Source organism: Leptinotarsa decemlineata, unplaced genomic scaffold (genome assembly GCF_025532065.1).
Source record: "Leptinotarsa decemlineata unplaced genomic scaffold, Ldec_3_MD MMD2_tig00026361_RagTag_RagTag, whole genome shotgun sequence".
Classification (NCBI taxonomy): Eukaryota; Metazoa; Arthropoda; class Insecta; order Coleoptera; family Chrysomelidae; genus Leptinotarsa; species Leptinotarsa decemlineata.
Window position 1 is genome coordinate 6,894,598 of NW_027412704.1, and position 72,089 is coordinate 6,966,686.

The window sequence follows — 72,089 nt, forward strand, 5'->3', positions numbered from 1 at the left end:
GAATCAGCTGTAAACAACTACTTCTCTTTCTGGAGACCTTTTGAAACAAATGATAACATTACGTGTGAGGAATCTGTGTCAATCGACAGTGATCCGGAATTTGAAAATAAAGACTTACATGTTCAAGTTCAGTGAGTAATTTTAAATATTCATGAATCTGTTTTCTGTTTCTGTTTTTCCGTCAACCAGCTGTCGCACCCCTACGAACGACAACCCTCAGAAGTCGAAACTTGTGCGAGCTAAGTATTAACGAGGTCTTACCTTTTAACGTGTGATTCCTAACACGGAAGAAGGAAAACTGTCACACTTCAAAGAATATTATCGTGAATAGAATATGCGAGTTAACGAAACTATCTCGTTACTAAAATAGGGGATGTCATTGACCATGTAATGAAACGAAAACAAAGGAATAAATAATTCGCAAACGTTGATGGTGCTACAAAAGATGTGATTCGGCGAACAATTTATGATATATACCAAAAAGTAGACGTAGCAACCTTGCAAATGATTTGGTATAAATTACTCGATTATCATGATTACAATTACAAATCTTCAGAAACTCTACGAGGTGTCTTATTGTCTTTTGGTTTCAAATATAAAAAAATGAACAATTGGATGGTCCTAATGGAATCGACACGCATTGTTTAACTCCGACAAGAATATTTGAGGCGAATGAAAAGCTACCGAGAATCCAGCAGACATATAATCTACCTCGACGAAACTTGGTTTGAGACCCATAATGTTGTCAAATATGGCTGGGTAGACGAAACCAAGTATTGTGCTTGGAACACACCTTCTTCAAGGGGAAAAGTTCTTATAATTTTGCATGCCAGGAATGAAAGTGGTTTCGTACCTAACGCTTTGCTTCTGTCGGCCAAAAATATAAAAGATTCGTCTGCTGATTACCACGAAGATATGACTGCGGCTTTATTCGAAGCCTGGTTCAGTGAGCAGCTTCTCCCAAATATTCCTCCAAACTCGGTTATTGTTATGGATAACGCTTCGTATCATTCTTGGTTATTGACTACAATACCAAACAATAACACAAAAAAGCAGATATTATTGATTTCATGCGAAATCATGACATGGAAATACCCGAAAAGATTCCAACGAAAAAGGTATTACTGGCGACTATAAAACAACGTTATTTCAAAAAAAGAGTATATTATTGAATCGATGTGTGAAACACGTGGTCATATTCTCTTATGTTGCCTCCATACTATTGTGTGTTCAATCAATTGTAATGGTTTGGGCCACAATGAAAGAAAGCTTGCGGAAATGTAATCAGTCACCGACTTTGAATGCTGTAGTGATTGACAATATAAGACGAGTGGTGACTAAAGTAAGTAATAGTGATGTGTGGAAGAACTGTGTGGCCCACTTTATAAAAGAAGAGAACAAATATTATGTGCAAAGTTCCATAAATCCGATCGTTATTCAACCCGATGATGATTCCACCTCATCCGAATATAGCGAAGAAGAATTTTGATTTTTCTAGCAATTTTATTGGCCTCTATAATTTTTTAAATATATGTTTGACGGGAATTCGGTGTGATTATTTTTGTTTTCATTGTACTTTAGAGTTTTCGACTCGGAAACCAACTACCTTAAATTTCGAAGTTTTTCATAATTACCCATGGTGGAAAAATTCAGTTGATATAATTTTTTCATGGGGTGATCAATTGCTATGATTGTAAGAATAAGTAACTGAAAAACTACCACTGGCGGGAGGCGGGAATTCCTTCTCTGTACTGTTCCAATTGGTATTGGAAATACTATACCATTTTTTATAAAAATAAAGTGATCTAAAAGGCTCCCTATGGTCCAGAATTCGTATCGCGTTTATCGGAGGATCGAGCGAAGAGTGTTTAATTCGGGAAGTGCAATCCGCCGGCGAAGTTGGATGCATCCGAAAACGAGAGCAGTCTTCCAATATAAACCCAGTAGGCCGGTGGGTGACGGCGTGTCGGGCTGTGCGACAGCTGTGCGCCGCGCGATTGTCTCGGGATGATTGATGATCTAGGACGGCTGCGAGCCCGGCCACCCTTGACTCTTTGCCGGCTCGGGGTTCCACTTCGGTTCACTATGCTTACTATATCTAGGATGCTTTGTACAGCCAGAGACGGACTGGGAGGCGAAGGAAACGGACACTGGAGACATTCATTGAGGGGAAGTTTAAAACTATGGCCAAGAAAACACGGTAATGAATAAACAGAGGGAGGAGTATTCTCAAATACACACATTTCGAAATTTGAATATGTTCAATAGAAAAGGTGATATGGTTTTTCACTTTCTATAAAAAATTAAGGAAGTTAGCTTGAAGAAAAGGAAAAATTAAATATTTGGCGGATGTTCTAGGTTTAAGGCGACTGCTAAAGCAAAGTGATCGATCTGCAAAAAAATTCAATAGATTCAGTGGGACCCTAACTTCAATTTGGCAATAAAATGAAAGGAATGATGAAAAAAAATTGCGAGTGAAAGAAAAACAACTTTGAAAGAAAGTGAATCACACCCGTCAATGTACGTACTCGTACCCGTAGATATCCGCACTGGTTCACATTAACTATTATAAAAAATATTCGAAAGAAAGAGCGGGCCTACAAAAACTTAAAAAAGTATAATACATCTTTTTATCGAGAACAATTTATTTCGCTAAGAGCTGAAGTCAAGCTACACATTAATGAAGCTTATTAAAACTTCATTGTTGAGAGTGAAAACAATATACACGGAAATCCAAGTACTTTTTGGAATTTTATTAAGAGTAAGGAATGCAATTCTAGAATTCCCGGCATTATGAAGGATGACAATAACTCTTATTCCAAACCTCAGGAAATCGTCGACGCTTTCACGAATTATTTTCAAACATACATATACATCTTTACGGATATCTCCCTGTGTGGTATGCTAGAGAACTTTCCAAACAATTTTCCGGGTTTAAATATCGAACAAATTAATGAGATAGATATTATTAAGGCCACTAAGAAATTGAAAAACAAACTAGTTGTTGGACCGGACCACATAACGAGTTTTCTAGTAAAAGATTGTATCCACCCTTTATTAAGCCCTTTGCTTCACATCTTCAACCTTTCACTGAAAACGTCTACGTTTCCGGAGATTTGGAAAACAGCACGAGTATGTCCTATCTTGAAGAAAGGGGACACAACTGTTATAAAAAATTACAGGTCTACTTCTACATCAAGCAATTTTTAGAAACTTTTTGAAATAATTCTATACGGTGTTATCTGTAACTCGATCAGAAATATAATATCCGACGATCAACATAGGTTCGTGGAACAAAAGTCATGTGTGACCAATCTTGCATGCCTTTCACAACATGTTTCAGATGCTTTAGACCAAAAGCAACAAGTTGACGTAGTTTATACGGATATGCAAAAGGCGTTTCACCAAATTGATTTTTACATCCTCATTCAGCAACTATCATCGTTTGGCTTTTCTGGAAGTTTAATTGATTTTTTTACAAGCTATCTCTTTGACAGAAAGCATTACGTAGAACATGAAGGTTTTCAGTCCTCTTTGTTCAAACCTAGCTCAGGGGTACCACAAGGCCACTTGGAGCCTCTTTTATTTCTGCTTTTCATTGATGACCTGGCGAAAATAATGAACTGCCATTACGCTGATCTAAAGCTATACAATGTTATTGACAATTATGAAGACTGCTTAATTTTACAAAATTGAATCGATTTAGTATTCGACTGGTGTTCCAAGAACCATTTACCTTTGAACATATCGAAATGTTACATTTTATCATTTTCTAAAAAAAGAATATAATAGAATTTTCCTATGTTATTGACAGCATTCCAGTTAGTCGAGTAAATGAGATGAGAGATCTTGGAATCACTTTTGATTATAAATTCACTTTCACTTTCCACATAGACCAGGCTATTTCATCAGCGAATCGAATGTTGGGCTTTATTATAAGGAGTACCAGAGAATTCAAGAATATTAATACGATTATAACACTGTTTAATGCCTATGTGAGGTCTAAACTAGAATACGGCGTGATAATATGGTATCCAATTTACAATTGCCACATATCTACATCATATTGATGCTGTTCAAAAAAAAGTTTTAAAATATCTGTCTTTCAAGGTCACAGGAATATATCCTCAGAGGGGAACCGACTATTTTATTCTTCTGAATCAATTTAATGTAATATCTCTGAATACACGACGACTTTTTGTCACAATCTCCTTTCTTCACAAACTGCTAAACAATAAGATCTCGTGTGCCCCTCTTTTACAAATGATCAACTTCCGCACCCCACGCCTTAATTCCAGATATCAAACGACATGTTATTTTAATCTTGTCAGAACAAATAACAGTTTGAAAGCACCATTGTCAATACTTTGTAACAACTATAATTCAATATGTGATATGTGTGATATTTATCACAGTTCTCAATTTTTTTTTAATGTATTCTCACTAGAACCTATTAATTGTGATCCCTTTTTCTTTTCGCTTCTTGTGATATATTTCTATTTCTACTTATTTTTCTTTTAGTTTCAACAATCTTTTTTTTTTATTTTAACTAATTATACTGTTTTGCATATATTTTCATCAACACCTTTGTACATTTCCTGTAATCGGGTGAATGCCTGTTGGATATAAAGTGATATTGATCAATCAATCAATCAATGACGCTATAGGTGCAATTTATACGATGTCGCACTTTTTTGGTCCTTTCCGAAATATAAATAAGAATACTTGTCATATCATATAAACTAATGTGGTCATTTTCAGGACAGAATTTTAACTTTTTCATACACAGAAACAATTCTTAGTCTGTTTGTTATTCCTTTCTGTTTCTGCTTCAGATAAGGTGATGCCATATTGCTGCGTTAAACATGCATATGATGAAATGAAATTCAATCAGTAGCTTCAATATTACAGTGCAAAGTGATTATAGAATATAATGATACTATGTTTGCACAGGAACTGCGTGAAAAGTTGAATAATTAAAAGTAGCCAGTTCAAGAAGGGTTTATATTTTGCTCAGGAAATGATTAGTTCTAATTCAAATTCTGAGGAAAATGTCTTTCACAATTAATATTTTCAACACTCTTCCTATCATCAAAGAGGTTACCATTTTGAGGGGATAGTGCAAATTAATCCACTAATCACCCTGGATGCGTCAAAAAGAATTCATATTAAAAATAATAATAAATAAACTGCCAAACAATTCTGATATTCACAACCATAACACAAGGCATTAAAACGACTTGTTGCAAAAAAAATCGAACCACACTTTCCAAAAAAATCACCTCTGATGACTGGAGCGTCTTACTTCAATAGCTTTCCTGATAGTATACAAAATAGTAATACGTACGGAAATTTCAAAAGAAGGTTGAAGGAAATTTTAATGAATCATTGTTTTTATAGCTTAGGGGATTTGATGACTTTCTCTCTTGCAGTGTTAACTGAGTTCATAGAATCTATTGTGCTTTATGATTTTTTATATTTATATCAAGATGTCTTACCTATATCGGTACTTGTTTTTATGTGTCATTGAGTCATATTAGCGTTCCATTATTATCAATGTAGTATGTCCATGTATGCATGTATATATAATATACTCTTCTTTCACACGCTTCATATTGCTTAATCTATTCGCGGGCAGATGGCGCTCTAAGTAACCTCCTTGATATTTCTTGATCTATTCGCGGGTAGATGGCGCTGTAAGTAACTGATAGTTTGTTCAAAAGAAAATCGAAATAAAAAATGAATTTTAAGAAGAAGTGTTAGCGGAATTTTGTACTACAGATGTACTACAGCTGTACTACAGATTCAATTATTTGAAAGCAAACCAGAATATGGTTATCGTAAATGGTACACCTGACAAATTCAGTTATTTGAATATTTCAAAAAATCGAAAAATTAGAATTAAGGTGCTTGATATACATATCAAATCAAAAGATTGTTTTGAAAAATAAAATTATTCACTGACAAAATATCCATTAATATTTTGAATGAAACTTCAAATCGAAACATCAAGACTAAATTGTTTTTTGAAATTATTACTGAAAATTTTCTCTTTATTTCGAAACAAATTTTACAACTGTTCACCCTCTGTTGTACTGTACTGTACTATCTGCATCTCAGCATTACTATAGAATTTAAGACCTCAAACTTTATTATGTGGTTTGAGAGGAATTTCACATTCGTGCGTCGTCTGTTAAAGATTTATAATACTAGTGACTAAAACTTAAAAAAAAATATTTTTGACAATAAATCGGACTGAAAAGTGGAAAATAAATATAGTTTAAAAAAACCAAAAAACACGCTTTTATAGCATATGAAACTAAAACGTGAAAAATAAATATAATAGCATATGAAACTAAAACGTGAAAAATAAATATATTTTAAAAAACTAAAAAACACGTTTTTATGGCTTTGTGCCATATTTTTTGTATATGTATATTGTAAAAAGTGACGGGCGCTTGCCCGTCGCTTTTTTCACAATAATAGTAGTATTTTTCGTTCGTTATTGTTTTGAGCTTATTTAAAAAAGAAAACTTTTAGTTCGATGTTTATTAGAAACGTGTGTTTCAGTTTTTCAAAACTATATTTATTGTCAATGTAAATGATATTTTAACCTGTAAACTAGTACTTTTGGGGTATTTTTTTTATAGTAAGTATATGAGTTTTACACCAGACACGTCCAATCCATTGTGTATAATAGCAGAATGGATTTAATAAATTTCAGTTGATTTGATTTTGATTTAGTTCAAACAAAATTGCATCAATAGGTCTTTCAAACGAATGAAAAATTTCAATGATATGTCCCACACCATTTGTTTCATTTGAATTTAAAGATAGAAATCCCTAATGTAAGACCCAAAATATGCTCTACTTAAATCCTTGAAACATTTTCTCTCTTTCTTTCTTCGTTGGTTGATGATGTCGAAGTAGAAAGTCAAAACGTTTTTTTCCTGAAAAAAAACTAATCTCTCCTAAAAAATATGTCCTTTTCAATTTCAAATAATCGAGTCGTTAAATATCCACTTCTTCAACTGAAAAACATTTTCCTAGCACTTTCCAAAAATCTCCGAACGATTCATCCGCAATCGCAATTTCTCCGCGTTTGAAGGTGCCATGCCTCCTCGCTATTAGTCGCAAGAAGGAATGAATTGATTTGAGTGATGGCCGCTGCGCGATCTCCTAACCGACGCCATCTATCATTCTCCACGCAGGGGTGAGTGACGTCACCATATCGCTGCTCGCTTGTCACCGGGTCGTTGACTATACACTTCATTGTTTCATTACATGTTTATTATTTGTAATGAACATTTTATGGTGTGTCGGAATTCGGGGATATTGTTATCATTTCATTCGTGGTTACTGTCGTGAACGACGATATCTTGGTTATAAATATAAAAAGCGGGTGTTTTTTGTTTCATTGTATTAGGTAGCAGTGTTTTGTTAATAAAGCCTGCTTCACAAGTTGTCCATCCGATCAAGAAGTCGACAAAGTACTGAAAACCAAACAATCTAACCTTTCGAAAAAGAGCTACTTATTGACTTAAGACCATGTGACAGTAACTCCTGATGTACCTACTGCGCCAAGGTAGTCGAAGAAAACAGTGAGGAAATATTGGTCTTGGCTCTTCTGGGCTATTCCATTGGGGAGATTGGACTTCGGTATCGATGCCATAACCAAATAACCATTATTCGTTACCAGTTATGACCCTTCCAAGCAAATATGGATAGATGTTGACGTCATTCAATAATTCCTGAGCGATGCTGATGCAACAGCGATTTTGGAACGTACTTCACTGTCACACGCTTCATAACTGTAGGTCTGGCACGCTTCAACTTATTTACCTAGCGTTCTATGGCGTTTCTATGATAAAAGAGAAGGTCGAATCAAGAGGCATAAATTTTGCGGCTTGATAATGGACCCGTTTATTAGATTTGATATGCATTTCAAGGACCTGCTGGATTCACAGGAACTGCTCTAGCAATTAAAATAGGTATTATTGACCTTTCATGTTATAACCCCAAAAAATTCAAAATAATAAGACTTGGTTCAAATGTATTCTAAAAAATACAGGAAGATAATGAACCAACTCTGAGTGTGGTTAATACACTTCATTTTTACATCTGCATTAAGATCAAATTAGAAATATCAGAGTTGAAAAGAAAAGTTAATTGACATAAGAAAACTCTTCCTCGGTGTTATTTCCTTCAGTTGCTTCGTTGTCCTAATTTGTTTGACGAGTTATCTGATTCCCAGGAAGTTTTCTAAAGTATCCATAATGAATAGTGGGTACGTAGGGGAGTAGGAACGACATGTTCTCCTTTTATTGAAAGTCATATGTCTTCTGGTTTTATTTGGAAGGGTGCTCCTTTTCCAAACCTCAACCACCGTATTCTAAGCCAATTGATTTTCCTACCTACAGTATCCTTTTTCCTATTTGTGATTGAATCTCCAAGAAGTTTTGTGCTCAAAAACCCTTCTCGTATTTTTTCAACTTTGAACTGGGGCTTTTTCACTTTTTCAGTTTTAATGATGTACCAGCCACCAGGCATATTAATGGTCCCATGTCTCTTACTTGCTCTCTCTACTATATCGAATTCAGTATCGTTGGGAAGAAATGAGTGGCCTGATGGTGTCATAAATTCCGTATCAATTGTTTCCACATCCCATAGGGGTTCATGAACAATTTTCAGCAGAGTAAGGCTAGTTTTTATATCCCTGTTCTGATTTGTGCATGAGTCAGATAACAGAACAACGAGTTTGAATGTCCTGTCATGTTCATAAAAATTATTTCTAAGGCAAGAAACTAGATCTTCAGAACACTTTCCATTAGTAGTCTCTTCCTAGACGTGCATATAGGCGGTGTTATTGAAACAATAAATACCAAAGTTGTAGACAAGTGTCTTTTGGAGGAGGAAAGTGCAAGTTGAATTTTTGACTGCAGACTTGGTATTAAAATTTTTCTTTCACATAATTTTGTTATCACTTTCAAATTTCCATTCGTATAAATCATACATGTTTGCTATATTCAAATCTGGACTCAAGTATCTTTTGTTATCATTGTCCTTTCTTGTGTTGTGGCTTTGGTAGCAGGAAAATAATTGTATGCGCTCCACAACATTTGAGTCGTCAATTTCACGCGACGGTGTTTCAAACATCTGTATTATCTTGCCCAACTTATTTGTAATAATTGAATAGAATTGGCCGATACTTGATGAAAATCCATAACTAAACAGTATTAATTAGTTTTTTTCATTTGTAATATGTGATAAACTCCCAAAAGCTTTAAATAAAAAGTTGAAAGCACGTCAATAATAATAATAATAGTAATTTTTTATACAGAACTGTAAACAGTAAACAGAAATTATCTGGACTTGGTTCAGTAGTATGCTGCTGTCTAGCGGATATTATCAGAACTAGCACTCGGTTCATAATTACACAGACATTTTACATAATTGATGCATGTTGCATGTTATAAACATTGCTAACTCAAAAGTGACAAAAAGTGGACTTGGTCTACTGGTATTCTGAGCATTCTATTTGTCAATCCAGGTATTGGAATTATTTTTTGAAAGTTTTTAATTCTAAAATAGCATTGATACTGATTCAAATCAATTTTAATTCGAGTAATCAAATTTAACATCTAGTTATGAAGAAATAAACCTTATTATTTGAAGCGGAAGTACCAACTTATCGATTTCAAAATGAATATTTGTTGACCTTGACAAAATATCAGTCAAAATGTTCTATTCAATTATTTTGATTTATTTGATGAGGGAGTCACATATTTATCTAAATTTGATATTATACTAAATATGCGGAATCTGTCACAATTTTTTCATTCTAGCATATATTATGATGCTTCATTTATAGTGATTGAATTGAATGAATGTATGTTTGAACTGAAGGTATATAAGAATTGTGTGAAAATGCTATCCATTCGAATAAAAAAAATATGATCTGAAATTATTATTTTCGCTTCAGGAACACAATTTTGCGAATTCATGTGAATGATTAGTTAGTTTCAGATTATATTACTCCAAAATCAGATACATAACTTTTTTTATAAGATACATGCCTGAATTCAGTGTAACATAATCTGAAATCAACTATAATTATTGATCAGAATTCGAAAAAGTGTATTCTTGAATCGAATATAATATATTATCAGTTAACTCGTTTACTGATCCAAAAATTTTTCTAAAGAAAGTATCAACTTTTTCCGTTTTTTTATATTCAGCTTCTTTGAGTCTCTCAGATGTTCTGAAACTCGTGTTTTTATATACCTTCCGGTCTGACCAACATGTAAACATCGTTTCAAATGGAAGGATATTCCAAAGATACATTTATTTCATCTTATATGTTTAGAGTATGTTGAATAGATAATAAAACTGAAATAACTCCCAAACAAGCACTTTTCCCAATCACCAGAAATGCAATACTCTTCTCGACTCGCGTTTCACCAATCAAGTGAACTTTTGCGGTTCTAACTTCTGATCAATACGTTACAAATGATATATTTATTTGAAAGATGAGAATCCTGTGAAGAAGGTTCAGGTTTGCCAATGATATGATGGAATATAAATAATTATTTTTTACACCATTGCAATCAAATATTCGACATTCATTAGTCAAATCGTTTGCCACCTTTCTAGTGCAATAGTAATCTAATGACTCCTAGTGATATTCCTAGATGGCACCACGAAAGAAATTGAGAATACTGTAAAGGAGTCCTGTTTTATCGATTTACTCGTGAAGCATATTTCAAAACCTGAAATTCTCATGGAGTTTAGTTCGAAAATACAACGGTAGATGTAGAGACTACCTTCATTTTGTGAATTTCTTATACGATAAAATATAGATGCCAATGAAATGAAATCTCTAAGGTAATAAATATATGATGATCATACTTTGAAGATACAGAATTTAGATGTAACCAACATAACGGCCAAATTATGAATTGAATTATGACTTTGCAGAATTAGGAATTACTGCCCGGGAAGATGCACGCTATCGTTAGAGCTAGGAGAGGAAACACTAAGTACTGAACTGTTATAATGTTGCCTCAAAGAACTTTCATTTTGTAATCATTGTTGCTTGTTCTGATTAAATATTATTTCCAAAATTAGTCTGTCCATTAGTAAAGCGACTCAATAATATTTTCGTTCAATAAACAATATTTACAGAAATTTATAACACGATTGTAACCCTCCTTGTCTCCTTTCTTTAAAGTTACTTACCGGATCGGTCCAAAAATGTGGTGGATATGCTTTGAAGAAGTTTTTGCTATTTGGAATCAAAATCATAATAATGATAATAATGTTTATTGGTAAACTCAAAATACAAAATAAAATGGACATTACACTGAACAATAAACGGGGGCAGGATGAATTCCACTAAAACCGATTTGGTTGTGCATGGTTTCCTTTTCTTGTATACTTAACAGGTGTGTTATTAGCATGGGTATGACTATCAAAAACTAATTTTTAATCATCATGAATTACTAAGTAAAAGCTTCTAGCTGAAATAAAATATTATGGCTACGTCAAATAAAAACTAAAACATTATAACAAATTCTAGATTTGCTGTGTGTTGTTTGCACATGTTCATTTTCTTCAAGCCTAGTTCCATATTTATTATTTATTTTTTAATATAGATTTGTTTTTGTATATACAGTGTCACACATAAAGTCCGCATCAAATGGGATTTTTTTGTTCATCTCTTCAAGCAACTTTTGATATCTCCATTAGGTTGTGCTTTGAAAATGATGCCAAATGACATGCATATGACCGATCAAGTGATTTTTCTTCCCTGTCCAATTTGACATTTTTCCCAAAAAATGTTCAGAAAAGCAGTTATTGCTCGAAATTTCAAAAATCGGTAAGGAGAAAAGATGATTGTTTTTTCATTTTTCACCCATATACCAATTTTTAGCTCTCTAGTACAAATTTAGTTTTTTTACAGTTTTTCGAAAATTTGACATTTGCCGATTTCTCAAATTTAGCCAAACCTTAACAAAGATAGTGCTTTATGCCTATCTTATCTTTCCAACGCATTTTTATTACCAATTGCAATTCTAAATACAACTTATTTAGCAAAAATTTTAAACACCAGAAAAAATTATGCCAAAAATGATGCAAAGTTGATACAGTTTTTAAAAACAGATGAATATTTCACTTTATTTCTACTTTTTGCGAAATAGCTTGATACATAAGCATAATTAAAAAACAATATCAATGAAAAGTCAATAATTTATTCTTTACTGCACTTTTCACAGTTAAACTTTGATTTACTAATTACGAAAAATTACAACGAAATTAAACTAAGGGTACTGTGGAAACAATTGAACTGAACTGAATAAGCAAAATATTTTATTGTCATATGACATTTGTTGAATAAATTAAAATAGTGTTTATCAGTTTTAGATTCAAAATAGTTTAATCGTTGTATAGTGTGTTGTTAAAAATGCTGAATCTTCAAGAGAAAATTGAAATCGTTTTAATATGCGGCGAGAATACCGGTCACCGACAAGTAGCTGATATTTTCAATGCCAGACATCCTGCAAGAAATATTCATCAGTCAACAGTTAGTAGGATAATAGCTAAGTTTAAATCTACTGGCTCGGTTGAGAGTAATTTTAGAAAAGCACATCAGCCTTCTAGACATACTGAAGAAGTGGAATTTGAAATATGTTTGGATGTCGTAGAACATAAAAAAACGAGTATTCAAGATATTGCAGATAGAACAGATGTTAACCGAGAGAGTGTACGACGTATTTTACACAAAAATAAATTTACGCCTTATAAACCGGAATTTATCAATACATTAAAAGAAAGGGACTTCGATATGCGCTTGTATTTTTTTTTGGTTTCAAGGGGAAAAAGAAGAAAATTATCATTTTCCTTATCAAATTTTATGGACAGATGAAGCGACCTTCTCTTCAAATGGCGTTGTGAGCTCGCAAAACTGCAGGTGGTGGGCAAAAGAAAACCCACATTTCGTAATCGAATGTCGAGATCAATATTCGTTTAAGACGAATGTATGGTGTGGCATATTAAACGATCAAATTATAGGACCATACTTTTTTAGACATAATTTGAATTCTGCGGACTACCTACACTTTGTGAATACCGAACTATCTGAAGTTTTGGATAATATGCCCCTTCAAGTAACAAATGTTGTGTGGTATCAGTGTGATGGTGCACCTATTCATACTACAAGGGTGGTTAAAGAGCGTCTTTTGGAAATATTTAGGGGCAAAGTAATCAGTCGCAATATGGAACACTTAAAACAAAAGGTGTATAAGCAAAGACGTTTTCGAGATATAAACCATTTAGAGGCAGTTATTCGAGAATGTGTTGTAAGCACGAAACCCCGTAGTATAAAGAATGCAGTTAAAGATGTTTTAAACAGGACAATTGATTGCATTGAACGTGGTGGAAGGCACACCGAAATGTGACTTTTTATTTTGTATTTCTATTGGTATTTACATGGATTAGGCATATGTTTCGATTTGATTTAGTGTTCTTAATTTAAATTATAACTTTATTTTAACAGATGTTTGTTAGAATTTTTTACGGTTTAGTTTTCTAGGCAACAAAATCTAAATTGATTTCTGAAGTAATTTTGTTCATTCATGCCTCATAAAAGATATTTAGTAAATGTGAAATTACTTTCGTATAATTCTTTCCCTTAGTTTAATTGCGTTGTAATTTTTCGTAATTAGTAAATCAAAGTTTAACTGTTTGAAAAGTGCAGTAAAGAATAAATTATTGACTTTTCATTGATATTGTTTTTCAATTATGCTTATGTATCAAGCTATTTCGCAAAAAGTAGAAATAAAGTGAAATATTTATCTGTTTTTGAAAACTGTATCAACTTTGCATCATTTTTGGCATAATTTTTTTTGGTGTTTTAAATTTTTGCGAAATAAGTTGTATTTAGAATTGCAATTGGTAATAAAAATGCGTTGGAAAGATAAGTTAGGCATAAAGCACTAACTTTGTTGAAGTTTGGCTAAATTTGAGAAATCGGCAAATGTCAAATTTTCGAAAAACTATAAAAAAACTAAATTTATACTAGAGACCTGAAAATTGGTATCTGGGTATAAAATGAAAAAACAATCATCTTTCCTCTTTACCGATTTTCGAAATTTCGAGCAATAACTGCTTTTCTGAACATTTTTTGGAAAAAATGTCAAATTTGACAGGGAAGAAAAATCATTTGATCGGTCATATGCATGTCATTTGGAGATATCAAAAGTTACTTGAAGAGATGAACAAAAAAAATCCCATTTGATGCGGACTTTATGTGTGACACTGTATGTAAGTGTATATGATTATTTGTTGCATAAATAGCTGTGCCTGGAACTTTTGGTGCAGTAATGGATATTACTGAAATTTTATCCCGATACCAAATCGTTATTTTAACATCTTGACACGTGTTCTGATCTTCCTTTCGAAGATGGTCACTAGTTGATAGAAACACATGTCGAGGTGTTGAAATAACGATTTGCTTTAATACAATGCATCTCTTTAATGTCCCCCACCTTTAATTTTTTAAACGGGTCAAAAAATTGATATTTGTGATAATGATATTACTTTATTGTAATGTAATGTAATGAATACTTTATTTGGAATTTATGTGGAATTTATAGATGAAATTTTCAAGATGGCGATTGGGCGTCAACTGGGTAAAAAATTTAATAGAAAGTTGAGTCTTGTGACACATCATTTTGAAGCTCCTAACACATACTTTACAACCCTAGAATATGAATTCATTTTCTTCACCTACCACAAAATGGCGGAACATTTATTAATTTCCTGAAGACAAACACATTAATATTGATATTTCTGGAAATATTCCTTTTAATTTGCCATATGGCACTTCCAACAACCCGATAAGGTTTGTTAAGTTATTTTTTGTTTATAAAAAATTGGAGTGACAGCAACTCTCACGTTTTCCGGCAAACACATACCCAATATCCAGAAAAAATTAACGTTTGGGCAGGAATATTGAAAAACCATATTGTAGTACCTCTATTTATTGATCAAAATTCAACAGGGGAACTGTATTTGAATGTGCTGGAAGCTACTGTTGACCCTCTTATCACTGAAATCGTCGAAGCAAATCCTAATGAATTCGATATCGATATTGTATTTCAGCAAGATGGAGCACCACCACATTACTCCAGACAAGTAAGACATTTTTTTTCCCGGGCGCTGGATTGGCCGTCGAGGTCCAACAGAATGGCCAGCCCGCTCGCCAGGCTTGACACCTTTGGACTTTTTTATGGGGATACTTGAAACAAAAAGTTGTACGAAACCGAACCTGCTTCAATATTGGATATACGGTAGAGAACAATAAATATTTGTAGAGATATTGACGTTACTGTGTTCGAAGATATTCGGCGGGAAATATCGGATAGGCTGTTCATATGTCAAGAAGTTCAAGGCTACTATAGTGAGCATCTTCTGAACTGACCTCAAGCTTATTACCTCATATTATGTAGTTAAATGTCAATGTATTCAGACAATCATTAAAAGTTTCGTCATTTTGTAGTAGTTGAAGATATTGACAATATATTCTAGGGTTGTTAATTTTCATATGAACATTAGATTACACGAAAGATTAATTGAAAAGGGATATATTGACAGTGCCAAAGATACATTTGACTAATCTTCATTAATTGTGAACTTCGTAACTCCACAAAAAATTACAGAATGAAATAATTTGAAAGGTCACACAGAAACTCGTTGTATTCAAACACTTTCGGACCAACGATCTGCAACATGACAATTTTTGTATTTTAATTGAAAATATTTTATGTCTACCTGGTACAAATGCTCCATTAAAGAGATTATTTTCTTCAATAAATAAATTATGGACGTCTGAAAAAAATCACTTGCAGGTTTCAGTTCTGAAGGCGATGTTGATAACGAAGATCAATGTAAACAAAACGTGCCAAGAATTTCACTCTTATTTAAAATCATCACCATCTTTATTGAAGCAAATTTGTTCCTTCAAAAAATATAAATTCGAATAAGAATATAATATGTTGCATATAGTTTAATAATTACTGTCACATTAACCACTGTCGAAGTTAAGTGAAAGAACAGAGTATTTTTATCGCTCTCAGATGAAAATGAACTGAACAACACCTTTCAGTTTCCTGTAATAAAAATTTTTGTATTAAACTGTTAATTACCTAATATTGGAAATAATAAAGACGAATTATCATTATTATTATTGAAAGATGCTTTTTTTTGTTTGAAGGTGATTGACAATGTTTCATGATGAATTTCACTACTTCGGACTTCCATTGTCTACTATATAAAATGATTTGAAATCCCTGAAACAACTAAAAAAGAAGAATTGAAAATAATTAGCTGAAAGTAACAATTATATTAATCAAAATAAACACATCAACAGCGTGAGACCTTTCATCAATTTCACAATGGAGAAGGAAATCCACAACGAATTGCCATTCTTAGACGTTTTGGTGAAGAGGACCGACATGGTGAAGAGGAAACATTTGTATACCGAAAACCCACTCATACGAGATAGTATCTGAACCACGAATCCAACCACCATCAATCGACTAAAAGAGGAATCATCAAGACTCTATTAAACCGTGCTTTTGGGCTCTGTAATACGAAGGAAGGTCTCGAGAAGGAACTAGACATTATCAAAAATGATCTTCAACGGAATGGCTACTCCAAAGGGATGGTAGAAAAGACTTTGGCTAGAAGACAGCAGGAGCCTCGCAAGGAAGAGAAGCAGTCACAACCAGTGCTTGCACTTCCCTACATCAGAGGATTATCGGAGAGGATAAGAAGAATTGGTTCCAAGTACAACATTAGAACTTGCTTCAGATCCGGTAACACTATCCGTAGCAGCCTCACGAAAACCAGGCCACCAAACGCGGACTGCGATTCCAAGAATTGCATTTACCGGATACCCTGTGAGTGCGGAAAATCCTATATTGGTGAAACTAAGAGGCCATTGAATGTTCGCATTGCCGAGCACAAGAAACACACACAGCGAAGGGAAACCAGCAAATCAGGAATAGCAGACCATGTATGGACCCATCAACACAACATCGAGTGGTCCCAAGCTGAGATATTGCACAGAGAGGCACATTGATTTAGGAGAAAATTCAAGGAAGCCGCATACATGTTGTCCAACAACGTATTCAGCCAAGCCAGCGTAGAAATACGCAACATATGGAAACCCATCATCAAGCGAAAAATGGCCAACTCCCGCCAAACGGTCATCTCCTACGGAACCAGTGAAGCGGAAAATGGAAAGCGGGGGTGAAAGTACTCGAACGACCTGTAAATAGTCATCTCTCGGAGGAATCAGTCCAGTCATCACCCGAAGACAATTGTAGATACTAACAATCGAAACGTCGTGAACTAACGTGACTTGGAACCTCTCCACTTTTTATTTTTATTTTCTTTTTTCATTTCTTAATTTTTATTTATTCAATTGTTCTATTTTTACTTGTATTTTATTTCACTACTGTTTCATTTCAGGTTTATTTTGGTTAATATATTTGTTATTTTCAGCTAATCATTTTCAATTCTTCTTTTTTAGTTGTTTCAGGGATTTCAAATCATTTTATATAGTAGACAATGGAAGTCCGAACTAGTGAAAAAGATGCTTTAATGAATCGATACAGTATGGAGTATGATTCATACTGCACGGAGTATACATACATAGTTATGTTATATATGGACGTCCCGTTTTGAGTTGAAAAAAAATGGTCAGTTTAGGTATACAGCATACGAATCGCATGCAAGCATTTTGTATACGTTGTAACTTCTGATTGCTATATTGTGGCATAAAATTGTAATACACCGAACAACAATACTCGATATATGGGTACATAAGAGTTTTAACTAACCTGAGTTTCATTTTTTCTGATAACTGATACTTGAATTTGTATAGCGATTTGAGTTTGAAGAATGATACTTTGAAAATGTTCGTCACATGTTCATGGAAAGACAAAGAGCTATCTATGGTTACGCCAAGATTTGACCTGATTAAAACAATTTCGTCGTTTCAGTCGAGTTTTATTAATTTTTGTGCTATGACATATAAGTTGGTAATAACATAAAATCATTAAGTAACCATATATACTTACAAATATGGATTTTCATTGATACATTTACATTTTTGAACAGATATTTCATTTTTATTTGATATTTTCAATATTTCCATTAAGGGATGCATCAGTAATTACTGTTGTTGATTGTAAGACCGAGACAAAGGCTCATAGTGAGAGAAATAAGGTACATATGTATCCGAATGGAAATTAGAAAAAATATTGAATGAAGTTGCGGAGAAATTATATCGAAGCATTTCACTTAAGTGTTGAATATTACTGGAGGTTTTTCCCAAAACCAAACTGTTATTTTAACACCTCAACACGAGTTTCGATTACCAAGCGATCATCTTCAAGAGAAAGAGCAAACTCTTGGTGATCGAAAAACGGGTCGAGGTGGTAAAATAACGGTTTGGTGTTGAAAAAAAACTGTAGTTTGGAATTGAAGGTTCCAAACAGTGCATCACAAGTGTTAAGTGTTATCAATATGTATTTCACTTGAGTGTTTAAAATCAGTTTTCTGTTCATACAAAGGTCTGATTATGATATGAATGTTATATCGAGATGGAAAATATTTGGCAGCAATGTGTTCTTTAGTTAATAGTGTACTATTATTCGAATCTTGAAAAAGGTACAGAGGATAGTACTGTTTAGTTTCACAATATTCTTTTGGATGACAAATATTTCTTATTAAATGAATCTGACTAATAAAAAATTCGATAAAACAATGATAACTACAGCAGACTGGTCCAGCCAACACGTGTTTTTGCTATACAGTTGCTTTCTTAATTCTTTCATACACGTGTTGCGATTTTTTTAAACTGTCCAGTGGAAATTACATGTACAATAAAGTGTAACTTGAATACCTTGATAAGTACGTTATTTTTTACCATTTTTTTTTGTTGATCTACTGTAGCATTGTTGTATTATTGTTAAAAAAACAGGCTGAATGTGATTCAATACAGTTTTTTGTAGAAATGATGAAAATTTGATTCGTAAAATACGTTGTATTTGTAGTAGAAGTGATGATGTTGATACTTTAAGACCATTGAAAGTTAGTGATAATGAATAAAAAGAAGAATAATCACTAAAGAACCACATGCTGTGAGAAAAGAAAAGAATAGTTATGTTCCTCTATGTTGAATAGTTATGTTCCTCTATATAGAAAAGTTATGTTCCTCTATGAATAATAGTTATGTTCCTCTATAAATAATACCTATCTACTATACTTATACTAATGCCAGAGTTTATTCACAGAAACACATATTTATCAGTCGTGTTAAACGTCATTTGGCTTTACGTTGTTTCCGTCCCAGTCGGCGGGAACATCACCGGTTGATACATTCTCTTGAAATGTACTCACTTCATCATTGATATGATTTTCAGTGACGAATTCGGTATTATTTTGTTGTTTTATTTCAACATGAGGTGAATAAGTTCCTCTGATACCCCCTGGTACTCTTGGTACCCCGGTACCCTGTTGGATATAATTTCTTTTAAAACTGGGGTTCATTTGAGGAAAATATGGGTTATGAGCAGGGTAATATGGATTGTGGTATCCGGAACTCTGATTTGTTGGTGCCATCGAGTGTCCATAGTAAAAATTGTTATCGATGTTTGCGATACTCTGCGATTGCTGGTTATGCTGCCCAAGCACAGAGTGAGTTAGCAGACGCTCAACAATCTCCGAATCTTCCGATTTTAGTCGTTGAAACTTCTTCCTTGGAGTGGAACCATAGGTTTGATTTTCTTCTGATAGAAACAAATGCGTTTTATCCTTTTTGTACTTCGTCCTTCTGTTTTGGAACCAGATTTTTACGTTTTTTTCCTGTATACCTAGAGTCTGGGCGATATGTATCCTTCTTGGACGACTGAGGTACATATTGAAGAGGAACTGTCTTTCTAGCTCAGCTAGTTGAGAGGAACTGAATACGGTTCGTCCTCTTTTTGGAGAGGTTGTTTGAATTGCTCCAGGAGACGATGGGATCAGGAAACTAGGTTGCATATTCTCGTTATCTGAAAAAAAAGTATTATGAATGTTTAAACAAAACCTTCAGTTGAATTAGTTTTACTAGGGTCTTCCAACAGGAACTTCGGACGATTGATAACGGTCATTTTATAAAAAGCTACATCTGTCAAATTATTCGTCATTAATTCAGCCTAATTTAATAAATCACCATGAACGCGTATAGCATTCAACAACACGTGCAAATGATAAAATTGTTCTATTAAAATATCCACATGAGATACAAGAACGTCCAATGCATTCCGAAAAAGTCGCTGTTCTGTGTGAATTTTGGACTGGCGACACCATTGGTCCAGATTCCTTTGAAAACGAAGTTGGTCAGGCCATCATTGTCAACGGCGGGCACTATAGGTCAATCGGCCTGTTTCATGCTATAGAAAATGATACTGGTTTGCTTATAGACTGATCGAGTTAGGGGTATATTATACTTATCAAGCCTAATCGGTCCCAAGATCTCTTTATATATACAGAAAAAAGAACGATTCGAAAAGCAAGAATTTAAATTGGCCGGGTGTCTGTTGACCAATAAAATTGAACGTGTCTAGAACGGAGTTGCCAAGTGTATTGGTTTTTAATATCCAATCACAGATCTGATGATCCAATTTGACAGACGCCATTTTTGTTGTTATTGTTGTCAACTCGGTGTGAATACAACTGTTATAATTATCAACTTGAAGAAGGTTTTTTTTTTGTAAAAGGTATAGGTCTTGGCGGATGCCAATTTTGCTGCATATTCCGTGTCATTAGTTTACATTCCGAAAAATATTTTTTCAGATTATTTTTGGATTGAATTTTATACATAGTTGTAAAAACAGATCATCCATACCGGACAAAAAGTTTTTCAATGTTCCAAAAATTGAAACTCTAAGAGATCTATGGTTTTTCTCCAGTTAAACAAAAGTTAAATCAAAACTTTCCATCCTTCAATAAAAGACAAAGTCTGAAACAAATGTCATATGAATAAAAGGGACCTACTTCATTTCGGTATCAAAGTATTGCAAATTTTTCAAGTAAAATTCATCGATCATTTCGAAATCGACTCTTGGTAAGTTGTCGGAGTCAGCTTTAACAAAACTAGGCTCAACATTCATTTAGAAATCATTTTATCAAAAATACGAAGTTATGTGTGGAAACCATTGACATTAGAAAGAGCACATTGTCGCATACTCTACAGAGGGCGCTGGCTGACTGACTGGATGACAATATGACTAAAATACCAGTAACTTTGAATTCCTTATTTTTGGTGGGTGGCATTGATTGTACTCGAACTGATCCAACAAGCTTCTGTTGGATCAGTTCGAGAACAATAAATTCTGTTTATTCTTAACCTCATTCAACCTTCCTCTCAAATTTTGGGAGATTCAACAGATTACCCAAGCGAGTCTATAACACTTGAATTTAATAGCAATATTAGGTATGTATGTAGGAATCTTTCTTTTATAATAAATTGCAGTTGTACAGATTGGGGATTGTAGAATGAATTGAATATTTGAAATGATTCTTTGATCCTGTTTGCTATATTTTTTGATTTTCATAACAGTATATTATTGAATAATGCATAAAATCATAGTTTAGGTAAATATTTTGTAATCTTTCGACTTTTTGTACTGATTTTGGAAGTAGAACTTATTTCCAAACATGATTTTTCGTGTACATTTTATTTTATGTGGAGAATTTTTTATTATTTGAAACGTTAACGGGTTCATATACACTTCCATAATTTTACGATTTGGCAATGTTGATTATTTCTATTGTTCCTATTGGTCAATCGAACAAGAAGCGGGAATAGGTCCGTGACGTCACTAGCCTATCACATTCGATTTTTAATAATTAATTACGGGAAAACTATGCTACTCAGAGAGCTGAAACAAAGTGCACTGTTTATCAATTTGAAATTTCTACTAAGAGAACTATAAACCAAAAATCATGAATTAAGTCCATTATTACCAACTTCTTCCGGCCTCAATCTGATGATCTGGACACCAACGACATGTGGTTTCAACAGGACGGCTCTAAGTGCCACACAGCTCATGCCACATTGGATATTCTGCACGAGCGATTTGAGGGCATGGTCATTGCACGAAGAATCCGCCACAGAGATCGTGCGATTTGATCCCGTTAGACTATTTCTTGTGGGGTTTTCTCAACTCACAGGTGTATACGAATAAGCCACAAACCAAAGCGGTCATCAAAGCCAGCGTAAGGTTGGGTTTGGACCAGAGAGAGTGCCGCCTCAACCCGCGGGTTGCGGCGGAGTGCCCTCCGCCGCAACCCGCAAGGGTTTATTGTGACTCACACTCGACCAAATAAACTCAGCTTCTTAACGGAGCCGATTAGTTTGTATGGTGAAAGGTCTTTCAGGTCAGATGGCAAGAGTACGGTTCTGCCGAATTCTGAAAACCTGATTCGGTCCCCAGCGGGGCAGGCACAAAGTATATGCTGTGCTGTTTCATCATTTTCCAAACAGAGGTGACACACACTCTCTTCCAACAGTCCGAGTCTCTACATATGATGATTCAAACGACTGTGATCTGTAAGAAGGCCTGTTCGACATCGTTGTTCATCCCTACTGTAGTCCAACAACTGTTTGGTATCGAAGCTTCGAAGGATGAATAAACGCCTTGGAGTGGGTCAATCCTGTAAGATTTTGCCAGAAGTCCATAAACCTTCTGGTCTTCCAGGTGTTCAATCTTTGGCAAAGCCTAAAGCAATGCCAATGACAAGTACTGGTCCGATGAAGCTGCTTGCAGCACCCTCCTTTACAGCAGCCTCATTGCCTTCCAGGCCGAATGGTCAGGAATACAAACCACATACAATTTGTTGAGTCTTCCTTATGAGGAGAGTCGTTTTTGGCAATTTGCTAACAATTTAGACGTTGGTCGGTAGGAGGCAAGAGTTTCCAACGCCACTTCACTATCTGAGAATATTTTTATTGACTTGTATGAGGTTGGATTCTTCCAATCTCTCCGCATACCAGTCAATAGCGTAAGTTTCCGCTTGAAATACAGTCGCATAGGTTCCTAGGCAGGTTGATATCTCTGTCCTGGGTTTGCGACTAAAAACACCTGCACCAGAACTGGAAGGTGTTTTTGATCCATCTGTGAACCAACAAGTATCTGCTCCTAATATTTCCTTCTCCAGGAGGATCCAGTCCGATTCAAGCGTCAAAGTCAAAGACAATTGGACGTTTCACTCATACTTTGTTTTATTTGAATTTAGAGATGGGAGGTGCCTAATGAAAGATCCTATAATAAACGTAATCGATAATAATCTATTGGTAGTTTTTTTGAGAAATTTGTTTACAAAACACACGTGATTCAATATGCAATCGCTACTCCAAGCTACTCCGTTTAGACTATCTTTAGATACATAGACTCTACCTTGAAATATTTCTCTGAAAAAAAACGGGTCTGAAAAAAAAAAAATTCTCATAATTAAACTTACTGATTGGGTTTGGTCCAGGCAAACTTCCTGGGTGTTCAACGTTGTACTGTGATTGCATATTGTTTTCAGGGCAGTCAAAGTACATAACATTGTTCTGTACTTTTATATTATTGTTAAGGCTGCCAAAGTTCACACCATTGTTGTTCTGTACTTGTATATCGTTGTTAGGACCGACAAAGTTCATAACATTGTTCTGTACTTTTATATTATAGTTAGGGCCGTCAAGGTTCATAACATTGTTCTCTACTTTTATATTATTGTTAAGGCCGCCAAAGTTCATACCGTTGTTGTTCTGTACTTGAACATCGTTGTTAGGGGCGTCAGAGTTCGTATCATTGTTCTGTACTTTTATATCACTGTTAAGGCCGCCAAAAATCATAAGAGTGTTGTTCTGTACTTGTACACCGTTGTTAGAGGGGCCAAAGTTCATAACAGTGTTGTTCTGTACTTGAACATCGTTGTTAGGGCGGCCAAAGTTCATAGCATCGTTGTTATGTACTTGTACATCGTTGTTAGGGCGGCCAAAGTTAATGTCATTGTTTTTCTTCTTTTGTAAATCGTTGTTAGGGTGGCCGAAGTTCATAGCATTTTTATTTTCTACTTGTACATCGTTGTTAGGGCGGACAAAGTTCATAATACTGTTACTCTGTACTTGTACATCGTTGTTAAGGTGGACAAAGTTCACAGCATTTTTGTTCTGTACTTGTACATTGTTGTTAGGGCGAAAAAAGTTCATAACATCGTTGTTATGTACTTGTACATCGTTGTTAGGGCGGCCAAAGTTCATAGCATTGTTCTGTACTTGTACATCATTGTTAGGGCAGCCAAGGTTCATAACAGTGTGGTTCATTACTTCCGCAAGGGTTGACACAGCGTCATTCTGAAATGAAAGCAAACATGTGAATTAAGTAGAACAGATTCTTTTTTCATTTCTTGATGATCTACCTCACCTAATTTAGTGAAATCATTCCCACATCATAGCACTTTTTCCAAATGAGGTAACAACTGAGAATAAAATTTGATATATAATGACCTATACAGAAAAATAAACATTTGGAATTGAAAAATTTTTAAATTAACTTTCATGCGAACATTTTTTTTATTTTAGGCTGCTTTAATTTTTGGCCTATGGTAAGCAAGTCGAGGTGATGAGCACCAAATAGAAAAAGATCAAATTGAAGATATAAGGGGACATGAAGATGAAAAAATACTCTCATTTATTGAAGTGGAACATTTATACTTCTACAGAAAATATGGAGATTGTAGATTATCAGGCTGGTTATCTGATTACTTATCAAAATCACTAATGATAGGATATACAAACAACATGGGGCAGATATAACCACGTTAAAAATGCATGGGGGTTGGAGATCATCAACAATACTCGAAGGTTATATCCTAGTCTCTATAGTTGCAAGAAAAAATGTTAGTGAAAGACTTTTCTCACAGTTGAAAGAAAATAATAATACAGCAAGCGCCGAACGTGATAGCGAGCCCACCCCTTGCGTACAAATGTAACCCCCACTACAATTCTTACAAGACATACAAATGCTTTGTACCGAGGCGTATCGTTACTTGTCCTCCAAAGCTGTTGGTGATTGCCGTCTGAATAATTCGTGATGTTTTTAAATAATTGTCATTACCTAAAAAAATCAGTCATCAAGTGTGTATTATTATATAACATTTCCATGAACTGTACTATTACCTAAAAAAAATATGAAGGGAAATCACAAAGAAGTCATGTTCCATTTGCTACTCAAATTGAAACACTAATTATAGGTAGGACACGGGCTTATAGTAATTTAATTGGGAGAGTCTATACCTCTGTTATCGCCGCCATCACGTTTGGCGCTGGCTGTAATAGAATTGCAAAGATAAAAATGGATTATCAAGCCAGGAGAGTGATTTTGGAAAATTGCTCGCACAATACTATAAATATCCACAACAATCATTAATAATATACAAATTGAAATTTGGGATTATGAAATCAATACAGGAATACTTTATTTTGAATTAAAACTGACAGATGTAACTTTCAAGATGGCGCCATCTGGAACAAAAAATTTATTGGAAATGGGGGTCTTCTGATACATCATTTTGAAGGTCCTGACGAATACTTCACAACCCCAGAATATGAAGTCAATATCTTCACCTACTACAAAATGGCGGAACATTTGATAATTTCCTGAAGACAAACACAGTAATATCGATTTTTCTAGAAATAATCCTTTTTATCTGCCATGTGGCATATCCAACAACGCGATAAGGTTTGATGAGTTATTTTTTGACTGACACAAAATGTCAGTACGACAATGAAAATCATTGTTTGGTTTGAATAGTCTCATTTACTCTTTTGTTTTACTAGTAGAGAGGTACCAGTCAAAAATCTCGTTCATTGGAAGGAAAAATTGAAGCGATTTTTATTTACGGTGCGACGCGTAACTTCCACGAGACCGAGAGGATTTTTTAACTCACAACTAGCGGTAGTGTACATAACAAAAAGCCCCCAGGTCATCCGTCCATTCCGGAAGAACAGCAAGTGCAAATGATTGGTGAGATGATAGTAAATCCTGAACAGTCTACTCATATCGTCGCGAATGTTTGTTAGGTGTCTCTTCTACTGTGTGGAGATTTTGAAGAGGAATAGGTATCATCCATACAAAATTAAAATGGTACTTCAATTAACTGAAGATGACCCTGATCGAAGAACAGAATTCTGCGAAATCGTGACAGAAACCGTTGCAAGGCATCCTACCTATCTCTACATTTTTTTTAAACGGCAATGTGCACAGACAAAATTGCCGTTATTGGAGTGACAACAACCCTCACGTTTGACGGGAAACACATACCCAATATCCAGAAAAAATTAACGTTTGGACAGGAATATTGGGAAACCATATTGTTGGACCTCTATTTACGAATCAAAATTCGACAGGAAGACTGTATTTGAATATTCTGGAAACTGCTGTTGACCCTCTCATCACTGAAAACGTCGAAACGAATCCTAATGAATTCGATATGGATATTGTATTCCAACAAGATGGAGCACCACCACATTACTCCAGACAAAAATTCCAATTTTTTTGATTGACCCGTTGAGAAAATAAAAGGGGGAGGACATTGAAGAAATGCACTGTATAGAATTTCATTTGCTTACATTTTTGTTTCACAAACTACATCGAAAACGATTTGCTATCACAATAGTTTTTTCGTGGTGAATAACATACTATTAAGTGTTATTCACTACAAAAAAGTTACTGTGATAGCAAAATATGTGATATTTTTGGAAATAGTGAGGAACAAATCGTTTCCGGTGTGATTTCTTAAATTACCATGGATTTTCATCAAGTAACGGCCGAATCGATCAGAAAATTACATTTTTGTTATGTTCTATGTCATGTCTGTGTTTTCATTAAATTATTAATGTTGAAAGTCGAAATTATAATCAAATTCGGTAATTTGTCGTTGTCTTATAAGTATTGGATACTAATTATATTTGCCATAAAACTATATTTACAGTAACTTTGTTTTGTAGTTAATTTATTAGGGTATTTTTGGTCGGGTACTTATACAGAGCACGATTTCGAAAAAATAAAAAGTTATTTTTCATTGTCTTGGCATTAAAAATAATTTTTATATCTAGGCATCGAATAATGTCACTAAAATTGACAGTTGATACCAACAAAAATGTTTGCTAGAACAGAAACTACCAGTTTCTAGCATTCGTGGAAAAGTAGGTAAATTATTCGTTTTATACGACCTTCAAATCGGATTAGGATTCAAGATTATAAATTTCCAGGATGGAATTTATAAATCTGAAACCTTTCAAATTAAACTGAAAATTGCACAATGAAGAATGGTTGGTTTTTTGTTCATACCATGGATAACGCATTATTTTCTAAGTAAATTTTTAATTTACGATGAATTCTACAAAGTTGGATAAATTGCAAAAAAGTGATGTTTTTGAGGTAAAAGGTTGTAGTGTTACTATTTTGTTTCAGGTTGTTTCAGAAATTTCAATGAATGTCCTATTACTTCTCATTTTCATACAAAAAATTATGGAAAACTCCCGAGTGAAGGAATAAAGCAATCTTGTTCAATATAGATTATTTACGAAGATATGCTGAAAATTATGAAAAATAGAGATAATCATCGGAAATATATGTGCGTTGGCTCATTTGATCCAAAATGATATCTGAAAAAATGTGCTGATACCGTTTTTTAGCACATAAGTAATTGCAGAATTCGTTAACAAAAAAGGTTGTTGGAAAAAGGCATTTAGGTTTTGCAAACATTTCAAAAACCATATAGAATCGGGAAGTTTTAGAAAAACTTAAAGAGGAGGGAATTTTCAAAAAAAAAAGTCCCACACCCTGAAAGTCTATCTGTATTATTTATAATTTATATATATATATATATATATATATATATATATATATATATATATATATATATATATATATATATATATATATATATATATATATATATATATATATATATATTTATATATATATATATATATATATATATATATATATATATATATAATTTATAATTTATCAAAAAATGTTTTGCTATAATTATTTTGAATTCATGATATGATGATTTTTAGCAACAACATATTATTTTTTTTTATTTTTTATAATTTTTTCGTATTTTTTACATGTTTCAATAGTTAGTTGAGAAACGTTTTCTATTTTGAAAATCATAATTGACATTTCTCTACAAATTATCAAAAAAATCATCAATGATTTTATGGTTTATAAATTCAACAATTTTGTATAAACAAATTTCCAGTAGTATTCAGAATACACCCTTATTTTCGAATCACTATCTAATAATTGACAAAAATTATTTTTGTGACCTTCAGAAGCCGCGTTCGCATCAACAAATTTAGCCGCCGATGCCTACTTTCGGCCATCGCACCTATTTTTCCGACCATTTCCTCTACTTTTCACCATTTTCAACTAGAACTATTAAAACATGGAAAGAAGTTACTTCCAGACACAGACGAAAGTGCCAAATAAATTGAAAGAATAACTAGTAAGGTCCTTCTACTCTTCCGTAGACGATTTATTTATATGTTTTTACAATACAAATCATGAAATTATAAAAAAAAACAAGAAAAATCAATTGGCGCTCCGGGACAACTTCATTGATTCCAGTGGCGCATTTGCAGCTGCAGGAAAACCCGGAAAAACCTGCAGCACCATATCATCTGAAGAAGTAATTCAATTAGTTGAATAAGATGATATCAAATAATCACTTTGATGAAATGAATAAAAACACTTCTGTATTATTACCACCACTTAATTTCATTTATACGACCAATTCCGGGTTTAACCCCACTATCAAGAATAAAACTGTTTTATACTTGATAATGAGGGTTAAACCCGAAACCGGTCGTATAATTATAAAATTAACTTGTGATAATTAGACAAAAGTGTTTTTATTCATTTCAGTAAAGTGATCATGAATTGCTACAAAATGAACAAGTCGTCAGTCACACATATAATATCAAATAACTTACATTTTTGTTGCTTACAACTTGATGAGAATGACTGGAACCCGAACTCATCCCCTCTTCACTGTCACTTGAATTCGGGAAAATTTTTTCGTGCAATAACATTTGTTGCCAGTTTCCTAGCACTTTGTTTTCTTGTTGCGGTCCATACACATACATTGTGGTCACCACAAGACAAGGATTGTTTATTCAAAAATCAAAACGAACATATCCACTGACAAATAGATACACGTGGTATTATAAGGACTTATCTGTCTAGGTAGGTCCTTATATAACCTTTTGACAGGATACGCCGCCTGGTGTTATCAGAGGTTAATAAATTAATCTATCTACCTGTTCATCTTATAATATAACATTGCAAAGTATAGAATGTTGCGGTTTTTCCTTGATTTTCATCTCAGAGGTTGAAGATATGTAAACTTCAAAATGAAAACTCTCGATTCCAAAGAGTTTGCGAATTTCATTTCTATTTCGATATTTCAATTGAGAAACAAACATTATCAATAGTTTATCGATGTTTACATTTCCAGGTACATGAAGGTATACTTTATCTTGATTGGGATATTAAAATGTTCATCAAGACTGGTTAATTATGCACAGTTGACTTTTGCCACTTATATTCTATGGATTTTGCCAAGCTCTCGCCTGTCACTGGAAAGCTTCTTCAGGGAATGTACTTTATTGAGTTGGTAATTTTTTCTTTGAATAAAATTACAATATATACTCGGTAGAAAAGAAGTAAAACATATCTATTACATTTTTGTTTCACAAAAGTCGCACCTTCACGTGAATGTCAGTTTTCCATGAACCATGATGATTTGATGTAATCATCAATTTCAAAGAGATAGTTATTGACTGACACGACTTTCATGATTACGTATTTGTTAATTTAACCACTCACAGAGTTAAACCCTCAGTGGATTTGCAATTTACTTATCATTTCCTTAAAGATGTTGATTCTATTTGTTATGCATCATAGATGAATAAATATTATTCTTATAATTTTTTTTGTACCGTAGTATGCGCTGGTCAGACCCTATCCCCCGAAGCCCCGATACATTTGGGAGGGCGCGCCAGCATTATCAACCAACGACCACTCCCCACTCAGCCTTCTGCATCTGTGCGGCTGAGATTTCTGCCTCAGTGCGGCAAGCCGGTATAATTTTAAGATTCGAGAGTAGAGAGGGAACATTCCACCAAGGACTCCAATAATCAGAACTTGACAGAGTGATCTGGACTAATAGCAGCTTATATTCCGAAAAATAATCCTAGTGAGAATGAGTTACACGCAAATTTTTAAATTATAATTTTTTAATCAATTTTATAGATGATGCGTTATGATTGATGCATGGTTGGACATCAAAGTGGATGGTCAAAGTAAAAATCCAAATCTACGAATTTGAAATAGTGGGCAACGGCAAATACAATCCGCTTTTTTCTGAAAAGTCACTAGTAAATAACCAAGAAATAGAAGAAGGTCACCAGAAGAAGCATTCGTTTTTAAATTGAGTTTTTTATAAGAAAAATGTTGATTGTTCAATTGAAAAGTGTCAATTGAAGAGTAATAAGGTGTTAAGGTGACCTAGTGAATAATTGCTTGTGTTTTTAAATAGTTTACCTTGTCAAAATGGAGACTGGAAAATTGCCTTTTCTTAACTTTGAAGGGAATCTCAATGTATAATACTCTGTATGAAGTTGATAAATTTATGAAATTTCATCAACAATGAATAATTTGTATTATTCGTTAGTCAAAACATTATAATTAATAAAAATGTATGTATAAATAATATACATTGACATTGACCGTTAACCTGGCATCACAGACAGTATGGCTGAGAGCTGTGGGTTCTTCGCCCTGTAACTAAAAACTCGGGCATATGAAAACAATTTCAACCAAATTTGATGTAAATTCTACATTCTACACATTTCATAACCAATATCAACATCTTTGGAATATTATGAAAGTCGAGATAATCCCGAAAAACTGATTTTTTCTACTTTTGACTTTGAATAACTACTTGCATAGACACGAGATTCAATTAGACTTTCGATATAACGTTGAAAACGCCAAAATAACGGTGTATACGAATTTACAGTTCATTATGTCTCATTCCGAAATGAAATCCCCAATATGACTGGACTATTTGCTTTAGTCCATCCCGCACACATTTTTCTCTGCATTTTTGCTCTGCTCACAGTAAATTGTGCAAAAGGTTCACGATGTGGGTGAATTCAATGTACTACATACCTCTTTTCCAATCTGGCATCTAAAAATATCTCCATCATCACTTCTCACCATTTTGTTTCCTTTATATTTCACATGAATCTACTCAGGCTGGAGATTTAACAATAAAGACATTGACTTTCGTGTTTCAGACTGTTTTTATCATCAGATGAAAAACGAATGGCAAAGAATATTTTCAATTTAGTCGAGGGGCGGAAGTCAATAATAAAAATTATTAGAAACAATAGGATGGCGACTGTTAAATATGATTTCGATTGTTAAGTTGGCGGGAATTCGGTCGAAATGTTGAAGAAAAACAAGGGTTAATTTGTCCACGTTTCGAAACTTTATTGTTTCATCTTCGGGACCTGAAGTATAAGAAAGAGACATACATATTAAAATGGGATTCTAGAATGTGGTTTTGTCAAAAAAAATGTGAAATAACAATCGTTAAGAATTAGTAAAACGCTTCGAATGCTTTTTAACGATTGGTATTTTACATAATTCCAGCACTCATCATTAAAGATTGTGCCTTAGCTCTGAACCACTAACAACTTCAACTAATATATGCCTGAAAACATCAACTGTACCATGAATATGGAAAACGTCGAAAGTCTGCCCAATTTTCACAAAAGAAGATACAAGTGAGATAAAAAAATTACAGACCAATCTCTATCATATGAAACTTTTCCGAGATGCTTCTTGAGAAGACAATCTATTGTCATGTCAGCAACAGTATTAGCCCCAATCAACACGGTTTGATGAAAAGACGTTCAACCACCACCAATCTTGTAACAATCACTCAATGTATTGCAGAGAGTATTGATTGTCAGTCTCAGACTGATGTCATCTACACTGATATTTCTGAAGCGTTCGACAGACTTGACCTGATCAAAAAGCTTTCGACTTTTGGGCTATCCAATGAATTAATTACCCTCTTCAAATCGTATTTTTACAACCGTAAGCAGAGCGTCCAACTCAATGGCCTCAAGTCTATTGAATATATAGCCACATCTGGTGTACCACAAGGATCAAATCTAGGACCCTTTTTTTTTGTTTTGGTACCTTGGGAGCTGTTTGACTTGTCCATTTCGTCCAAGTCTCCAGGAAACACTGCGACTTCTTGGGCTTATTGCGTTTTTTCTCCCCTAGGACCCCTACTGTTCAATATGTTCATTAATGATATCGAAGCTGAGATTGATGTCAATTTCCTTTTATACGCAGATGACTTGAAACTCTATCACAATATAACATGTTCTAATGATTGCGAACGTCTCGCCCTGAATTTAAATCGCATTGCTACATGGTGTCGGAAGAATAATCTATCTCTCAACATATCCAAATGTAATGCAATGTCTTATTCACTGGAAACGAACTTGAATTCAAACAACTTCGTCATAAACAATCAAGTTTGTTGTACGTAATCATTTTCGTCTAATCTATATATTAGTTTTTTATATAGACTATAACAATCTAATTCTAAGAGACTACGGTTAGTGTACACATGATCGATTTCTAAATCAAGTCATATTTTTTTGGCGAATTTTTGGACTTTATCACCAACTGAAGACTCAATAGGAATATTTACGTTAATGAAATTTGGAAAAATTCAATATCTTTTACAGCTCTTCAGAAACCTAATATCTGCTTGTATTAGCCAAATTTTAGTTGATACAGATTCAGTTCCGTTGACCTGGCCGTCATTATGTACTTATGATGCACTGTTTGGAACCTTTGGTGTATTAATGAATATTACCGAAGTTTTCTTTCCCAACACCAAATCGTTATTTTTAACACCTCGATACGTGTTTCAATCATCAAGTGATCATCTTCAAAGAGGTAGATTAAAACTAAGAACTAGTGCGAGCTAATCCTATTTATGCTATAAAGGTAACTCATATAGGTAAACCAGGTCTTGTAAGCCTCTTTACAACGGTGTATGAAAAACGTAAATTTGATGAACCGTTATTGCCAAAAATCTATTTTGCAGCTCGAATGAGCCACCTTGATTAATTTGGTTATCTTTACAATGTACGAGTCCATTTTTATCAAGCCCTTTTTACAAACTCAAACAATCGTCAAAAAATCACATTCTTGAATCACATTACTCACAATCAAAAACATCAAATCTGCGTGTTTAAATCCAATGTTCAAATTGTCCTCCATTGACTTCCATACGATAATACTTTCTCTCCAACTAATAAATAAAAGAACAGCAAAACATTTCCTTATCTTGCCTTAATTTATTTGTGGTTAGAAGGTGATTACCTGGTTGTAACGTTCCTTTGATAATTTCAGAATTGAAATCAATCTGTTGAGTTCCTACTTTGCTGATTTGTTTAAAATTTCAAAAAATATAGTGTAAACATTGCAAGAACGTGTTGAGCTGGTTCGCCTTCATTACCAAAAACAAAATTGTGCCCGAGCGGCTGCAAGGATATTTACCAAAACCATCCTGATCGTAGCGTTCGCCATAAGTAAGTACTGAAACTGATTTCAAAATCTGTCGAGACGGTTCAGTAATGGATTAAAAAAAGGCACCCATTGGAATTGTGAATGATGAAGGAGCAGCTGTGGTGGTCCATGTCCAACTTATGCCAAACACGCAATCTGTACGACAACTTCCTGGTAATTTAACTGGCGAAAGTTATTTTGAAATGCTGGAAAATGCGATCGATCAGTTAATAACTGAAAAATTAGAAAACGATCCTCTACTACTTGAACAACTATAGCATTTCCAACAAGACGGAGCTCCTCCGCACTGCGCCGCACCAGTTCGCCAATACCTCAGTTTGCAATACCCTGGTCGTTGGATTGTGGTTGGAGTGGCCATGCCACTCCATAGAACCTCTCCTATCGAGTGGCATGACCGATCTCCTGACCTGAACTCTCTGGACTTCTTCTTGTGGGGACATCTCAAGTCCAAGATTTTTGTGACTCACCCTGAAAATTTGAAAGAACTACGCCAAAGAATTGTGAATAAGTGTCGTCAAATAATTCCAATTATGCTGAACCATGTCAAAGACAGTTTTCAGTCAAGATTGTATGGAAGTCAATGAGGACAATTTGAATACTTGATTTAAATACGCAGATTTGATTTTGTTGATTGTTAGCATGATAATAAAACAATTCAATTTTTTCAAGAATGTGATTTTTTGAAGATTGTTTAATTTTCACTAGCTCGGACTTCCATTGTTTACTATATGAAATGATTTGAAATCCCTGAAACAACTAAAAAAGAAGAATTAAAAATGAATAGCTGAAAATAACAAATATATTAGGCAAAATTGACCTGAAATGAGATAATAGTGAAATAAAATACAAATAAAAATAGCGATAGTAGAAAAGACTCTGGCTAAAAGACAGCAGGAGCCTCGCAAGGAAGAGAAGCCGTCACAACCAGTGCTTGCACTTTCCTACATCAGAGGATTATCGGAGAGGATAAGAAGAATTGGTTCCAAGTACAACATCAGATCCGGTAACACTATCCGTAGCAGCCTCACGAAAACCAGGCCACCAAACGCGGACTGCGATTCCAAGAATTGCATGAATGTTCGCCTTGCCGAGCACAAGAAACACACACAGCGAGGGGAAACCAGCAAATCAGGAATAGCAGACCATGTTTGGACCCATCTACACAACATCGAGTGGTCCCAAGCTGAGATCTTGCACAGAGGGGAACATTGGTTTAGGAGAAAATTCAAGGAAGCCACATACATGTTGTCCAACAACGTATTCAGCCAAGCCAGCGTACAAATACGCAACATATGGAAACCTATCAAGGTGGCTCATTTGAGCTGCAAAATTGATTTTTTTCGAAAACGGTTCAACAAATTCACGTTTTTCAAACACCGTTATGAAAGCTTCCAAGACCTTTCAAATAAAGTATCACTCAACCCCTCCCCCCTATTCAAGTTTGGGGGGTTGAAGAGCAACCTATTAGGGGGTTGCTCGTTCAAGCCTTAAAAATACGTTAAAAGATGTCCTCCAACAAAATCATTCGACGTGATTTGGGCAATTCTTCCACTCACTATGGGATAAGAAATATTCGGGGTGGCTCGTCTGAGATGGAACACCTGTATATTGGTAACAGAGTTTCAGGAGGTGGAACTTTTTGCTAGGAAATGTCCACCTCTATAAAGATCTTTTTTCAAATTTCGGATATCTTTGATATTTTCCAAGATAATAAATACCAAAACCCCCCTTTTTTACTAAATTGTTTATAACTTTTTGCATTCTTTCGAGCCCCTCTTGAAATTTTTCCAAAAATTGCTGAAGGTTATTCCGAATTGAATGAGCCCTAGATCATAATTTTCGGTGCCCTTGGACCAGAAGTTCCAAAAAAAGGATCTTGTGACCCAGGCTATGAAATATCAGTGGCATTGCCACTGATAACTATCGGTGTTGGAGTGAAAAACCCGAATTTGCGAAACCAGACATCTAAAGCCTGGCGTCTTATAAACAATTGGATTTGGCAAAGGTACTATATGCAAAGTCAATCCAGTCGCCGCCGTCTACAAAAGGGTTATTATCCTTAAGCAAGCCAGAGGCGACTTCTGGGCAATAGAAAACACCTTGTTCTATTTGTCCGACCACATTATTATGACTTTTACGATGTCATTATTGACTGAGAATAACAGGGATTCGTTCGGTAGCCACAATAAGGTCAGCTGGAATCAGAAATAAGCGTGTTTAAAAGCGATTTCTAAATATTTTACAACGTTTTCCTCGATACAATTGAGTTGATTCTTTTCATTTTTTGAAATATTTTCTTTTAATGAACTGCCTTAACTAGCAACTTTTGGAAGTGTATGTGAAGTTTTTTGTGAGATAACAAAAGAATCAGGGTGCCAGCTTAAAAAAAAAATAAAAAATTGTTTAATGTCAAAATAGGAATAAATCCCAATAAGACATATTGATATCATTAGCAAACATGGGGATCTCGTAAACGATACGGGATAGAGTGTCGGTTAAATTGTGGCAAAGTTGCTTATTTCATAAACATATTGAATGATGTGAAAAAATTGAATATAGCTCTTCTGATTCTGGAGATATACAGGAAAAACCAAAAAATTACAAATAATTTTTTTGTTGATTTCTTCTTTATTCGCAGACATATTGAAAATCTGTCCACATTTTGCTATTGTCACTTGATGTGGGCTATAAAAATATGTCCATAAATATTTTATACACGGTGTTATCTGACTTGGGCCACCCCATCTTTTAAATTTTAAATACGGACCTGTATTTTTTGTTGTATTTTTTGTTTTGCCGACGTTCACTTCATACTAAGAAATTACATTCAATTCTTTATTTCGGGATGTTTCCGTAATATTTGATTATAATTGTGTAAATTATTCCCGTTTAAATTACGGCCCTGGTAATTGGTTGACTGAGCTGAATAAAAACACAATCGCAATTTTCACGTCTCCCTATGTACCATAGAGTTTTTCGAGAGGTTTTTTTTTTTTAATTTTTAGGTACCTATTCATATTTTTTCCATTGCTCTGAGCGTTTTATACAATGAACTTCGAATAACAAAACCTTTTATGATTAAACATTTCTACATAAAGAATATATTAAATTTAATTTAATAGGCAGAAAGAGAAATGATAGCAATTATAAAATCCGAAACGAACACTTAAACCATATTTATTTATATCTCATAAATGAAATTGTGTTTCAGGCACTTTGAAACTCATTAATTTGAATACCACAAAATATTGTTTTTAGTAGATACCAAAAAGTCATTTTTGACTATCAATCATCTGAAATTTCACTTAAAAAAATTGTATAGAAACCATCAAAATATCGCTTAGAAAATATTTTGCATACATTCAAGTTTGAAATAACGTCGAATCACTTTCTCACCAACTTGTTATCCTTGAAAGAACCAGAACATGCTTCATGGATTTTATCACTTCACACCATTCAATTTTGGTTTTCCTCCTTTAGGAACCTTTGCTAAATATATACTGAGCACTAGACCATTACTTTGGTCCTATAAAATCCTAATTTAATCTCTTATTTGATCATCAAGTAATAGATAGTCAATTGACATTTTAGGTTCATTGAGAACAGCTGAATATCAATCATTACTTTCACCATAATCAAATGAAAATTACTGCTATAATTAATAGGGACTGTAATATTTTCATAACTAACTATAGCTTTACGAACTTAGTTGTTAATTCTGTCACTAGTGGTTTATGAACTGTGTTAATAAAATTTTGTGCTATCATTGTTTGTGGATTATTGTTAATATTAAAAAAATTATTTTCTAACTGTAAAAGATCACCTGCGAAAAATATATGTGGTCAACTTTTACGGTTTTGGAAGATCTGAAATCTAATTAGAATAAATCAACTTTAAATGAATTTTCCGAAAATAAGGACAGATGATGTGAATAGTATTTTTGGAAAAAGGTTTTTGGCTTCCTACTTCTTTAGTCTTTTCCAAAAATGTGAAAACTATCCGAAAAACGGGAGAAAAGCATCTGACTTGCAGACAAGAGTTTTCAACTTCAACATATTTTTTCCATGTGAGTGAAATTTTATGTAAATGCTATTTGAAATATTAATTTGCGGGATATATCTGTTTCAAGTCCATAACGAATGTTTAGAGTACCAACTGAATGGATGAAAGTGTTTTTCCTGTAAGTCAAGATTCATATGAAAGTAGATGTTTCAGAAGGGATTTTTCTTACAGTTTGAGTTTGAAAGAAACTTCTATGCATGACCTGCAAATCTTGGCAGTATATTATATACCTACAATTTTTTGCGAAAATAATATTTTTATTGGGCAGACGCAACTCAATAAACTTTGAATTCAAAAGATGTGATATCGTAGGTAATATGACAAAATGTGAAAGGATTATTATTACATGAACAATTCAACTAGATCGTATATTGTTTTAAGACTGTATATCTAAGACAATTTTTTCCAAATGAAGATTCACACTAGTCCTATATTACGCATTAAAATAAATGATGATATTCATGTTTTGGCGATGCATTTCTCTATTTTAAGTATATGAAACAAGAAAAATAATAATATATTGTTTGGTTATTTTATATGTGATGACAAATAATTCACTTCCATTCCAAAATTTACAAAGATCGAGAATCATTATGCTTGAAAACAAAAATATTTTTGGAAAAGGTATATTTCAACCTTTCTTTTGAGGAAGAAAGGTTTTTTATACTTCTATATCTTCATACAAAAAAAATCTAAATAAACTCCACGAAGAAGTAACTTTCAGACATAAGCTGCAAGAAAAATCCCTCTCAAAAAAGCTACTTCCAGATAAACATTGAATTACATGAAAGAAAAGAAGTTTCGAAGCAAATACTATTATATAAACACTGAGTTATACAGAAAACACTCTATACTCTACTTAGTTTGTATTCCAAACATTCGTTACGGCATTAAATCAGATATCATTCACAAGATTGTTACACAATATAGTATATGAGAGAGATAAAATTTCACTTACGTGGAACTCTGTCATCCACAATGGTGGACATCAGCTGTTTCGAAATAAGACAGTTGCCCCTTCAGCACCAATATGATTTGGTTTAGTTGCTACGGAAACAAACAAAAATAAACGTCATCGAAAAACTCACATAGACATTTTGTTTACAACTCTGATCGATAATTATAACAAGACTATAATGCAAAACTTCATCGTTAAGTTCATGAAAAATGCTCTCGACTTTAGAATACATGTTTCCAACAGATTTTGTATTGTTTTTCATATTATAGCAGGAGCAAGACTCAATGATCTGCTCATTCATATATTGATAAAGTTTTCTGGGATTTTATTTTACAGATTGTGAAAAATAATATGACACAATCATCATTGAAATCCTCATGATACGCAGCGTGAGTTTTCCTGTTCAATAAACTTCCAACAGTAAAATGCCAATTGATCAAACTAGTGAAAGCTAGACACAAGTAGATGCACGTTGTGCAATATTATGGAAATGATCTTATCAGCAATTCCTAATTAGTAGAGAATACAGGCAATCATTAACTTGAGTCATTACTTCATTCTAACTCTCTGACTTTAACACAGTCAGCTGAAAATTAACGGAATTCTCATTCGAAAGAACAAAAATGGTCTCGAAATATTGAGAGTGCAAGAAAAATTCAAAAACTGTTCCCAGCATACTACAATAAAGTGTATTCAACAGCATCAATGACTGAAAGTATATGAATATTGATGAACATACGGGAAAACCACAGAAGATCTTGCAAATCTTGTCAGTGACAAAAAATATGTTGAGAAATGTAAATTCACGGCTAGAGCTAGGATATTGTATTACATGTTTTCAACTTTATATTAGTCGCTTTGCTATCACTGATATCAAAAATGATGAAGAAATTCGTAAACCACCATATCCTCAAATATTTGGAAGGCTTCAACATCTTGAGCGATCATCAATATGGCTTTCGGAAACTGAGATCAACAGGCGACCTTCTATCGTATATCACCCATATTTGGAATAACGCAATCAAGAAACATGGAGAATCAAGAGCTGTTTCGCTTGATATTTCTAAGGCTTTTGACCGTGTGTGGCATGAGAATTTGCTGGCAAAACTTTGATGCTATAGCCTGTCGGATCATTTCAGTGTATGGCTCTCCAGCTTCTTACACTCCTCCTCCACTCTGCAAGTGGCTGTCGATAGATATATCTCGAATACTTTCACCATCAACGCTGGTGTTCTCTAGGGATCCATATTGTCTCCAACTCTCTTTTTATTGTACATCAACGACTTATTGGAAAAAAACAAGAATCCGACATATTGCTTTGCTGACGACAGCACGCTGGTCTCGACATTCCGTTTGGATTCCAGGACGTCGGTTACGGAGGCACATCTTCACCGGCAGCAGGTGGTTGCATACTTTAATGAGGATCTAGAGGTGATTTCGAATTGAGGTGAAAGTAACCAAGTTCAATTCTATGCCACAAAAACCCAGGCATCGGTTTTCTCCAAGAAGATAAATGTTTCCGAACCGGATATAAAAAAAATTGTACTTCATGGACGAGACATGGGTTAACCAAGGACATACGGTCAAAAAAGTATGGCAGGATGGTAATATAACAAGTGCACGACAAGCCTTTATTGGAGGTTTATCAGTTGGGTTAAAACAGCCATCTGGAAAAGGTAGTCGTCTGATAGTTACGCATTTAGGAAGCGACAGTGGATGTTTACCACTGTCGCTTCCTAAAATTTAAATATTAATTCACCAAATGGTGAATTAATATTTAAATCTACGAAAACAGGCGACTATCATGAAGAGATGAATGCGGAGGTGTTTGAAAAATAGTTTGAAGGCATCATTCAACTTATGGAACCTGGGTCTGTCATCGTCATGGACAATGCCCCATACCATAGTCGACATTTAGAACCATTACCGAAATAATCATGGAGAAAAGCAGCAATTCAAGAATGGTTAATAATTAAGAACATCCAATATAACAAAGATAGTTTAAAGGCAGAACTACTTCAGTTAACAAAATTACACACAGACAAATATAAAAAATTCCCAGTGGATGGAATGGCGTTAAGTCGTGGAATTATAGTTTTAAGGTTACTACCATACCACTGCGAATTAAACCCAATAGAATTAATCTGGGCGCAAGCAAAAGGATATGTGGCACGAGAAAACAAAACATTTAAATTAGTGGACGTGCAACATCACCTACAAGAAGCTATTCGAACTGTTTCTGCAGAAGACTGGAAGAAATGCATGCAGCATGTTTTAAAAGAGGAGCAAAAAATGTGGGACGTAGGCAACCGTATTGAACACAATATTGAACCAATCATAATTCACTTTGATGATAGCGGTAGCAACAGTGACGAATCTGAGGTTGAAGATTAGACAAAAATTTGTACATTTACATTTATATTATATTCTATTATCAAAAATTTGTAAATATTGTTAATTTATTTGGTACCTACTATAATTACCACGATTATTACTCCGTTTTCATAAGGCCCACCTAATGACTACAACGATTAGGTAAATTACGATATTGCAAAGTTTTAATGAAATAAATAAAAAATGTGTATGAATATTTTAACTAATTGTACTAAGAATTTTTCTTTCATTCTTAACCCTCTCAAAAATTAATAAGCACGCCCCCGATTTGCTGTCACCTGGGCTTACTTCTACTCTCAATCATTATTGGTTATAGTATAATCGAGCTACCGTGCAGTAAAACGCATTTAAAATAAACTTTATTTTGAAAATTCTATAACCAGTAGCACAATTAAAGTACAAACAATGCTCGACAATGTACATTCCGGAATGAAATGAATATTTAGCTCATATAACGACAGTATGGAAAAATGTGTACCAGTTTTTTTGTATGAATGTTAAGCCATTTCCACACAACCTAATGGTGGGTTTATACGCAATCAACTAGTTCATGTAATTATTGCTCAAATCACTATATTACTGTCACATCTGTCACAAGTCATCCATGTATTATTATTTTAGAAATCTATATCCAAAACGTTTTCCATTTGAGTACAGGTAGGTACTGCATTAATCGATATTTAATTTGTTTTTTAATTTTTCAATATGTTTCTGAATCTTTATGTGAAATTGATAAAGTGGAGTACCTGGTGATTTTTCCAAACAATATAACTACAACAGATCTCAAACAGGTAAAACATATTGTGACTCTCCTCGTCACTGATGAACAATAGACAGTTAGTCATTCTAATCTATTGAAAAATTAAAAAGTCTGATTTTTGTAGTATGTTGAATTAGTTCAAAGAAATCATCCATCCGTTGAGGAATCAAAACATATGAAAATTACCAAATTTTTATTTCAAATAAATCTATATATGAAAGAAGTTATTCTAAATCAAGAAAAATATTCTTCATTGTGAATTACTTCAAATGAAATAAGCCTCAATTAAGTACAGAATATACAGAAAATTTTCACATATCACAGCTTGGTAGAACCAACAAGTTTTTGTAAAAGTGTAGTCTAGAGCTTCCAGACAAATAGAAAGCATCCACAGAGAACACATTAATATTTGGCTTTCCATCAACCAAACTAGTATGAGTCTTTCAAGTTTCTCGTCATTATAATAAGCATATCAAAAACAATTTTATAACTGTGTCAAACTATCAGTATTGCCAACGATCCCCAAAGAAGGACAGGTGTCCCAGTTAATATAGCTTCTGGAAGTGAAATCATCTCTAGGCTCATTGAGTTGTTCAATTAAATTACTTCCTGGTTCTACTCTTGACGCATCTTCTCTACTAGGATCAATATAGGAACTGAACTGGTCGTAGTTTCCTAGAAAATAATGGTTCATCTGGGGATAGTACCCATCAAAATTTGGCCCAACGTATGTACTCTGGGAAGGCAAATATTGATTAGAATAGCCAATAATTCGGTCTGCTGGCATCTCCCACTGGGCATTGTACTGAGGAGCAGTATAGTTCGGCAGAGCCTGCATATACTGGTTATTTTGAACCAGAGCAGAATGGTTAAGAAGTCTCCCTACGATTTCGGAATCCTCTGACTTCACTGTTGATAATCTTTGTCTCGGCGTGGAGTTGTTAGATGAGGTAGACAAAGCTGGAGAGGTTTGATCTCTACCATGGGAGCCGTTCTTCTTCTCCTTTTTGAATTTCATCCGCCTGTTTTGGAACCAGATTTTGATTTGACGTTCGCTGAGGTTGAGAGACTGGGCAAGTTGGATTCTCCTTGGACGGCAAAGGTACATGCCAGAGAGGAACTCTTTCTCCAGTTCAATCAATTGTGTTGATGTGTATGCCGTTCGAGCTCTTTTAGGGCCGCTTGATGAAGCTGCTCTGCTGGAACTCAGGTGGTTTGGTTGGATCCTTTGGTTATCTGAAATTAGAACAAAAAAATCATTGGGGTCAATTGGTAATACTCGAACTTGGCATATAATATATTTGGGAAAGATATATTTTGAACAATTGAAAAAATGAAGACATCATGATATGATTTGAATTTCATGGGCCTTTGAACAACGAGAAAGAAACCAATTCGACACCATTTTTTGAAAATCGTTTCTTCAGAAACGATTCCTGATCTATACGGAATGAACTCAGGTGTTCCACAGGGACTAGAGAGGGGCATTTGCTATTTGTTTTATTCATCAATGATATAACACTCTGCTCACACAAAGGACTACTTTTCGCAGACATTTCGAATGCTTTAAAGTAATTTAGAGATTGTGTTGTACTTCAAAAAGACATTGATCGAATATTCAATCGTAAAAGAAAGGTTTCTGTTTTCTACTTCTCCATCTCTCCCAAAAATGTATCTCTCCTAACAATATACTCCTTTCAATTCATATAATTGGACTATTGAATGTGTGGGTTTCAATTTACGAAAGAGCCCTATCGAAAATAGTTTTATGATTAGAGATATTGTCTTCCACAAAAAAAATGAGTCAAAGATGTCAAACTGTGTAAAAAGGCCAAGAAAACTTTAGGATATTAGGTGTAGCCATTATTTCTTGAATATATCTACAATCACATCTCTATATTTCACGGTAGTAAGACCCATATTGAAAATGGCTGGACTATCAAAAAATACGATCGATATATATGTGGCAGCATTTCATACTAAATACTTCCCGTTATGTTTTATGAAAAGTCGTGAACAGCAATGTTGCTGATAAAATGAAACTTGTAAATATCTTGTAATGAGCTGTGTGGCACTGTGACAAAAAATATACCGTTCAGCCTAAATGAGACTTTAACACTCCTTTCAAAGAACACACAGTACATATGAGATTTCAGAGACCATAAAAGGCTAGTGTCGCACTGTCTGCAGTTGTTCTGATCGCATATTTGGATGCTTTCGAAAGAATACAAATAGCAAATAGAAAGAATTGTTGATGCAATTAAATGGAGTCAGATAAAGCCAACTACGCTACCAATTGAAAATTCGATGAAGAATAGAGTGCTGTAAATATTGATGTGAGTTCAACCCAATTTAAAATCTCAGAATTTATCGTTTCAGAAAGTTATCGAAAGAAGTAGAAACTCAACAGAAGTTTAACAGAAATACGCCTAGGTTCAACAGCGGTTGGACAAAATAATCATTCAAAATAGTCAGGCCTTACGTAGTTATCCAAAGTTAATGGAATGAAACCCAGTTGAGAATGAAATTCAAGGATCTGGATTTGATATACAGTAACTTGCTCATTCCTGAACCACTTAGGAGTTCATCCAATTGATAAAATTGGATGGACTGATAAACGCATTGTTCACTTTGTTCTTCAGGGTGCTAGTTTCCACACGTTGAAAGTTAAAACCTCAATAAGTCGATATCGAAACTAAGCTTTGCAAAGAATCGCAAAATTGTTGATTTGGGTTTTCTCCCGATCTCATCTTGATAAGAGAAATCATCCCAAGATTTAGCCAAAGCCGCGGTAGATAATAACATTATCCTGAGGTGGGTAAAAGGGCACGCCAAGAGTAAAGGATTTCATATTGCCGACTCTTTAGCCAAGGAAGTGGCTGGACTAGGAATTTTAAGATCCAGTGGCACCTACGGCTTGATGACTTTGACAACTGCGGAACTAGCCAAACGTCACACCCATGCTCAATCCCTGGAGAGATGGGATGGAATCAAAAGATGTAATCTTGTGTGGATCACCCTGGGCGACCCTGGAAAGCTGGAACCGAAGAAATATCTGGCGATGACCAGGAAAAAGCTACGCTTAACAGAAGGTTTTCTGACTGGCCACTGTCAACTAAGGAAACACCTCCACAGTATGAGGCTAGTGGGCACACCTCTATGCAGGATGTCTGAACAGGAAGATGAAATTGTCAGGCATGTCCTATGCGAGTGTCCGGAATGTTCGTCAATAAGAGACTGTGTGATCGGCGAGTATTGGCCTACACCTGCCGATATAAAGTAGATGTCTCTCAGTAACCTGTACACCATCCTGGAAAGGACGAGATGGACGGTGTCCTAGGAGGACAACTCCTCGGGAGGATGTGCACTGGGTCATATGTGGTCTAAGTGCTGTAGGCCTACACTCACCCTCCCTACTCTACAGATACACTACATATTCATTGAAGGTTGTTGTTCGTGAGGCGGCAGTACACTATTAACAAAAACCCTATTTTGAATGAGAGGAAAGAATTAGCCTAAGAGACTGAAAGAACCAAAACCAATTTCAGTATACACAACAAATGGACTGTAGTTAGCTACATGTCTAAGGGATTAATAAGTCACAGACAAGATTCTGTCAATCATAATCACAGCGAACAATTAGTCACCTAAAATTCCTGTGACTATTCGAAAACTAAGAATCATAGTTCCGGAAAAAGTTCAAGGCCAACAATGAAAGTTGTATGAATATGTCCCACTTTTTAATGAGAAGAGAAGAGATTCCTCAAAACTGAAATGTTAAACAATTTGAAATAGAATCATCTAAAAGAACAATTCGTTCAGGCCAGTCTCAACACCCTACACAGTAGGTTAATGGACTAACACCTATCAGAAAACAACTACTCCCCTGGCTAATACCACGAAGGGCGTTGGATTATATCCGACAGGTGTCAGTGCAGGATTCTTCACTGAAGTTATTCCTGCATATGCTGTTGGCGATACAACTGCCGCAATAGATTTTCAATTATTGGAACACACTTGCAGACCGGTTTCGGGCTGTTTGGCCACTCGTCAGTGCAAGGTAGTGTATATCATCAACATAAAGTCGATGATTTCCGATAATTGAAAATCGAATTCCGTCAGAGTATCATTCCTCGAACTAAGCTGAAGACTACAACAAACATCAGGTTTGTCGTCGCTCCATCTGCCTGTGAACGAGGTAACCAACTGCATATCCAAATTTGCCCAATTCCTCGTAAAAGGAAAGAAATCTTTCACGTATAGTCAGTGGGCATACTTGAAGACTGGCTATAAATCAAATCATCTAAAAGAACAATTCGTTCAGGCCAGTCTCAACACCCTACACAGTAGGTTAATGGACTAACACCTATCAGAAAACAACTACTCCCCTGGCTAATACCACGAAGGGCGTTGGATTATATCCGACAGGTATCAGTGCAGGATTCTTCACTGAAGTTATTCCTGCATATGCTGTTGGCGATACAACTGCCGCAATAGATTTTCAATTATTGGAACACACTTGCAGACCGGTTTCGGGCTGTTTGGCCACTCGTCAGTGCAAGGTAGTGTATATCATCAACATAAAGTCGATGATTTCCGATAATTGAAAATCGAATTCCGTCAGAGTATCATTCCTCGAACTAAGCTGAAGACTACAACAAACATCAGGTTTGTCGTCGCTCCATCTGCCTGTGAACGAGGTAACCAACTGCATATCCAAATTTGCCCAATTCCTCGTAAAAGGAAAGAAATCTTTCACGTATAGTCAGTGGGCATACTTGAAGACTGGCTATAAATCAAATCATCTAAAAGAACAATTCGTTCAGGCCAGTCTCAACACCCTACACAGTAGGTTAATGGACTAACACCTATCAGAAAACAACTACTCCCCTGGCTAATACCACGAAGGGCGTTGGATTATATCCGACAGGTGTCAGTGCAGGATTCTTCACTGAAGTTATTCCTGCATATGCTGTTGGCGATACAACTGCCGCAATAGATTTTCAATTATTGGAACACACTTGCAGACCGGTTTCGGGCTGTTTGGCCACTCGTCAGTGCAAGGTAGTGTATATCATCAACATAAAGTCGATGATTTCCGATAATTGAAAATCGAATTCCGTCAGAGTATCATTCCTCGAACTAAGCTGAAGACTACAACAAACATCAGGTTTGTCGTCGCTCCATCTGCCTGTGAACGAGGTAACCAACTGCATATCCAAATTTGCCCAATTCCTCGTAAAAGGAAAGAAATCTTTCACGTATAGTCAGTGGGCATACTTGAAGACTGGCTATAAATCAAATCATCTAAAAGAACAATTCGTTCAGGCCAGTCTCAACACCCTACACAGTAGGTTAATGGACTAACACCTATCAGAAAACAACTACTCCCCTGGCTAATACCACGAAGGGCGTTGGATTATATCCGACAGGTGTCAGTGCAGGATTCTTCACTGAAGTTATTCCTGCATATGCTGTTGGCGATACAACTGCCGCAATAGATTTTCAATTATTGGAACACACTTGCAGACCGGTTTCGGGCTGTTTGGCCACTCGTCAGTGCAAGGTAGTGTATATCATCAACATAAAGTCGATGATTTCCGATAATTGAAAATCGAATTCCGTCAGAGTATCATTCCTCGAACTAAGCTGAAGACTACAACAAACATCAGGTTTGTCGTCGCTCCATCTGCCTGTGAACGAGGTAACCAACTGCATATCCAAATTTGCCCAATTCCTCGTAAAAGGAAAGAAATCTTTCACGTATAGTCAGTGGGCATACTTGAAGACTGGCTATAAATCAAATCATCTAAAAGAACAATTCGTTCAGGCCAGTCTCAACACCCTACACAGTAGGTTAATGGACTAACACCTATCAGAAAACAACTACTCCCCTGGCTAATACCACGAAGGGCGTTGGATTATATCCGACAGGTGTCAGTGCAGGATTCTTCACTGAAGTTATTCCTGCATATGCTGTTGGCGATACAACTGCCGCAATAGATTTTCAATTATTGGAACACACTTGCAGACCGGTTTCGGGCTGTTTGGCCACTCGTCAGTGCAAGGTAGTGTATATCATCAACATAAAGTCGATGATTTCCGATAATTGAAAATCGAATTCCGTCAGAGTATCATTCCTCGAACTAAGCTGAAGACTACAACAAACATCAGGTTTGTCGTCGCTCCATCTGCCTGTGAACGAGGTAACCAACTGCATATCCAAATTTGCCCAATTCCTCGTAAAAGGAAAGAAATCTTTCACGTATAGTCAGTGGGCATACTTGAAGACTGGCTATAAATCAAATCATCTAAAAGAACAATTCGTTCAGGCCAGTCTCAACACCCTACACAGTAGGTTAATGGACTAACACCTATCAGAAAACAACTACTCCCCTGGCTAATACCACGAAGGGCGTTGGATTATATCCGACAGGTGTCAGTGCAGGATTCTTCACTGAAGTTATTCCTGCATATGCTGTTGGCGATACAACTGCCGCAATAGATTTTCAATTATTGGAACACACTTGCAGACCGGTTTCGGGCTGTTTGGCCACTCGTCAGTGCAAGGTAGTGTATATCATCAACATAAAGTCGATGATTTCCGATAATTGAAAATCGAATTCCGTCAGAGTATCATTCCTCGAACTAAGCTGAAGACTACAACAAACATCAGGTTTGTCGTCGCTCCATCTGCCTGTGAACGAGGTAACCAACTGCATATCCAAATTTGCCCAATTCCTCGTAAAAGGAAAGAAATCTTTCACGTATAGTCAGTGGGCATACTTGAAGACTGGCTATAAATCAAATCATCTAAAAGAACAATTCGTTCAGGCCAGTCTCAACACCCTACACAGTAGGTTAATGGACTAACACCTATCAGAAAACAACTACTCCCCTGGCTAATACCACGAAGGGCGTTGGATTATATCCGACAGGTGTCAGTGCAGGATTCTTCACTGAAGTTATTCCTGCATATGCTGTTGGCGATACAACTGCCGCAATAGATTTTCAATTATTGGAACACACTTGCAGACCGCTGACACACTTGCTGACACCTGTCGGATATAATCCAACGCCCTTCGTGGTATTAGCCAGGGGAGTAGTTGTTTTCTGATAGGTGTTAGTCCATTAACCTACTGTGTAGGGTGTTGAGACTGGCCTGAACGAATTGTTCTTTTAGATGATTTGATTTATAGCCAGTCTTCAAGTATGCCCACTGACTATACGTGAAAGATTTCTTTCCTTTTACGAGGAATTGGGCAAATTTGGATATGCAGTTGGTTACCTCGTTCACAGGCAGATGGAGCGACGACAAACCTGATGTTTGTTGTAGTCTTCAGCTTAGTTCGAGGAATGATACTCTGACGGAATTCGATTTTCAATTATCGGAAATCATCGACTTTATGTTGATGATATACACTACCTTGCACTGACGAGTGGCCAAACAGCCCGAAACCGGTCTGCAAGTGTGTTCCAATAATTGAAAATCTATTGCGGCAGTTGTATCGCCAACAGCATATGCAGGAATAACTTCAGTGAAGAATCCTGCACTGACACCTGTCGGATATAATCCAACGCCCTTCGTGGTATTAGCCAGGGGAGTAGTTGTTTTCTGATAGGTGTTAGTCCATTAACCTACTGTGTAGGGTGTTGAGACTGGCCTGAACGAATTGTTCTTTTAGATGATTTGATTTATAGCCAGTCTTCAAGTATGCCCACTGACTATACGTGAAAGATTTCTTTCCTTTTACGAGGAATTGGGCAAATTTGGATATGCAGTTGGTTACCTCGTTCACAGGCAGATGGAGCGACGACAAACCTGATGTTTGTTGTAGTCTTCAGCTTAGTTCGAGGAATGATACTCTGACGGAATTCGATTTTCAATTATCGGAAATCATCGACTTTATGTTGATGATATACACTACCTTGCACTGACGAGTGGCCAAACAGCCCGAAACCGGTCTGCAAGTGTGTTCCAATAATTGAAAATCTATTGCGGCAGTTGTATCGCCAACAGCATATGCAGGAATAACTTCAGTGAAGAATCCTGCACTGACACCTGTCGGATATAATCCAACGCCCTTCGTGGTATTAGCCAGGGGAGTAGTTGTTTTCTGATAGGTGTTAGTCCATTAACCTACTGTGTAGGGTGTTGAGACTGGCCTGAACGAATTGTTCTTTTAGATGATTTGATTTATAGCCAGTCTTCAAGTATGCCCACTGACTATACGTGAAAGATTTCTTTCCTTTTACGAGGAATTGGGCAAATTTGGATATGCAGTTGGTTACCTCGTTCACAGGCAGATGGAGCGACGACAAACCTGATGTTTGTTGTAGTCTTCAGCTTAGTTCGAGGAATGATACTCTGACGGAATTCGATTTTCAATTATCGGAAATCATCGACTTTATGTTGATGATATACACTACCTTGCACTGACGAGTGGCCAAACAGCCCGAAACCGGTCTGCAAGTGTGTTCCAATAATTGAAAATCTATTGCGGCAGTTGTATCGCCAACAGCATATGCAGGAATAACTTCAGTGAAGAATCCTGCACTGACACCTGTCGGATATAATCCAACGCCCTTCGTGGTATTAGCCAGGGGAGTAGTTGTTTTCTGATAGGTGTTAGTCCATTAACCTACTGTGTAGGGTGTTGAGACTGGCCTGAACGAATTGTTCTTTTAGATGATTTGATTTATAGCCAGTCTTCAAGTATGCCCACTGACTATACGTGAAAGATTTCTTTCCTTTTACGAGGAATTGGGCAAATTTGGATATGCAGTTGGTTACCTCGTTCACAGGCAGATGGAGCGACGACAAACCTGATGTTTGTTGTAGTCTTCAGCTTAGTTCGAGGAATGATACTCTGACGGAATTCGATTTTCAATTATCGGAAATCATCGACTTTATGTTGATGATATACACTACCTTGCACTGACGAGTGGCCAAACAGCCCGAAACCGGTCTGCAAGTGTGTTCCAATAATTGAAAATCTATTGCGGCAGTTGTATCGCCAACAGCATATGCAGGAATAACTTCAGTGAAGAATCCTGCACTGACACCTGTCGGATATAATCCAACGCCCTTCGTGGTATTAGCCAGGGGAGTAGTTGTTTTCTGATAGGTGTTAGTCCATTAACCTACTGTGTAGGGTGTTGAGACTGGCCTGAACGAATTGTTCTTTTAGATGATTTGATTTATAGCCAGTCTTCAAGTATGCCCACTGACTATACGTGAAAAATTTGAAATAGTTTCTCAGTCACAGATAAGAGTTCAATAACCAGAAGTTGAGCATTCTGGAAATGTTGACTTTCAAAAATGAGAAACATTGTTTTTCTTGAAACACTTATATTTTGGAGTTAGATGTGACTTCCCAAGACCGTTATTCCGCTCAAAATAATCTAAGGTCGGTTCTGGTAAAAGACTCGTGGCTTTTACGAAAATGTATTATTGCAAGATAAGGGCCAGATAAAACACTCACCTGTTGGAGTGAGAGTGAGAACACTTCCTGGCTGTTCGATATTGTAAGGCAACTGCAAACTGTAAACAGATCCTTCGTATTGAACAACTTCCGGATTCCTGTCTCCACTAGCATTATCTCCTGGTGATGGATTGTACTGAAAAAATGACATGAAATTGAAAACTCACTTCATTGGAAACATTGCCAGTTATGTTGATTCACCAAAATTTATTGACCGTTTTAATTCCACGTCAACAAAGTTGCTTTTAAACAACTGATTCAAGATGTTCAATACTCTTATCCAATTTCTCACAAGCACGAAGTTAGACTAGATTTATTTCGAAACAATACCAATGTTAATTGGTGAAACACAACCTTGGCATATATATTTTGAAAACGTATGTCTGGAACAAATTAAAAAAAAGAAGATATCATGACATGATTTGAAATTCATGAACACCGAAAATGAAATTTAAATTTTTGAAAAATCAGAAGAAACATCGTTTTCTTCTTAATTTTTGATGAATCCCATATGAATCCTCCATATAATCACCCATATAAAGTCAGGGCCGGAATTGGAAGTCTAGAGGCCCTGGAGCAACGAAGGGGTGGAGGCCCCCAATTTTATTGCTATAAAAAATAACAGTTGTTCAAAACTAATTAATATGATATACATATAGGACTAAGGGAACACGATGAGCTCATTAATTTTTTTATGAAAGTTGTTTTTTCAACTTTCCGGGGAAAGCGGCCGAAAATCAACGCGTTCAATAGATAGTTTCGTTTGAAACTGTACATTCAAGTGATTTTCAAATAAGAGTGTCTCAAGTGGAAGTCCTCGTCTAAAAATGAAGGATTTGTTTTCAATTCAGGACAATGTAAACAAAAGATATTTGATGGAATTCACGAAATTAAATGTAAGGACTGTGATGCAAAATATAATGGACAGACAGAAAGATTCATTAGAAAATAAGATATAAGGAGCACTTAGCACACTTAAAATATGGAAGACCAGAAAAATCAGCAGTCGCCCATCATATTTTGCAACAAATCCATTCCATAGACTTTACTTCATTAGGTCCATTAAGGTTAGATAAATCTATCTAGATGCCTGTTGGTAATTTGGTAATGAGAGTGTAGAAATAAGTAAACGTAGTAATATTATGAATAACGATGGTGGACGAGATGGTGTCGGGATGTCAAAATAACGGTTTGGTGTTGTGTTGGGAAAAAACTCCAATAATATTTTAAAGATATTTTAATTTTTTTTCTTTTCATTTTCATATCACTTTTAATTTCCAATAGGTATATATTTTTCTACTTCAGTAAATTTCATGTATACCATGAAATATTGATTTCCTATTTACAGTAATCATCTGAACTGGAAATATATACAGATATAATAATAATAATAATTTTATTGCTTCCAAAAAACGGGTTTACAGCAAGAAGTATGCGTGTGTGAATGAAATATATATATATATATATATATATATATATATATATATATATATATATATATATATATATATGATATAGATAAAGGAGTTTTTTAATCGGACATAGCACTCAAGGAAGTGTCAAACCATAGACACGTGTTGTCTTGTAAACACAAGATCTATTAAGTGAAACCACAAATGTGCGGCTGGCTCCTGCTGGTGGCTCCGTGCATTTGTATTTATTTCTTCTGGTAACCAAGTGTTGCCCATCCTTACACTTGGCTGCACCATACTGATGATGGGCCAAAAGCCCGAAACACGTGTCTATGGTTTGCCACTTCCTTGAGTGCTATGTCCGATTAAAAAACTCCTTTATCTATATACGTATAAAGATAAATTAATCAAATGACAATCTGCTAACAGTGGATTGTAAAATATTGAAAGTATAATAAACTAACCATCATTCACTCAATATAAATGAACGTAACCTGAGAATGTTCCAGATATATTCTGAGATTTCTTTGGCTACCGGGCTAGTTATATTCTCTAAAGCATGAATAAGTTCATCCAAATTCTGAAGGCATTGTTTGTTTTGTTTCATAACAGTTTAAATCGGGCATTCGAAGATGATTTGAAATGAAGTTTCGGCTTTATTACTATTGAAAGAAGAAATATACAGATATGTATCTCAACAAAATTACATATTGCCAAAAATTGATTGAAATAATTCATATTTGTTAGAATATGATTGTGATATGAAAAACGTATTGCAGTTCACAAATGTTTGTTGTTCGTATTGATTAAAAGAAAAATTGAATAACCGAACTTATTTTCAAATAATTCTAACGTCTTGACATTAGTGTATAAAGTCTCATTGAGCTCAGGATAGTGTTTCCAAATCTTCAACAACCTGTCCCGAATTTATTTTTCCATTTTCACGAGTTCTCTTATCGAATAAATAAAAATCAAAATACAAAAATTAACTTACCAAATGTTCACTCCCAATTTGATAAGGATTGCTCCTGTCAGAGTGGTTATCGGCTTCTCTGTCACTGGAACTTGGAGAAATCGGTTCTGTTATCAACATCCCCATGTAATTTTTTTGATTTTCGTACGCTGCCTCTTCACAATCTGTCTTCATGGTTGACACTAACTTCACCACCGCTGGACTTTGAGAATAGTGAAATGAGTAGGTAGGTAAGACTTTATAATCTCCGACTAACCACGCCCCCTACATTATCAGTCTCTTATCAGGTCTATCTACTTTCATTGAATTGTAGAAGTTTTACCGGTATGAGTATTTCCATATTTATTGCACCCGTCAGTGCAAAATAATGATAATGATAGTTATATCACATAATAATATGGTGTTTTGTATACTGGCTTGAATTTCTTCAACTAATTTGTCCAAAAAATGAAAAGTTGTTTCAATAAATTGATAGATGTAGCTATTACTACGTGGTAGGATGAAGAAAGGAGAAATTAAACTTTCTGTGTTTTCTACCACTTTTTTTTGTAACTAACGTTACTGCAGTTTCGTTCTATACGGACATTTTCAAATTTTATAAGTTTGAAGTGGTAAAAAATATAGAAAAATAGTTCTTATTGTTGAAATTTTTTACATTTCCTATAGATGCTTCCAGCAGCTATAGGATTGAAATGAAGGCAAATTTTCATACACATATTGTAAAAATGATATGGGTTTGTAACACCTGTAAGACATTCAAACCGGGCAAACTTTTACTCAACTGCTAACTGTTTAACCTATCAACAATTTTGCAACCAAAGAACAAAATTTTGTTGCAATGGTTGTCTACGGGAAAGACTTTTTTTCAGTTATTTTTATCATGACAATCTTGATGGTTTTTTGGGAAATTATCTAACGTATTTTTTTATTTTATGAAATTATAGTTAGCTGATTACGTATAAAGAAAATCCCTTACAAGTATGGCAACAGCACCTATGTCAAGTTGAAATAATTTATACGTACCTAGATATTCTACTTTAAAAAAAGAAAATCATCTTTATTAATCAACAATTGAGGCAAAATATAAATTATAGTTCAATACCACCTTCACAAGCCACATAAACAACAGTTGTTTTGTTATTTATTTATATAGAGTAAGATAGGTTGGGTGCACAAAATATCATGTGTCACAGAATGTCTCGGAACTCGGAACATAAGTGAACAGAACAGCACGCCTCTGATATATGTCATCTTTGTTTGTCTCATACAGGTAACAGATTCATTGTCCTTTATTAGCTATAACCGATGTAGCCAAATGGTGAAATAGAAACCTATCCCTTTAAATGTTGAATGCATTATTTCATTCCTCTTTTTTAAGTATTTAAATAATTTTTTAAAGGAAAAGGTTGAAATGATAAGTTTAAAATGCGTTGTTTTAGAGCCCTTTCATGAAAACTACTTGATTTTCGTCAGGAGGAGCATTCCCCATTGTTATTTTGAATCATGATACGAGAGTAATACGAATTATGAAATCATGAAACAACAACAAAAATTAATTAGCGCTTCGGGGCGACTTGATCGATTCCAGTGGCGCATTCGCTTTTTTAATAATCGCAGGGAAACCCAGAAAACCTGCAGCACCACATCATTTGAAGATCTTGATCTGCCAATATCCTCTTTTTCATAGAATAAAATGTAGGTTGTCTCCAGAGGCTCCAATAAATTCAAGATATCGCAGAATATTTAGTGACACGACTATCGTCAAACTTAAACCAGTCCGTTTCGTCTTTGACCAAGGCATAATAATAATCAGATTCAACGCCAGAACCACAGAAACAATGACTGCATGAAGATTATAATAGTGGTCTGCTAGATTAAAGTGTTCATCTATTTCGAACCTCCGTAACAGTTTGAAATTCACCACATTGTATTCGCTACATGGTACCTTGCGCAGTCAAACTGGTGAAAGATCCAGTTCGACCAAGGAAGCTACTGTGTAGCAAAACATGTCTAGTGAAGTTATACTTGTAAAAATGCTTTGTTACCATGCATATATTTAAACTTGATTTCATTAAAAAAATCGATGAATATTTACATCAACTCCAAGAAGTTAACAAACCGACAAAATCGCACGATACAAAGTGATATAAAAATTATAGCCATGAATAATCCTGTGGTAGTGTGCCAGTTTTTGAATACGTATTCGACCAGATATTTTTTCGCGAGAGTTAATCTAGTTAAAAGTTAAAAGAAACTGAAGAAAAATGTAATCGACAAGTCACTACTAATCCTTCAGAGAGAAATTCACATGAATTGTATAGAAAAATGATGAAGTACTAAAGGTAAGCATCCACGATGAAAGTTTATCATGAAATGTTTGTGTCATGAGTTAAAACTTTCATGTTTCACAGTGGAAACACTATCGAATTACGCGAAATATTGTTAAAAATTTCATGACACAATATTTCACGAGACATTTGTTTATGAGCAAGTTTCAACTTGTATACGCGATATGCGTCTTGTTTCATGTGAAATATTTGTTTCACTTGCTGCACATGAGTTTTGGCGTTCTTCGTGAAACAAAATCTCTATACGCTAGTGTGTTTACATAAAAAAATAACGTTCGTCGCTCACTTTTTTAATTGGAACAATGAGTGAAGTAGAGAAAAAAAGTCAATTGGTCACGACAAATGACACTAAAATTGATAGAACTTTACGAATCCCATTCCAATTTATGGAATTGCTCTTTAGAGCAGTATAAAAATCGTAGAAAAACCTCCATTGATGCTATATCGGAAGTTATGGGCATATCCGTTCAAGAAGTAAATGATAAAATTCATAGTCTTTGATGCCAATTCCAAAGTATCAATAGAAAGAAGAAATAAACTGAAAGCGGTCAGGCTACAGGGGATAACTTTGTGACAAAATGGGAGTTTTATGAAGCTCTAAAATTCATAGACTTGTCAACAAGTGGTCTAAATGAACCAACAATAGACTCATTGGTAACTATATTTTTATTATTATTCATGTATACATTGCTTAAACACTAGAGAATCGCAGCCCGATCCCTATGCTTGTGCAAAGGAACCAAACATAGTAGTTTATATATATTTATATTGCCACGGAACTTCACCTTCCTCTTGAAAGTACTTAGTTAATTCTTCTCGTACTTCTCTGGTATAGAGATTTCCTGGAATATTTCGATTAACTTGCAGTGGCAGTAAGGCTTGAGTGTGTTGTCGCTATTCACCAGGTTGAACAGTACCATTTTCGTAATCTTCAACATCAAACGTGCCATTAGAAGCGTAAAGCTTCCGAGAACGGGTCGTTAAAAAATTATGTAAAACGCATATTGCCGACACTATAATGGACACTTTTTCAGGTTCTAATTCAATTGGTTTTCTTAAAACACGGAACCCAGCTGAAGCAATGCCAAAACAATTTTCAATTATTCGTCTTGCACGAGACAGTCGGTAGTTAAACACCCTTTGTCCACCACGCAAATTTCTAAACGCGTAAGGTTTCATAATATATAATTTCATGGCAAAAGCATCATCTGCTACAAATGGAATGGCCTTATTCCGTCCTGCGAGTGGCCTTGGTTTTGGAATATTTAAACTATTATTTCCAAGTTTTGTTGCCAAGGAGCACGTGTTAAAAACTCCTCCATCTGAAATTCGCCCCATACTTCCTATATTAATGTATAAAAATTTATAATCTGCGTCAGCCAGTGCCATCAAAACAATACTTTGCATGCCTTTATAATTATAAAAGAGGCTTCCACTATGTTTAGGTGCTTTAATATGTACGTGTTTACCATCAAGGCCACCTAAGAAGTTCGGAAAGTTCCATTTCTCATTAAATTGCTGTGAAATTTTTAGACATTCATCTTCAGTGGTTGGTGTCTGGAAATCAGAGACAACTACGTTAAAGCAGAAATGCTTAATACAAATATAAACAGCTATAATAATGATTTATGTTTCTGACACAATCTTTTTTTAGATCAACGAAGAAGATACGACTGATAACGAATCGAGTTATTTATCAGAAGATCAAGGAACTAATCATTCAAAAGACTCTACAGATACTTCGCGTTGCAACACTCCAATGCCATCTACATCTACATCACGTGATTTCACACCATCATCATCTACGTCGCAGGACATAACCCAAGCCCCGTCAACGTTAAAAAAAAAAGAACAAGAAAAATGACCAACAAGCCTTACTGGAACGATATGTTGGAGTTATGTCGAAGATAGCAGATTTCTTCGAAATATTTGGAGATTATGTGGCGGATGAATTGCGTAACATGCACTTAAAAGCTTCTGATTTGCAAGGATATGCAAAACGAGAAATTCAGCGACTTATTTCAGACATGAATGACAATTATGAGTCCAGACTACTAGAAAATGGTGCTTTGTTTCAATCGCAAATATCCGTTTATAAAAATTCAGATATTTTGCTTGATAATAATTTTTTGGAGTCACAGCTGTCCACTCGAACTAGTTGTGAAATTGGTTCTCGGTTGCCGGTATTGACACAATGACCGGTTAATGATTTAACTGAAGACACTGTTGATGGTGAGAATAACGGCATGGATAATATTACAAACTATGATGAAAATTGTGAATCTACATTTTTTAATCTGTAAATACTACTTTATGAAATAAACGAATTATGGAACTTACGTGTAGCTATTCTTCTTTTAAAATATTATAAATTGCCGAGCACACTCCAGGTATAATTCTCGATATAGTACATACTGGTATTTGAAACAAATAGAAATCGAAGCGTTGGTGCTAGTCGCTCAGCTGCTGGAATTGAATTTCGCATGAGTGTATTCTGTTTTTCTATTGCAGGCTTTATTTTACTAAGTAAATACTGAAAGTCAGCAGCAGACATCCTGAGAAAATTCTTGTAACATTCCTCATCCTCTCGTTCTAATTTTTCCAATAGATTATTCATTAAATTGTGGTTTTCTCTTTGTTTAATCCAATCGCGTACCCACATTTTGTGAGATCTCTTTGTTTGCGAAGCTAATAAGTAATAACAAGCTGCAGCTTTTCTTCTATATTTTTTTGTAGCCAATACAATGCACAAACAACTAAGTCACCGTGAAAACAGCAGATTACTGTACTTCGTCTCTCATGAACTAAAAATTTCAAACAATCGCGAGTGGAGAAATTTTAATCTCCTCGTGAATACGCACCATGAAACAAATGTTTCGTGAAATAAAATTTTCATGACATTTTAGTTTCATTGTGTTATATTTTTAGGGTTATGAAAGCTGAAAAACTCCTTATTTCTAGAAAATAAATATTTCAAAATAAAATCTCGAAAAATTATTCACTTTCTCACTCACCGTAGGTTCTGGCAAATGCATGCCCGAAAACAACTACTTCCCTGGCTAATACCACGCTGAATATTGAATTGTATCTGTCAGACATTCATGCAAGATACTTCACAGAGGTTAGTCTCGCAGATATTTCTCATTTATTCAGCAGCAGAACCATATGCTGAAATTATTTGAGTAGATCAGACCGACAGCAAAGTGCCTGGAACTAGTAAGTGCTCCATCTCGTGAACGAGCGTGGAAGAAACATCCCATGTACCAATAAGATAACAGAGACCAAACCGTGTCTGAAGACTATATCTTGGAGAGATCCATACCAACTGAAAAATAAATATTTCGATATGAAATCTTGGGATATATATCTGTCCCAACTTCCTGCACCGTACTATTATCCTAAAAAACCTTCAGAAAGTCATTTGTTCATAAATCAGTTCCTGAGCAGGACCAATTCAATTTAAAATTCATCTCAGAGTTTGTTAATGAAGGCTTGTTTTCAAAAATATTGTTTTACTGTTGATAATTTTTCATTACTAGTTGTCATATGTTCCTCACTTTAATCATTCCATAACTCTTCGCATCCCTCATTTGATTTCCACGACGTCAGTATAAAAAAATCATTTAATGGTTTTAAGAGAAAATCCATGTTAAAGAAATTTGAAACACTGCTTTAGTTTCCTTTAAAAAATTCAGATTAATACGATTTTCAATAAAATTGGAACACTGAAATACTGCAGTCGGCCATTTTGATCAATACACCAATCAGAGCACATGACATCACGCCTAGGTAAACTTCACTGTCAATACTCTCATTCATTGTGTTTTGTTGTTGTGAATACTACTGATTACGCATTCCGATTGATTTTTTATTATTTCATGTGTGATATAATATTATATATATAATATTATATATATAAAATTTACTAACAAACTTTCTTGTTAGTAAATTTTATATTCATCTTTACCCTAGATATAACAAATTTAAATATAATTAAACTCGGTTTGAACTTATGGGAATTTATTTCAATTGTAAAGGTTATTTTCAAAATAAACTTGTCATTGTTTATTTTTGAGGTTAGCCCCCTCACAGCTTGTGAGTTACTATTTTAGAGTCAATAGCCGATAAAACGAGTAAATTTCTGTAACTGAAAATTGCCTACCAATACTGATAGTATTTTTGCTCATAGTAAACATATAAAATCTGATAAATCACCAAGTCGATGTGTATGTATTTGTTCTAATTAATTCAAATTATTTCAAGTATTCAAGACCTTTTCATCTGATACCCATATCACGGGAGTCAGCCAATTTGGATTTGAAGTGATGCCATTTCATTTTTTCTACTTTTCTCAGCAAATCTTTTCATCTGATACCCATATCATGGGGTTGCATAAAAAAAGTGCGTCATGTTATTTTTCGTATTCACCTGTATGCAAAACCTCAGCACAGCTTCAAAGTTTGCCTGCAAAATGCTACCCGAACTAACAAAACTGCGTTGAGAGCCTACTGTCTATCATTAACAGCTCTCTGGCTCTAAGATACTTCCCCAGAAGGTGGAAACATGCGGTCGTCGTCATGCAGAACTTTTCCCGCAGAATTATCGCCCGATTAGTCTGCTCTCGTCGGCGGCTAAGCTGGCTGAAAGAGTCGTACTTCAAAGGCTCAACGTAGAAGTTGAGGACCGAAATGTTCTGCCTGACGAGCAATTCGGCTTCAGGAGAGAACATTCCACTGAGTTGCAGGCTCTGAGACTGGTCGAAAATACCATCGCGGAGCTAAACAGGAACAAAAAAGTTCATCTAGTCTTATTAGACATTTCGAAGACCTTCGACCGTGTTTGGCATGGATGCCTTCTACACAAATTAATCGCGTTCGACCTGCCTCGGGGCCTGATCCGGTGGATTGGGTCTTTCCTGAAAGACAGAACATTTCAGGTTAGAGTAGAGGGCTCTCTGTCTGACAACAGAGAGATCCTTGCTGGAGTGCCACAGGGGGCCGTGCTCTCTCCCACGCTTTACTCCCTTTACACCAGCGACCTTCCGAGGTCCGAGCTTGTGGAGGTATCTCTCTACGCCGTTAGTCAGGAAAGCTATAGATTACGCTGTAGACGACCCCTCTCAATATAGAAGGCCCCGACACTCTGTCGAATGAGGCCTTTATGTCCTCCGTTAGCAGATGAATAATATCTTCATCCATCTCACCACAGCCAGGTAGGGGTAAACCGCGAAGGGCGGTATGGATGTCTGAGGACTTTCATGCCACCATCAAAAATACCGTTCCATTTGTCCCTCTGACGAAAACCAGCCCAAAGGGTAAAGGAGCAAGGCTCCAGCCTGATTAAAACGACGATGACCATCGACGAACTAACAAAAACTTTGCAAGTTTAATAAAAGCTAATGAAATGCATTAATATTGCCACTCTTGATGGAAAGCGACAATACTGTACACAAAAGGGCTTTGCTCACCAGATTATAATTAGTACTGCTTCACATAGTCGAAATCAGTAAGTCGGTTGAGATCTGAGAATATATGGAGTAGATAATGTTCAATATTCAGTACAGGAGTCTATTCTGTAACTACTCTGAAGAGACTGCAGAGAGAACCAGAGATGTATTTTTACCGACTTCGTACTTCCTGCTGAAGTTAAGTCAAAAAATAATTACAAATTGACTTGATTGATTAAACAAAATTAACAAATCTATAAATTCGTGGGTTCGTCAATATCACCTGCGTGAAATTATTTGATTCGTCGAGTGAACCACATATTTCTTTGACCACGATTTATTGTCCATACGAACTATTTATGGACGATATCAACAAAATATTTCCGAGTTTCTGGTTATCCCAGAAGTGATAATTATTTGCTTCGGGCGAACTAAAATCCAGATACCACCACTTTCAAAATAGTTGTTTGAAGTCATCACTCCGATACAAAGAGACGTAGACAAAACCTGTAATGGTTTATATCATTATTTCCGATAAGGTCTGCATACGACTACGAAGTGTTGTATCTATCAACATTGAAACTTTACTCGTCAATAGCACTGTGAAAATAATCCATTTTTTTTATGGAAAACATTGTGAGCCGTCGCGGAATCATCTTCAACGGGAAGGAATAACCTTTTTCATTTACCTTTCATTACAATCCTGATTTTTATCAACCCGGTTTAATATTTCTCTTGAAGATGACCACTTGGTGATTGAAACACGCGTCGAGGCGTTAAAAATAACGATTTGGTGTTGGGAGAGAATTCTAATGATATTCATTACTACACCAAAGGTTCCAAACAATGCATTACAAGTACTATACAGGGTGTCAAAAAGTTCCCACCCTCAATATCTTTCTTCCATTACATAATATGAAAAATCGAACATACAGGTCAATTTTATTATCAAGTGAAATATCAGATAGGAATCGAGGGTCACGTGACACATCATCTTGAAAAGCGTTCAATTCTTTTTCCATCGATACCTCAGTTTATTATTATCTGATGATCAGTGTCCGAAAAATACCGTTCTACACTTACAGAAGTAATTATAATTTACCTGCACTAAAATGTGTGGTTTTCAGGTTTGTATTTAAACGAATTGACAAATATTGACTTCTTCATCAATATAACTGGTCAAGAAATGATGTGGCAAGTTTTTATCAGGGGCAACATTACCCGTTAGCCCTAAAAAATACCATCACTTGGTAATCTATTAATGAAATTTCGATAGTAGTTTACTTGCGTTTATTATTGGATTTACAGTTATAAACGCTGAAATTTCAGAGATGGCCTTTTTATTTGCTACATTTGCTTTACAAAGCTTCGTTATTTTGAGCAGAAATTGTTCAGCAATTTCGAACGATTTGGTGGCATTTTCAGTTCAGTTCAATTTGTTGAGCTGTTTAGTGATACTTTCAATTAAATTGAAATTATTTTTATTGCACGAGAAGAGCGGAACTTCCTTTAAAAGAAAGTCGCCAGTATGCGTTTGATTTGGTGATTTGGTGACAAAGTTTTCTGAAACTGATTCGTTGAACAATGAGTCCGCTAGCTCCTCACGAAAAGTAGGAGAACTGTCCTACAATGCCACTTGAGACTGTAAGAAAAGCACTGAAATTACATTCATTTCATCCATATAAAATGCAGATTATTCTGTAGTTCTATGAAGGTGATTATGATATAAAATAGAATTTTTCGAAACCATAACTCATCAAATATATGACATCCCGTGAAACATCTGTTTCAGCGATGAATGCTCGTTTTTTCTAAACCGCAAAAGCGACAACATTGTCGCTATTGAAAATTGGAGATATTGGAGATAAAAATCGGAGATATTGAAAAAAATTTATTCTTACTATAATAGACTTTGACTTTGATGTTTCTAAATTTGACTTTCAATTTGTTACACTCAATGATATTTTGTTATCGTACAAGTCATTGAATTTTTTGTCAAAAAATGGCTTTCACAAATTAAGAAAAAAGATATATGATACAAACAGTGTTAGGACATCGGAAATGTATTTAAATTTGTACCCCGAAAGACGAAAGTTATTGTATCAAAATCTCATCGAGTTTGGTTCATTTGAAAAGCCGAGAAAAAAATACGAAGACAGAATGGACCAGGAAACTAATGAAAATTTGATAAATGAGGTATGTATGAGGTGACTTTGAGATTGTGTCCTTTTCAATAAAAATTAATAATTTTCAGATGAACATGAACCCGGGGAAATCTTCACGTCAAATTTTCTCCGAAATGAATTATTGTCATGAAAGTGCTTGGAGACATTTCAAAAAGAGCGGTTCAAAATGTTACAAAATACACATATTTCTGAAATTGCATCCCTGGAATCACGAAAGGCGACTAGAATTTTGTAACTGGCTAATGAGAAGACCTGATTTTCCTGTTTTCCTGACAAATATAATTTGGACAGATGAAAGCACTTTTACGAATTGTGGGATATTTAATCAAAATAACGACCACATTTGGAGCATAAACAACCCCAGGCAGTTTCGAAAAATTCGACCTCAAGTGCGATTTAGTATTAACGTGTGAGTAGGGATTTACAAAGATAGAATTTTGGGTCCTCATTCATTCGGAATGGAGAAACCTATCATCAATTTTTAATGTTGATTTTCAAAGACTATTTGGATGACCTACTTTTGGATAACTATGACAACATCTGGTTTCAATAAAATGATGCTCCACCGCACTCTACCAGATGAGTATCTAATTACCTGACTGAAGGGTTTGGTGATAAATGCATACGGAATAATGGGCCGGTGAGGTCGCCAGCAAGGTCTCCAGACTCCAGTGTCATGGAAACATTCTTATGTGGTACACTGAAAAATAAAGTTTTTGGTCAGACGAAATATCAAAATATTGAGGAACTACAACACAGCATTGTTAGAGAGTTCGGATAATTGAGGAGGATAAGGGAAATCAATCGTGTAGTGAATGATATTCGAAGAAGGGCAGAGTTATGTTATCATGAACAAGGCCAACATTTAAAGCATTTGCTGTGATTTACTTTTGTCTTCACATTTTAGTTAATTATTGTTATTTGTTCAAAGTTCTTCATTGCAAAGAACACAATGTCTGATTCACCTTATACACACCTCATTTATCATATTTTGTCTGTTGTTGTTTTTGTTCCCGTATTTTTTCATTGCCTTCTCACGAACGAACCAAACTCGGTGAAATTTTGATCCAATAACTTGAACATAGTTCGATGTGGTTGTCTTTCGGGATACAAATTCAAATACATGTCCTAACACTGTTTCTATCATATTTGTAATATATTTGTATCATATTTCTTTTTTCTTCATTCTTGAAAGCCATTTTTTGCCAGATATTCAATGACTTGCACAATAACAAAATGTGATTGAGTATAACAAATTGAAAGTCAAATTTAGAAACATAAAAGTGAAAGCCTATTATGATAAGAATTTTTTTTTCAATATCTCCAATTTTTTGAAAAGAAATGATGACTTATGAAACACCATTGAAAACGAAAATTCTGGTTTTATTCATTACAGAAAGACCCCAATAGAGCGCCCTTAAAAAAATGAAGTTGATGATGGTGGCCGGAAGACGAAACGACGGATAGCAAATCTGAAAACAATATTATATAGCAGGGAAAAAGTGGCAATGCGGAAGTGTAATTTATTTTGGATTCCTTTAAAAAATAAAGCCAGAAAAAAAAATAAAAATCATTTTCCGAAATTTCTGTTTTTTCCGTATTTCTCCGGATATACTCGGAATTTCAAAACTTTCTCAACGGCATATTGTTAGTCAGGTTAGTGCGCAACTTTGCTTCGAATTAACTATCTTCGTATCTCTCATAGTTTTCGAGATCCCAATGGTGAGGATCGAATTTGAAACACCGTGTATAGTATATATTTTTTTACCTATTTCATTTCAACTCAACTACCGTCGTCATACCATATTATAATCCGAATATTCAGTTATTGAATAGCTTGCCATGAATGCCGTCAATCTGGATACATAAGGAAAACAAATTCTGCAAAACAGTAGAAACATTTCTGTCTACAATAGTTATTGTAAAATATTCAGACGCCTTCGGAAACAGGAAAGAAGCGCTGAACAAAAAAAATATAAATACTGAAACCAGACAATACTTAAGTTTGCGGTTCTTAAACTTTTCGAAAATTTTATGTCATGTAATAAACGCTATACTTAGGAGTCAGAAGTCTTAGTTAATGAAAGTCAAAAGTTCACCATAAACTAATCCACTCGTCGCCGTCTGTCAAAATCTTTCTGGCACGATCCAGCCGTTTTCCTTATTGTGGCAGACACAGGTCCTTAGCGTCTGACCACATAATTATTGATTTTACGATTTCATTATTGAGTGCGAAGGGGCTCATTAGAAGATTCATGTGAGAGATATCTGATAAGTGAATTTTGAAATTTGATCATGATATAATAAAGAACATTTCAAGTCTTACTTCAATATTGAAATTCGAACAGAAAATAGGTACTAAGAGATTATATTGAGAGAGTATTTCCCGGACTAGGCTGAAAAAATAATACTTTCTCAAAAAAAAATGTCCAAGAAGAGAGTACTTCCCAGACGGTTGCCGAAAAAAAAATTATGTTGTTATCAAGGTATATAAGTGTAGAATATTAAACATTTCATCTGTGGAAAATAAATCTAACAAACCCAAATGCCCAATGTCATATAACCATGAAAGTTACATTCAACTCAATACTGAGGCATTGAAAAAAATTGTTATTGAAATATATGAGTTGTATGCTGTTGAAAATATATCATCATTATCATCAAGCATGCTTTATTGTCTAAGAAATCCTTATTGACAAAGCTAGTGAAATTTTATGAAGTCAACAATGATAAAGTTTTTAAAAATTATTAAAATTATGATATACAGTGAACAATTCAAGATATTTTGAGAGAAAACGTTGAGGTAAAAGAGTCAGATGTTTGCAGTAGTGATGAAGGTGATGAGAGTGATGGATCTTTCGAAAGATTTGAGGATCAGATTTACAGACAAATGGACAAGCTTCCGCCTACAAAAATTAAAAACCTACACGAACAAGGAGATGGTCCACAGGAGGTGCAACTTAACAGCAAATGTGAAAACTAAAGAAGAATTGAAAAAAATACTCACATCAAAACCGAAAGAAAATAATGATGAAGACCGAGAGTATAGAGAGATGTTGGAATGGGATATAAAAATACCGCAGCAAAATATACAAATTTTAAAACCGATACAGAGAAAAGTTGTTCATGAAAAAAAAGATGAGATAATAGAACTACTAACGAAAAGTCAAAAAGAGGTCAAATTGGAATTTGGACTAACTCCGCCAGGAGATATTGTAGAAGAAAATGATGTTATCAAATATCCGAAAAATACTTCAGAGAGTATTATTTGCACGAATTATAAAAGCATCTACACAGAAACTGGTAGAGAGGTGAAAGATGGAGATATCAAGCCTTCACAAATACATAAGGTGTATTCCAAAATTATCCTGTCTTTCAAAAATATCAAAATGAAATCATAAACAATGAAATAAAAAAAGAAGAACAGGTAACAGAAAATGCTTTGATTGCGTGCAATAAAATTTCAGAAGTGAGGGAACAAATATCGGATTTTACCAAGTCTCTTGCCGAATTTAATGAGCGCTCTAGACAAGCAAGAGAAGAAATTGTGAAGGACTACAATGAAGCTATAGAAAAAGAACTGAAAGTTGTTGATGAACTCATAAGAATGAATGACAATATATTTGGTAAGAAAACATTTTCCACGAGTATTCCACCTAAAAAAGAATTGAGAGGACTAGATCAAATACAAGACAGTGAATTTAGAAAACATTATGCAGATATGGGAATGCTTTCAGAAGAAGATAATGAAGACGCAGAGGAAATTATGGAACAAACGGTAACTGAAGATATTGCTTCAATATTTGAAAATGCCGACAAATTCACCTTGGTGAAAACTGAAACAGTTCCACTTACAGACAGTGATGAAGAATATTCAAATACTAGTGAAATTCCCAACAGTGAAGGTTTGGATAGTGACGATTTTAGAAAATATAAAGAATGTCACTCAACAAATGAAGAAGAGTTGGATGAACATTATACATATCAATTAGATATGGATGTGAAAAATGCCAAGAGATACTGTTCGAAGATAGTGTGGAAAATATAGATCTCAATGAGGCCTCCATGAGAGAAGATGAAGTTTTAACGACTGAGGCTAATGATCAATCTTCAGAAGAGAAATTTATTAAAAGAACAATAAAATATTCTTTAGAAATGCAATTAGCAAAAGAATCTGCTTGGGTTGAGTAATTATGTTATTGTTGTTAGCTAGTGCATATCAAAAATTGATAATTGCTTACACATTAATGCGTTATTGTATAACCAAAATGAATAAATTATTGATCTAATAAATTACAGATAATAAATAAATAAATCATTACAGACTGAAATACTAAGAGTTAAAATACATAATCGTGATATTCCTTTAAGTCATAGTAGGCATTTTGCAGAAGCACTTCTTTAACTAATTTTCTGTTTTCTTTTTTAAATTTGCTATTGCCCTGTAGCACATTGGAAGGTGGTTGTATATTTTTTTGCTCTCATATATCAAAGAAAATTTTGTAAAAATTTTGTGTGAGTTGTTAACTATAGCGTGTAAGTCGTCAAAATTGAGTTTGCAGCAAACTATGTTTGTTTTGGAAAGAGAAATGAAAATTTCTATGTTTTTACCACTTTTATTTGTAACTAACGTTACTGCAGTTTCGTCCTATATGGACATTTTCAAACTCAAACAATAAACTAAGAATGATTAATTACATTCCCTAATATATACCATTCAGGTACTTGATTGAGTACCTGAATTTACAGTTCACAATGCGCATGTGCCAATTTAAAAGCCGGAGAGTAAATTAAATCGATTTGGTCATTTAACTTAATAAACTCCAGATTTTTCCAACTTGTCGACCTTATCTTTGGCATTGAAAAGAAAATGAGATAACCTGGCACGTGGTCTAAATGCTACTTCCACATTGTTTTTTCTGAAGAAACCTGCGATAATTTCTGTTCTTCTTCCTAAATATGTTAGCGTTACCCATTTCTTGATTTCTGGTTGTTTGACCTGAGGATATATTAATCTGCAAGTGAATTTCCGGCTTTGTTTCTTGACTGACTTCTGGATAGTATCTGCGTTGAAACCGTTATTATGACCTATCTGTGTAACTGTATCAATTTCCCTAGCTAGATTGTCTGCAGACAAAGGCAGTAAGAATGCTCTGTGCAGCATTGAATTGTAGGCTGCTAATTTGTGACTGTCTGGATGGAAAGAATCGCTTGGGATGGTGATGTCTGTATAGCTAGGTTTTCTGAAAACATTGAACTCGAATTTATTCTGATTGGGTGTAATGGCCAGGTCTAAGAAATTTATTTGTTTCTCTATCTGTTTCGAGTGTGAACTGAATGTTGCTATTGAGATTGTTCATGAATATCATAGATTGGTTCAGCTGTCGTGTAGTACCTCTGAAACAGGCAAGAATATCGTCTACATATCTGTACCAAAAATGAATATGTTTTTTACCCAGGTCGGAGTTTACTATCTTGGTCTCCAAGTTGTTCATAAATATGTCTGCTAAAAGTGGACTAAGGGGTGAACCCATTAGTGAATCTGAATCCTGTTTATAGAATTTGTTGTTGAACTGTAGGCAACTCTGATTCAGGCACACATCGAAAACTGTTGAAACCTCAAAGGAAGTGATATGGTCTACTTTGGCTTGATCTAATATGTATAAAATGAGGGGCTTACACTCGTTCGTTGTACGGTATGTTGGAGAACATACTCTTTATATCGAATGAAACTAAAATTGAATTATGTAGCGTTATTTGGTTCCTAATGTTTTCTGTGAATTTTTAATGCTGTGAGGTGGGACGAAACTGATAATATTTTTGAACAACTTGTTAAGAAGTATTCCTAGTTCTCTTACCGGACTATTTATATACGAAACTACCGGTCTTATGGGGTTATCCTCTTTATGTGTTTTTATCAGGCCATACAGTTTAGGGCAAGAAGGGTTCATGTTGGTGATTCTTCGTTTCTCTGATTCCGTGAAAATGATTTTAGTATCTAAGAGGAATTTTTTTTTAGCTAGGGAAATTGGTACAGTTACACAGATAGGTCATAGAGTGCCACCAAGATTTAGCCAACATTATCCTGAGGTGGGTTAAAGGGCACGACAGGAGTAAAGGTAATCGCATTGCCGACTCTTTAGCCAAGGAAGCGGCTGGACTAAGAATTTTAGGACCAAGTGGCACCCACGGCCTGATGACTTTGACAATTGCGGAACTAGTCAAAAGTTACACCCATGCTCAATCTTTAAAGAGATGGGATGAAATCAAAGGATGTAATCTTGCCAGGATCACCTTGGGCGACCCTGGGAAGCTGGCGCCGAAAAAATATCTGGCGATGACCAGGAAAAATCTACGCCTTACAGTAGGATTTCTGACTGGCCACTGTCAGCTAAGGAAACACCTACATAATATGGGGCTAGTGGACACACCTCTATGCAGGATGTGTGAACAGGAAGATGAGACTGTCAGGCATGTCCTGTGCGAGTGCCCGGAGTTATCGGATCTGTCTGTAATGTGAAACACCAGCCACGGAAACCAATCAGAAATGAAGCAGTGGAAGTCGCTGTTTTGGGACATGTTGAAATGGATCATACTCAAAGTACCCGTCAGCTTGCTGCAGCCTCAGGTATCTCCCGTTCGTCCATAATACGGATATTAAAAGCCTATAAATGTCTTCCGTACAAAATTAAATTAGTACAGAAACTCAATGAAGATGATCCTGATAGAAGGCGGCAATTTTGTGAACAACTGAGCCAGCTACTAATTGATGATCCGCACCTATCATTCAACACGTGCTTTTCCGATGAGAGTATATTTTTTTTGAATGTAGCTGTGAATAGGCATAATTGCAGTTACTGGTATATGACAGTGACCCACACTTATTCCGAGAGGTCCATACTCAGTACCCCCAAAAAATCAATGTCTGGTGTGGCATATTAGGTAGTCATATCGTAGGGCCACTTTTTATTCCTGTGAATTTAACTGGTGAGGTCTCCCTGAACATGCTTGAAGATACAATTGATCCTCTCATAACAGAAATAATTGGAAATGACCAAAATCATAATGATGATCGGCTTCATTTCCAGCAAGATGGATCAACTCCTCACTATGTTGCTCCGGTAAGAGAGTTTTTAGATGACCGGTTTCCTGGAAGGTGGATTGGAAGGAGTGGCCCCATCGAATGGTCTGCCAGGTCACCTAATTTATCGCCTTTAGACTTTTTTCTTTGGGGACACTTGAAAAATAAATGTTTTGCTATGCAGCCCGAGTCCATAGAAGGTCTTTGCCAACAAATTACAGCAGAGTGCAGAAGTATAACACCTGATATGCTACAGAATGTTAGGAATAGATTTGAACAAAATCTGTATTATTGTATGGAAGCAAATTGGTCACATTTTCAGCACTTGCTGAAGTAGGATTCTACTAAGTCAATTACACATTTCAAAGTACTGGGTTGTAGTTGTTTTTCTTCATAATACCTACATGTTTGAGTGAGATCCAACAAATTAGGTATCATTGGAAAGATAATTTTGTGCCCTTTCAAATGATATATCACTAGACCCCACTTTGCATTTAAAATTTTAGGGTTGTTACTCACCCTCGCTAGGGTTGAAGGCACAGGTAGAAAAATACATCTAAAATGTGTCCCCCTCAAAAGCAAAATTGACCTGTTCGAGCATTTTTGCGTTAACTTACAAAAAAAGGAGAAAAGTAAGGTGGATACTTTGGACCACTGTGTATATGGTATACAAATTCAGTCGAATATCTATGTCGGAAAAACTTAAACAATTGAAGTGGCTCAATATGGACAACAGGCGACGTCATCATATAGCGTGTATGTGTCACAGCATATTTAAATCGAGCACACCACCCTATATTCATAAAAAAATTAAGTACAGGACAGACGTTGATAATCGGAACATTCGCCGTCAAACACTGCTTACTATTCCTAGACTCACAAAAGAAATATACAGACGTTCTTTCTCTTACAATGTCGCAATTTGTATCAACAATATTTTCAAACTGAACAGAATATTTTTAGAATTATCGCCAACAGCATTTCGTTTTAAATTCAAACAATTTATTTGATGCCCAGTGAAGTCATGACTAGATTACAAATAATGCTATCTTTCTTTCCTCTCCTTTTTTTCTTCTTCCTCTTTTTTTCCTTCTACTTTACGCTGTAAAATTCTACTTTTATAATATATGATTTTCAATAAATAACTGAATTAACCTAAACGAGCCCATTGTTCTTGATCC

The 72,089-nt window shown here is 35.1% G+C and overlaps 2 protein-coding genes across 2 annotated transcripts; both read right to left on the minus strand.

Moving 5' to 3' along the window:
* Nucleotides 1–18,054: 18,054 nt before the first annotated feature.
* LOC111514939 (uncharacterized) lies at nucleotides 18,055–31,509 on the minus strand. The gene is made up of 3 exons (XM_023171185.2): nucleotides 31,353–31,509; nucleotides 23,578–24,457; nucleotides 18,055–20,123 (listed from the first exon to the last, which is right to left on the minus strand). The coding sequence occupies exons 1-3, from the start codon at nucleotides 31,401–31,403 to the stop codon at nucleotides 19,387–19,389; spliced, it is 1,668 nt and encodes a 555-aa protein (XP_023026953.2). The 5' UTR covers nucleotides 31,404–31,509; the 3' UTR covers nucleotides 18,055–19,386.
* Nucleotides 31,510–42,260: 10,751 nt separating this feature from the next.
* On the minus strand, nucleotides 42,261–54,207 carry LOC111514799 (uncharacterized). The gene is made up of 3 exons (XM_023171042.2): nucleotides 53,869–54,207; nucleotides 51,463–51,598; nucleotides 42,261–43,213 (listed from the first exon to the last, which is right to left on the minus strand). The coding sequence occupies exons 1-3, from the start codon at nucleotides 54,019–54,021 to the stop codon at nucleotides 42,462–42,464; spliced, it is 1,041 nt and encodes a 346-aa protein (XP_023026810.2). The 5' UTR covers nucleotides 54,022–54,207; the 3' UTR covers nucleotides 42,261–42,461.
* Between the last annotated feature and the right edge of the window lie 17,882 nt (nucleotides 54,208–72,089).

Excerpts from the sequence above, each read along its gene's own strand:
- LOC111514799 (XM_023171042.2), bottom strand. The coding sequence starts at position 54,021 with ATGAAGACAGATTGTGAAGAGGCAGCGTACGAAAATCAAAAAAATTAC. Across the intron at positions 51,599-53,868 it reads AAATTGGGAGTGAACATTTG|TACAATCCATCACCAGGAGA; the intron begins GTAAGTTAATTT and ends TCATTTTTTCAG. Across the intron at positions 43,214-51,462 it reads TCTCACTCTCACTCCAACAG|ATAACCAAAGGATCCAACCA; the intron begins GTGAGTGTTTTA and ends TTCTAATTTCAG.
- LOC111514939 (XM_023171185.2), bottom strand. The coding sequence starts at position 31,403 with ATGGTGAGAAGTGATGATGGAGATATTTTTAGATGCCAGATTGGAAAA. Across the intron at positions 24,458-31,352 it reads GATGCCAGATTGGAAAAGAG|AATGACGCTGTGTCAACCCT; the intron begins GTATGTAGTACA and ends CTTTCATTTCAG. Across the intron at positions 20,124-23,577 it reads GCCTGGACCAAACCCAATCA|ATAACGAGAATATGCAACCT; the intron begins GTAAGTTTAATT and ends CTTTTTTTTCAG.